The 71,850-nt window shown below is 46.4% G+C and overlaps 1 protein-coding gene, 2 long non-coding RNA genes and 1 pseudogene across 7 annotated transcripts; all 4 read left to right on the top strand.

Moving 5' to 3' along the window:
• Positions 1–27,662: 27,662 nt before the first annotated feature.
• On the top strand, positions 27,663–35,698 carry LOC136519904 (uncharacterized). 5 transcript variants are annotated; one of them, XR_010775071.1, is made up of 6 exons: positions 27,663–29,612; positions 29,716–29,957; positions 30,047–30,173; positions 30,498–30,590; positions 31,108–34,440; positions 35,390–35,698. It is a non-coding gene; the product is annotated as an uncharacterized lncRNA (long non-coding RNA). The 5 variants fall into 5 exon arrangements; XR_010775073.1 differs by having other exon boundaries at positions 30,047–30,590; positions 31,108–33,931; positions 34,389–34,440; XR_010775070.1 differs by having other exon boundaries at positions 27,664–29,612; positions 30,047–30,590; positions 31,108–31,297; positions 31,901–34,440.
• Positions 35,699–44,680: 8,982 nt separating this feature from the next.
• Positions 44,681–45,696, top strand: LOC136521052 (uncharacterized). The gene is made up of 3 exons (XR_010775489.1): positions 44,681–44,958; positions 45,278–45,369; positions 45,563–45,696. It is a non-coding gene; the product is annotated as an uncharacterized lncRNA (long non-coding RNA).
• A 5,984-nt stretch (positions 45,697–51,680) lies between these two features.
• On the top strand, positions 51,681–53,177 carry LOC136523299 (uncharacterized). Its single transcript, XM_066517025.1, has 4 exons — positions 51,681–51,866; positions 51,947–52,127; positions 52,236–52,572; positions 52,655–53,177. The coding sequence occupies exons 1-4, from the start codon at positions 51,681–51,683 to the stop codon at positions 53,175–53,177; spliced, it is 1,227 nt and encodes a 408-aa protein (XP_066373122.1).
• An 11,626-nt stretch (positions 53,178–64,803) lies between these two features.
• LOC136523298 (uncharacterized) lies at positions 64,804–65,582 on the top strand (annotated as a pseudogene).
• Positions 65,583–71,850: the final 6,268 nt, after the last annotated feature.

Genomic DNA, 71,850 nt, shown 5'->3' with positions numbered 1-71,850 from the left:
TTCAAAGCTAGCCAAGAGAAGGGCAAAGCAAGTCTTGAGTATAAGAGCTCAAGTGATGATGAAATTGATGATGCAAGCCTTGCTCTCATGGTGAAAAGAACCGCTAAGATGCTAAAGAAGCTCAACAAGAGTGGCATCAAGTTCGATGGCAAGAAGAAGTTCTTCACAAGCTCTAGAAGAAAGCCAATCTCAGAGATGGATTGCTACAATTGTGGAAAGCTTGGTCATCTAGCACATCAATGTACAAAGCCCAAAAAGACAAGTACAAGAATAAGTACAATTGTAAGAAAGATGACTCAAGCAATGAAGAAGAAGATGAGAAGAAAAAAACAAGCCATATAAGAAGAGAGATGGTAAGAAGGACTCCCACAAGAAGAAGAAAAGTGGAAAGGCATACATCATCGGTGATTGGCTCACGGACATTGATTCATCTAGTGGCTCATCCAATGATGATAGTGACAACGAGAAGGTGGCCGCCATTGTTATTGACTCTTCATCATCTTCACCGCCACCACCGCCATCATCCTCTACACACCTATGCCTTATGGCCAAGGGTGATCGCAAGGTATCAAATGATGATAGTAGTGGTGATGAACATGCTAGCAATGATGATAGCGATAGTGATGATGATGAATATGAATCACCTTCTTATAATGATCTTGTTAAATTGCTAAATCAATACACTAAGATCATTAGAAAGAGTAGAGCTAAAAATGAAAAACTAGAAGCTAAGAATGATTCTCTTTTAGCCAAATGTGATATAGTCGAAAAGACTTGTGTTGAGCTTAGAGAAGCAAATGATGCTATATCATCCAAACTCAAGGAGCTCAAATCTTCTAAGAAAGAGCTTAAAGATAAACATGATAAACTTGAGAGGATACACAATGAGCTCATCACTAGCTACAACAAGCTAAAAGATGAATATACTACTCTTAAGATTAATCATAATAATCTTGTCAATGCTCAAGAATTTCTATCCAATGAGCCGCATGATGCTACTAACAATGTTGTTAAGATTGATATAGCTACATCATGTGATGATTTGATCATTGAGAGCATTGAGCAAAGTTCTAGTAGCAAGGGCAAGTAAGTGGTTGAGGCCGATGATTATGATGAGTTTGTCAAGCTTAAGAATGACAATGAAAAGCTCAAGAAAGATCTTGAAGAGATCAAAAGCCACAACACTATTGTGCTAGAAACTCATGATCATAATGGTGACTTGATTCTTGAGAATGAGAAGCTAAAAGAAGAAAACAAGAAGCTCAAAGAAGAGAAAAACAATGATGCACTCAAGGAAGAGAACAAGAAGCTCAAGTTGAAGAAAGAGCATCTTAAGATTGGATTGTGCAAGTTCACAAGAGGCAAGCATCTTCAAAGTGAGCTACGAATAAACACCGTCATGAAGATGGATAGAAGTGGCATTGGGTATTTGGCAAACCAAGAGAAGAAGGCTCAAGCTCAACAACAACACAAGTCAAAGTTAAAGCCAAAGAGATGTTTTGAGTGTGGACAAGAAGGCCACTTTGCTCATGAGTTCTAAACTCCACCACCACAACCCTTGCCCAAGCATGCTAGACCTTTTGCCTTCAATGCTCACTACATGCTTAGAAAGGATTCTAATGGGAAGATGAAAGTCATGTTCTTAGGACCTCCCAACAAGAATATGTCTAAGAAAATTTGGGTAGCAAAGTCACTTGTTGAAAAGGTGAAGGGCCTTCAACAAGTTTGGGTTCCCAAAGCTTGATCTCTTGTGTGTAGGTGAATTACAAGACCGGTGGAAGTCATTGGGTTATTGATAGTGGTTGCACACAACATATGACCGGTGATCCTCGTATGTTCACCTCACTAGATGAAGAAGTAGATGGACAAGAAAGAATCATATTTGGAGATAATTCAAAGGGTAAGGTTAAAGGATTGGGTAAAGTAGAAATATCAAATGATCATTCTATCTCAAATGTGTTATATGTTGCTTCTTTAAGTTTCAACTTGTTATCCGTTGGACAATTGTGTGATCTTGGCTTCTAATGCTTGTTTACCGAGAAGAAAGTTGTTGTATCTAAGAAGAATGATGATCAAGTGATATTTAAATGATTTAGATACAACAACCTATATCTAGTGGATTTCACCTCCGAAGATGCTAACTTGAAGACTTGCCTATTCACCAAAACAACACTTGGGTGGCTATGGCATAGAAGACTTGCTCATGTTGGGATGAGCTCACTCAAGAAGCTAATGAAGAATGATTTGGTGAGAGGGTTGAAGGATGTGAAGTTTGAGAAGGACAAACTTTGTAGTGCATGTCAAGCCGACAAGCAAGTTGCAAATACTCATCCAACCAAAGCTTTCATGTTAACCACAAGAGTGCTAGAACTCCTTCACATTGACTTATTTGGACCAACAACATATAAGAGTTTGGGAGAAAATCTTTATTGTCTTGTGATTGTTGATGACTATTCAATATACACATGGATATTCTTTCTTCATGACAAATCTAAAGTTACATCTTGCTTAAAGAAGTTTGCCAAGAGAGCACAAAATGAGTTTAAAGTAAAGCTAAAGAAGATTAGAAGTGACAATGGGAAGGAATTTGACAACAGAAACATAGAAGCCTATTGTGATGAAGTTGGGATCAAGCATGAGGTCTTCGCAACATATACTCCTCAACAAAATAGTGTAGTTGAGAGAAAGAACCGGACATTGATCACTCTTGCAAGAACAATGCTAGATGAGTACAGCACCCCCGAAGCTCTATGGACGGAAGCCATCAACACCGCATGCTATGCATCCAACCGCCTATTTCTTCAAAAGTTCCTTGGCAAGACTCCTTATGAGTTGCTCAATGGGAAGAAGCTCGACGTCTCCTTCTTTAGGGTGTTTGGTTGCAAATGCTACATCTATAAGAAGCGACAACACCTAGGAAAGTTTCAAAAACATTGTGATATTGGTTTTCTTGTTGGTTACTTATCAAAGTCCAAAGCATATAAAGTATTTAATCATGCCATCGGCTTGGTTAAAGAAACATATGATGTGGAATTTGATGAATCTAACAGCTCTTAAGGAGCACATGAGAATCTTGATGATGTAGGTGATGAACTATTAAGGGAGGCTATAAAGAACATTCCAGTTTGAGACATCAAGCCTAAAGATGATGAAGATGATGTATAAGTGATTGATACACCTTCTTCATTAAATATGCCACAAGATGGTGAAAAAGATGAAAGAGTAGAAAATAAAGACACTCATGTCTCCCATGATCAAATGGTGGTACAAGCACAAGATGTTGATGCTCTACAACCTCCTCCTCAAGTGGTCAATAGAAGAAACACACCTACTACAAGATCATCCACAAGATCTCATCATAGGGAGTCCATCAAAGGGTGTAATGACTCGTTCACAAAAACTTGCTTCGTTTATTGCACATCACTCTTTTGTCTCTTGTTTTGAGCCTACTAAAGTAGAAGAAGCTCTTCAAGATCCAGATTGAATAAATGCCATGCATGAAGAGTTGAACAACTTCATCCGCAATGAAGTTTAGACTCTTGAAGAGCGACCAAAAGGTGCAAGAGTTATTGGAACAAAATGGGTGTTCCACAACAAGCAAGATGATCAAGGCGTAGTTGTGAGGAACAATGCAAGACTAGTTGTAAAGGGGTTCTCTCAAGTTAAAGGTTTGGATTTTGGAGAGATCTTTGCACCGGTTGCAAGACTAGAAGCCATTCATATTCTCCTTACATATGCATCACATCATGAAATAAAATTATATCAAATGAATGTTAAAAGTGCATTTTTAAATGGCTTTATTAATGAACTAGTCTATGTTGATCAACCTCTCAGGTTTGAAGACCCTAGATATCCTAATCATGTTTATATGTTGTCTAAGGCGCTATATGAGCTTAAGTAAGCCCCAAGAGCTTGGTATGAGCGCCTTTGGGATTTTCTAATTGAGAAGGGCTTCACCATTGACAAGGTTAAGGATGACTAGTTCTAAGTGTCGATTGAAGTTGGAGAGACACTTAGAGTAGTTTAGGACTTTGCTTTTCCTTTGGCCGTACTATTAAGGGGGGTATGGACGGGTAGCTTGACCTAGGTGAGTCTATTGAGTTAGGTGTGGTGCACACTTGATAATTCTAGCACTAGGTAGCTCCTACAAAGCCCTTTGATCCGATGGAGCAAACTTCATTCACAATTGATCGAGAGTTGGAAGTGAATGGAGGGTCAAACACTGACCGGACGCTGGCTCCGGTGCCACCGGACGCTGGCCGCAGGGTCCAGTCAGTTCATTTGACTAAGATGAACCAGTCTGGTGTGACCAGACGCTGGAGTGGTCAAGTGACCGGACACTGAGAGGCAGCGTCCGGTCGACTCCAGTAAGGTTCCAGTGAAGGAAATCTGCGACCGGATGTGTTCGGTCAATAATGACCGGACCCTGGGGGTTCAGCGTCCAATGAGGGAGAAATGCGACCAGACGCATCCGGTCAGTGCTGACCGGACCCTGCTAGCGTCCGGTCATCATTTAAACACTGGTCCACGGGTTGAACTGACCGGAGCGTCCGGTCAACATGACCGAAGCGTCCGGTCACCCCGCAGAAGCTCATAACGGTTCGTTTTTCAGCCGCTGTTATAAATACTTCACCCCTTCATGTGAGGGGGTACTTTTTCTCATTCCAATAGCTGAGAAACACGTTTGTGAGTGCCAAGAAGAGCAAGGTCCTAGTGATGCGATTGAGATTTGTGAATCCAAGAGAGTAGCCTCATTAGTGAATCAAGAGTAGCAAAGTGTGCATCCACCGTTCTCATTAGGCTTCGAGTGGTCAAGTGAGAGTTCGTGCTTGTTACTCTTGGTGATCGCCATCACCTAGACGGCTTGGTGGTGATTGGGAGCTTGGTGATCACCCGGTGGAGCTTGTGGGTGACCTAACTCAAGTTGTGAGCGGTTTTGGGTGATTCGCCGTGACGGAGTGTCGAAGAATCAACCCATAGAGAGCACTTGATCCTTGCGTGGATCAAGGGGGAGCTACACCCTTGTGTGGGTGCTCCAACGAGGACTAGTGGGGAGTGGCGACTCTCTGATACCTCGGCAAAACATCGTCACGTTTCTCTCTCTCTATTTACTTTGAGCATTTACTTTGAGCAATTCAATACTTGTCTTTACATTCATAGAATTGTCATGCTAAAGTAAGTTTAGAACATAGGTTGCAAGTCCGTTGTGCGTTAGATTAATAGAAACACTTTTCTAGGCACAAGGGGTTAATTGGGCTAACCATAGGATTTAATTATTGTAAGAAAATTTAGAATTAGCCCAATTCACCCCCTCTTGGGCATCTTGATCCTTTTAATTAGTATCAGAGCCTCGTGCTCACATTTTTAAGCTTAACCACTTAGAGCAAGATGTCTCACGGGGATGGACCTCCTCCTATCTTTGAGGAAGATGACTTTCCATATTGGAAAATCCGCATGGAGGCGTACTTAGAAGCTCTAGACGTTGGTATTCTTAGAGCCGCCTCACAAGGCTTCCCAAAACCTCGGGATGCTACTAACCTACAAGGTGATGAGGTTAATTATAAAAAATGGAATGCAAAGGCTCGCAACACTATCTTTAGAGGCCTTTGCAAAGATGTGTTCAACCGCGTAAGGAACCACAAAGATGCCCATGCACTATAATCGGATGTTTGTGCGCTCCATGAGGGAACCAAGAGTGAGCGTGAGGAACGCTATCATCTTGTGATTAAAAAGCTAAATTCATTTGAGATGCTTCCCAAAGAATGTGCTAATGAGATGTATTCACGTTTGAATGTTCTTGTAGAGGAAGTCAATGGGCTTGGACTTACTCAAATGTCACCATCCGACGTTGTGAGAAAGATCTTGAGTGTCCTCCCCATTGACAAATATGGGCATATTGTGACCATGCTACACCAAGGTGATCTTTCCATCGCTACACCGACACAAATCTTGGAAAAGATCAATGCTCATGAGATGTACATGCACATCACACCACAAGATGGCTCATCCTCTACCAAGAAGAAAGAGAAGGACTTAGCATTCAAAGCTAGCCAAGACAAGGGCAAAGCAAGACTTGAGTATGAGAGCTCAAGTGATAAAGAAGATGAAGATGAAAACCTTGCTCTCATGGTGAAGAAAGCCGCCAAGATGCTAAAGAAGCTAAACAAGAGTGGCATCAAGTTCGACGGCAAGAAGAAGAAGTTCTTCACAAGCTCTAGAAGAAAGCCAATCTCCAAAATGGATTGCTTCAATTATGGTGAACTTGGTCATCTAGCACATCAATGCCCCAAGCCCAAGAAAGACAAGTTCAAGAACAAGAACAAGGGCAAGAAAGATGACTCAAGTAATGAAGATGAAGATGAGAAAAAGAAGAACAAGCCATACAAGAAGAGAGATGGCAAAAAGAGGGACTTCCACAAGAACAAGAAGAGTGGAAAGGCCTACATCGTCGGTGATTGGCTCACGGACATTGATTCATCTAGTGGATCATCCGATGATGATAGTGACAATGAGAAGGTGGCCGCCATTGCTATTGATCTTCCATCTTCACCGCCACCATCACCATCATCCTCTACACACCTATGCCTTATGGCCAAGGGTGAACGCAAGGTAACTAATAATGATGATAGTAGTGATGATGAGCAAGCTAGCGATGATGATAGTGATAGCGATGATAATGATTCACCTTCATATGATGATCTTGTCACAATACTAAGAAAATACACTAAGATCATTAGAAAGAGTAGAGCTAAAAATGAAAAGCTTGATGCTAAAAATGATTCACTCTTAGCAAAGTACGATACATTGGAAAATGCTAATGATGAGCTTAGAGAAACTAATGATGCTATATCATCCAAACTCAAGGAGCTCAAATCTTCTAAGAAAGAGCTTAAAGATAAACATGATAAACTTGAGTGGGTGCACAATGAGCTCATCACTAGCCACAACAAGCTAAAAGATAAGTATACAACTCTTAAGATCAATCATGATACTCTTGTTATTGCTCAAGAATTTTTACTAAATGAGCCACATGATGCTACTAACCATGTTGTTAAGATTGATATAGCTACATCATGTGATGATTTGATTGATGAGAGCATTGAGCAAGGATCTAGTGGCAAAGGCAAGCAAGTGGTTGAGTGCAATGACTATGATGAATATGTCAAGCTCAAGAACACAAATGAAAAGCTCATGAAAGATCTTGAAGAAATGAAAAGCCACAACACCATTGTGCTAGAAACTCTTGATCATGACAAAGAGTTGATCCTTGAGAATGAGAAGCTCAAAGAAGAAAACAAAAAGCTCAAGGAAGAGAAGAAAGATGATGCTCTAAAGAAAGAAAATAAGAAGCTCAAGTTGGAGAAAGAGCATCGCAAGATTGGGTTGAGCAAGTTTACTAGAGGCAAGCACCTCCAAAGTGAGCTACTCATGAACACCATCATGAAGATGAATAGAAGTGGCATTGGATATGTGGCAAGTGTAGAGAAGAAGAAGGCTCAAGTTCAACAACAACAATCAAAGCTAAAGCCAAAGCCAAAGAGATGTTTTGAGTATGGACAAGAAGGCCACTTTGCTCATGAGTGCCAAACTCCACCGCCACAACCCTTGCCCAAGCATGCTAGACCCTTTGCCTTCAATGCTCACTACATGCTTAGAAATGACTCTAGTGGAAAGATGAAAGTCATGTTCTTAGGACCCCCTAACAAGAATAGGCCTAAGAAGATTTGGGTGGCTAAGTCACTTGTTGAGAAGGTGAAGGGCCCTCAACAAGTTTGGATTCCTAAAGCTTGAATCTCTTGTGTGTAGGTGAACTACAAGACCGGTGGAAGTCATTGGGTTATTGAAGTGGTTGCACTCAACATATGACTGGTGATCCTCGTATGTTCACCTCACTAGATGAAGAGGTAGATGGATAAGAGAAAATAACATTTGGAGATAACTCAAAGGGCAAGGTTAAAGGATTGGGCAAAGTGGCAATATCAAATGATCATGCCATCTTCAATGTGCTCTATATTGCTTCATTGAGCTTCAACTTGCTATTCATTGGACAATTATGTGATCTTGGCTTCCAATGCTTGTTCACCGAGAAGGAGGTTGTTGTATCCAAGGTTGATGATAATCAAGTGATATTCAATGGATTTAGATACAACAACTTATATCTAGTGGACTTCACCTCCGAAGATGCAAATTTGAAGACTTGCCTATTCACCAAAATAACACTTGGGTGGCTATGACATAGAAGACTTGCTCATGTTGGTATGAGTTCACTCAAGAAGCTTATGAAGAATGATTTGGTGAGAGGGTTGAAGGATGTGAAGTTTGAAAAGGACAAGCTTTGTAGTGCATGTCAAGCCGGCAAGCAAGTTGCAAATACTCATCCAACCAAAGCTTTCATGTCAACCACAAGGGTGCTAGAACTCCTACACATTGATTTATTTGGACCTACAACATACAAGAGTTTGGGAGGGAATCTCTATTGTCTTGTGATTGTTGATGACTATTCAAGGTATACATGGGTATTCTTCTTTCATGACAAATCCGAAGTTGCATCTTGTTTCAAGAAGTTTACCAAGAGAGCTCAAAATGAATTTGAAGTAAAGCTCAAGAAGATAAAAAGTGACAATGGAAAAGAATTTGACAACATAAACATTGAAGCTTATTATGATGAAGTTGGGATCAAGCATGAAGTCTCCGCAACTTATACTCCTCAACAAAATGGTGTAGTTGAGAGGAAGAACCGGACTTTGATCACTCTTGCAAGGACAATACTAGATGAGTACAATACCCCCGAAGCTCTATGGGTGGAAGCAATCAACATCGCATGTTATGCATCAAACCGCCTATTCCTTCAAAAGTTCCTTGGCAAGACACCTTATGAGTTGCTCAATGGGAAGAAGCCGGACGTCTCCTTCTTTAGGGTGTTTGGTTACAAATGCTACATCTACAAGAAGCGGCAACACCTAGAGAAGTTTCAAAGATGTTGTGATATTGGTTTTCTTGTTGGTTACTCATCAAAGTCCAAAGCATATAGAGTATTTAATCATGCCACCGGCTTGGTTGAAGAAACATATGATGTGGAATTTGATGAATCTAATGGCTCCCAAGGAGCACATGAGAATCTTGATGATGTAGGTGATGAACCATTGAGGGAGGCTATGAAGAATATTCCGATGGGAGACATCAAGCCAAAAGATGATGAAGATGATGTACAAATCATTGATCAACCTTCTTCATCATGTGTGCTACAAGATGGTGAAAAAGATGGGAGAGTAGAAAATAAAGATACTCATATCTCCCATGAGCAAATGGTGGTACAAGCAAAAGATGTTGATGCTCCACAACCTCCTCCTCAAGTGGTCAATAGAAGAAATACACCTCTCCTATAAGATCATCCACAAGATCTTATCATAGGGAGTCCATCAAAGGGTGTAATGACTCGATCTAAAAAACTTGCTTCATTTATTGCTCATCACTCTTTTGTCTCTTGCTATGAGCCTACCAAGGTAGAAGAAGCTCTTAAAGATCCGGATTGGATCAATACCATGCATGAAGAGTTGAATAACTTCACTCGCAATGAAGTTTGGACTCTTGAAGAGCGACCAAAAGGTGCAAGAGTCATTGAAACAAAGTGGGTGTTCCGCAACAAGCAAGATGATCAAGGTGTTGTTGTGAGGAACAAGGCAAGACTAGTTGCAAAGGGGTTCTCCCAAGTTGAAGGTTTGGATTTTGGAGAGACCTTTGCACCGGTTGTAAGATTAGAAGTCATCCGTATCCTACTTGCATATGCATCACATCATGAAATGAAACTATATCAAATGGATGTGAAAAGTGCATTTTTAAATAGCTTTATTAATGAACTAGTCTATGTTGATCAACCTCCCGGGTTTGAAGATCCTAGATATCCTAATCATGTTTATAGGTTGTCTAAGGCGCTATATGGGCTTAAGCAAGCCCCAAGAGCTTGATATGAGCGCCTTCGGGACTTCCTCATTGAGAAGGGCTTCACCATTGGGAAGGTCGATACTACACTATTGACCAAGAAGCTTGATGGGCATATCTTTATTTGTCAAGTGTATGTTGATGATATCATCTTTGGATCATCAAATGAAGACACATGCAAAGAATTTGGTGAATTGATGTCGAAGGAGTTTGAGATGTCAATGATTGGTGAGCTTACATTCTTTCTTGGTTTTCAAGTCAAGCAAATGAAAGAATGCATCTTCATCTCTCAAGAGAAATACACAAAAGATCTTCTCAAGAGATTCAAGATGGATGAATGTAAGCCAACCAAGACACCAATGCCTACCAATGGACATCTCGACCTAGATGAGGGAGGTAACCCGGTTGATCAAACTCTCTACCGTTCTATGATTGGTAGCTTGTTATATTTAACCGCATCTAGGCCCAACATCATGTTTAGTGTGTGTATATGTGCTAGATTTTAAGCTAATCCTAACGAAACACATTTAATTGCCATAAAAAGAATCCTTAGGTATCTTAAGCACACACCAAGCATTGGCCTTTGGTATCCATAAGGAGCTATATTTGAATTAGTTGGCTATTCCGATTCAGATTATGCCGGTTGCAAAGTTGATAGAAAGAGCACATCCGGAGGATGCCATTTGCTTGGTAGATCACTTATGTCTTGGTCCTCCAAGAAACAAAATAGTGTGGCTTTGTCCACCGTTGAAGCGGAATACATTGCCGTGGGTGCTTGTTGTGCACAAATTTTATACATGAAACAAACTTTGCTAGACTATGGTGTAGTTCTAGAAAAGGTGCCTCTTTTGTGCGACAATGAAAGTGCGGTAAAACTTGCAAATAATCCGATTCAACACTCTCACACCAAGCACATAGATATTCGCCATCACTTTCTAAGAGATCATGTTGCTAAGAATGATATATCACTAGAAGGTGTAAGAACCGAAGATCAATTAGCGGATATCTTCACTAAACCGCTAGATGAGGCTACATTTTGTAGATTGCGGAATGAGCTCAATGTACTTGATTTTGGTAACTTCACTAAAAATTGAGTTTGTGCTATCCCTTGCATTCATTGTAATATACAACATGTTTAATTTTTGGCAATGCATATAGGGCTTGTCTAACATGGTTAAGATAACCGCCAAAAAGTGTGTGAAGAAGCTTAACCTTGGATCAAACTTGACAAGCAACTAGATTTACTTACAAGTATTGCATATGCATGAATGTTGTTTTGTCATTTTGTTCCATTTGCCCTCTTATTGCCTATTTTCTTAAAAAGAATTATAGCCTAAGGCAAAATATTTTAAAAAATATGAGGGTTTGTGAGAGGTCACTCACATCAGTCCCAATTGGTGTTTATTTGGATCTTATTCATGTTGGGACTTAATTGGGAATAGACAGCGCGGAGGAATATTGAAGATTTGCTGGAAAAGAGTGACCGGACGCTGCACCGGACTCTGCTGTCCAGCGTCCGGTCAGTTCATAGGAGGTGAACAGAAGCTGAAGGAGTGACCGGACTCTGCGTTTGTGCGTCCGGTCAGGAAGGGTTCTAGCGTCCGGTAGATCTACATGGAGTTCAAGGCAACTGACCGGACCCTGCCTGCGTCCGGTCATGGACCACCAGACGCGTCCGGTCACGATTCCAAAGGAATTGGACCTCTCTGGAATCGACTGGATGCTGGGTGGTAGCGTTCGGTCGCTACCACAAGAGCGTCCGGTTAGTAGATCTCGTGCGGCATCAAGATTCTTTCTTCCATTTCCTACTTTGTCGCGTTGGAGGACTATTTTTACTGCATGCCGTACCTTGCCCCACATCCACCGTGACCTAGCCCTAGCCCGAGCCGCCACCAGCTCTAATCACCGACGAGCACTACCGCCCACCGCGTCAGCAAGACCGCGTGCCTCATCGCGCCACCTGCGCCAACCTTTCCCGCGCGCTCGCCGTGCCCGTCTGCCGCCACGCACACGCCTCCCTGTGCCTCCACCGCGCCGATCCGCCATGCCAGCAGTGCTCGGGCCAGCCTCCAGGCGCCACTGTAGCCATAGTTCCTGTGCCCTACCAAGCCTCCACCGCCGTGGTCCAGCTTCTACTACGCTGCAGTGGTTGCACCATCCAAGCCTGCACCTGCCGTGCCCTAGCCCTGCCTCCTCGTTGGTAAGGCCAAACCCTTGCTCTCAATTTGCTTTGCTTGTGACCTAGATCAATTGCAAAGCACTGTTTTAAATTGCATTCAGGGCTTTCGATCAAAACCCTAGCCGGTTCCGAGGTTCCCCGCATGACGTCTCTTCTTTTCTTGGATCGCCGATCGTCAGGTAGCATGCCCGTCACTTCAATTTCATACCTACATTGCTTGCTTCCAAGGGTTTCGCATCTACTAGATATATCATATTTATCTGTATATCCATCTATTCTATTGTGCGGCGAGTCGGTGTCGTTGTGGTTCCTGTGGCAGTTGTCAGACAACTCGGGGCCAAGCTCGCGAGTACAGATCGAGGCCAAGCCTCGGGAGTGTCAGTTTGGCAGTTGATCTTTGTCAGCAGCAGTTCATCTTCTTGTCAGATCAGATGGCTCGCACCAAGAACGTTGGTGGTGGTCCAAGAGATGACGATTAGAGGCCCCTGCCTCGCTTGCCCGCAGGAACTAAAGGCAAGGCGACGAAGCAGGTTACATCTAAGAAGCGCAAGTACCCCGACGCAGAGACAGCGAGAGCAGCAGCAGTCACTGAGGCCGCAGAGTGTGCCGAGAGAGGCGGTGCTCGCAGTGGTGTTGTCATTATAGATCAGCAGCTTACACCAGCATAGAGGGCAGCAGTTGAGGAGGCTGAGCGTCGTCATGGTGGTCCACCTAGGACTATCATGATGGCAGGACGTCGTCTAGCTATTAAGGAGCCTCAGCCTCAGGGGGAGTCCCAGCATGAGCCACAGCAGTAGCCCCCACCAGTAGAGCTTTAGCCAGCTCAGGAGACTCAGGAGGGCTAGGAGGCTGAGGAGACCGAGCAGGCACCTTAGCTACGCCGCTCTGGTCGTACCCGTGTTCTAGTCTCACTGAGGCCACCGACACAGCAGAGGGGATTGCGTCCACCGCCTAGACCACAGGGTCCGCCTCCAGTGGTACATCTTGACTTGAGGACCACCACGGTCAGGCAGGTTCGACAGCTGAGATTTGTAGAGTTTGAGGTGTGGTTTCCTCCGAGGAGGGATGAAAGAGCAGTAGAGGGTTTCTACACGCCACTGTAGGAGGATTTCTACAATGCTTATCTCAACAGTGGGGCAATGTTTAGATCTCAGAGAGTCTGCAGTATTGAGGCTATTGTAGCAGCAACCGGAGAGCATATCCACCCTTACTTATCATATTTGCCGGGGCTAACAGATCTGATTGGCCGGACTGGACTATATGTACCATCTTGGGTTCGGTAGTTTTATGCTTCGCTCTATGTTGACCCGCAGCATAACTTCATACACTTTGCATTCAACGACAGAGACTATAGGGTGATGAGTTTTAGGGCCAGGGAGATACTGAGGCTACAGGAGCAGCCTGTTAGGTTACATGAGGTATGTTATGGACAGTAGGAGCCTCCCAGGCATCCTCATGGAGGTTTGGTGCCCCCTACAGATCTTGTGTGACATTGCTTCAAGGAGCCCTTTGGTGAGGGGTCAAGGAGGAACCCCAATGACCTTACTCCTACAGCTCGAGTGCTAGAGGCTATCATTAGGAGGACACTACTTCCTAGGTTGGGATACAGAGAGGGTCTGACTTACTTACAGCTTTGGCTCCTCAACGCCCTGATGCAGCAGACCGTGTTCGACATTTGGGACCTCCTTCTATCAGAGATAGAGGATACTATAGCTGAGGGCTTCAAGGGTCGTAGGAAGCTTCCATATGCACATTGGATCACATTCCTGATGCTCAAGGCTATGCAGGTTAGGACCCCAGCGATGGTTGCCGAGTACAGAGGTGCCACCACAGAGTTTCTAGCTTATAACATGGCATAGAGGATCAGGCATAGCACACCACAGGCACCCACTCAGTCTCACCATCGTTTAGATATACCAGAGTCAGCAGCTCAGCAGGACGAGATTATTAGAGGCATAGCCGCTACTAAGGAGGAGCAGCTTGAGGCTCAGCAGGAGGTGACCGAGTCTAGTGACAGTTCGGATGATGACTACCGGCCTATCCCTTAGATACCTCCATGCAGACACGATGCAGAGGCCGGCAGTTCTAGCTTAGCTCTACCTGCACCATAGACGGATCCCGCTTTGATTGCTATTCTTGAGCGGATGCAGCAGGATTAGGCAAGACAGGCTCAGGAGATAGCTACAAACTTTGCACAGTTTCAGGCTCATCAGGATGAGTTCTAGTGCCAGTAGTAGGTCCTCCAGCAGTAGCAGCAGTAGATGCATCAGTAGCAGTTACTTATGCAGCAGCAGCTCATGGGATTCATGCAGCATGTAGTGATAGCTATTGGGGCTCCACAACCACAGCCTTCGCCCTAGCTTGCTCAGCCTGCCACCACTATGACTACTCCAGCAGTATAGCCCAGTGGGCTTCAGAGTCAGGGATAGCCTCCAGCTTAGTTTGCTTCACCTCCAGTACAGGTGTCCCAGTGGTTAGCCTCACCAGTGGTAGCCCTGCAGTTCACTCCACTTCAGACAGGCTTCACACCGGACCAGTTAGCCTCGCTATTTATGCCTGACACGTCAGTCTCCAGGAGTCTTGGAGCATCTTTCAGCGAGTTGACAGGGATGCCCACACCACCACATATGCATGCCGCTGGTCCTTCTACTACAGCTCCTGTCACCGTGATGACACAAAGGCTTCCTAGCTCAATCGCATCATCAGATCCTACAGATGTACCAGCAGCGTCACAGGCAGCACCTGCCCCAGCTTAGACCCAGACCACTTCAAAGATACTTCTAGCCACAGAGGGTCAATCTGTACAGAGCTCAGGGTCAGATGATGATGGCGCCCAATTCTAGCTTGCCCCTTGTACCTCAGCGCCCGGCTCGTCCGCTGCAGCCCCACCGACTGACCCTTAGGTTTTGGTGTTTGACGCCAAAGGGGGAGAGGGAGGGTTCGAGTATGGAGACTCAGGGGGAGTGACATTTAGGGGGAGCTAGTTATATTTTATTAGCTTATTATATACATTTGGAGTTTTTATGTGTGATACACTATTACTTTTATGCATTCGTGTTCGTGTGTTTACTCTCATGATACATTTATATCTATGTGATAGTGATATCTACATGATAGTGATATGTGACATGTGCTCTCTACTTTGATTTCTTAATATGTCATATCACTTGTATTATGCTCATTTGCCTTTGCTTCCGCATTTATACTCCGATGCAAATGAGCCTTGTTATGTGTACTCATGCTTAATTCATTTCTTTTGAGTACATTGTGTTGGCTTGGGTCATATAAGCTTGCCTAACCCTTTTGTTCTTATTGACAAAAGCTTATATGAACCAAGCATATCAAAAACCTCACTCTTTTACATACTCGAGGTGGTACTGTCATCAATCACCAAAAAGGGGGAGATTGAAAGCATCTAGGCCCCTAGATTGGATTTCGGTGATTAATGACAATATAAGATTACTATGACTAACGTGTGTTTTGTAGAGGCAAATAAGTTAGGTCATGGTAATAGAGATCGATTGGGCGATCATGGATGTCATGCCCCTACGATAGAAATCGTTTTAGTTTTCAAAGGATGGACGACAAGGTTAAGGATGACTAGTTCTAAGTGTCGATTGAAATTGGAGAGACACTTAGAGTAGTTTAGGACTTTGCTTTTCCTTTGGCCGTACTATTAAGGGGGGTATGGATGGGTAGCTTGACCTAGGCGAGTCTATTGAGTTAGGTGTGGTGCACACTTGATAATTCTAGCACTAGGTAGCTCCTACAAAGCCCTTTGATCCGATGGAGCAAACTTCATTCACAATTGATCAAGAGTTGGAAGTGAATGGAGGGTCAAACACTGATCGGACGCTGGCTCCGGTGCCACCGGACGCTGGCCGTAGGGTCCGGTCAGTTCATTTGACTAAGGTGAACCAGTCTGGTGTGACCGGACGCTGAGAGGCAGCATCCGGTCGACTCCAGTAAGGTTCCAGTGAAGGAAATCTGCGACCGGACGTGTCTGGTCAATACTGACCAGACCCTGTCAACCACAAGAGTGCTAGAACTCCTTCACATGGACTTATTTGGACCAACAACATATAAGAGTTTAGGAGAAAATCTTTATCATCTTGTGATTGTTGATGACTATTTAATATACACGTGGATATTCATGACAAATCTAAAGTTACATCTTGCTTAAAGAAGTTTGCCAAGAGAGCACAAAATGAGTTTAAAGTAAAGCTAAAGAAGATTAGAAGTGACAATGGGAAGGAATTTGACAACAGAAACATAGAAGCCTATTGTGATGAAGTTGGGATCAAGCATGAGGTCTCCGCAACATATACTCCTCAATAAAATGGTGTAGTTGAGAGAAAAAACCGGACATTGATCACTCTTGCAAGAACAATGCTAGATGAGTACAACACCCCCGAAGCTCTATGGACGGAAGCCATCAACACCGCATGCTATGCATCCAACCGCCTATTTCTTCAAAAGTTCCTTGGCAAGACTCCTTATGAGTTGCTCAATGGGAAGAAGCTCGATGTCTCCTTCTTTAGGGTATTTGGTTGCAAATGCTACATCTACAAGAAGCGACAACACCTAGGGAAGTTTCAAAGACGCTGTGATATTGGTTTTCTTGTTGGTTACTTATCAAAGTCCAAAACATATAGAGTATTTAATCATGCCATCGGCTTGGTTGAAGAAACATATGATGTGGAATTTGATGAATCTAACGGCTCTTAAGGAGCACATGAGAATCTTGATGATGTAGGTGATGAACCATTGAGGGAGGCTATAAAGAACATTCCGGTTAGAGACATCAAGCCTAAAGATGATGAAGATGATGTATAAGTGATTGATCCACCTTCTTCATCAAATATGCCACAAGGTGGTGAAAAAAGATGAAAGAGTAGAAAATGAAGACACTCATGTCTCCCATGATCAAATGGTGGTACAAGCACAAGATGTTGATGCTCTACAACCTCCTCCTCAAGTGGTCAATAGAAGAAACACACCTCTACTACAAGATCATCCACAAGATCTCATCATAGGGAGTCCATCAAAGGGTGTAATGACTCGTTCACAAAAACTTGCTTCGTTTATTACACATCACTCTTTTGTCTCTTGTTTTGAGCCTACTAAAGTAGAAGAAGCTCTTCAAGATCCAGATTGAATAAATGCCATGCATGAAGAGTTGAACAACTTCATCCGCAATGAAGTTTAGACTCTTGAAGAGCGACCAAAAGGTGCAAGAGTTATTGGAACAAAATGGGTGTTCCACAACAAGCAAGATGATCAAGGCGTAGTTGTGAGGAACAATGCAAGACTAGTTGCAAAGGGGTTCTCTCAAGTTGAAGGTTTAGATTTTGGAGAGACCTTTGCACCGGTTGCAAGACTAGAAGCCATTCATATCCTCCCTGCATATGCATCACATCATGAAATAAAATTATATCAAATGAATGTTAAAAGTGTATTTTTAAATGGCTTTATTAATGAATTAGTCTATGTTGATCAACCTCCTAGGTTTGAAGACCCTAGATATCATAATCATGTTTATAGGTTGTCCAAGGCGCTATATGAGCTTAAGTAAGCCCCAAGAGCTTAGTATGAGCGCCTTCGGGATTTTCTAATTGAGAAGGGCTTCACCATTGGGAAGGTCGACACCACATTATTCACCAAGAAGCTTGATGGACATATCTTCATTTGTCAAGTGTATGTTGATGATATCATCTTTGGATCATCAAATGAAGATTCTTGCAAAGAGTTTGATGAATTGATGTTGAAATAGTTCGAGATGTCAATAATTAGAGAGCTTACATTCTTTCTTGGTTTTCAAGTCAAGCAAATGAGAGAAGAGATTTTCATCTCTCAAGAGAAATATGAAAGCATCTAGGCCCCTAGATTGGATTTCGGTGATTAATGACAATATAAGATTACTATGACTAACATGTGTTTTACAGAGGCAAATAAGTTAGGTCATGGTAATGGAGATCGATTGGGCGATCATGGATGTCATGCCCCTACGATAGAAATCATTTTAGTTTTCAAAGGATGGACGACAAGGTTAAGGATGACTAGTTCTAAGTGTCAATTGAAGTTGGAGAGACACTTAGAGTAGTTTAGGACTTTGCTTTTCCTTTGGCCATACTATTAAGAGGGGTATGGATGGGTAGCTTGACCTAGGTGAGTCTATTGAGTTAGGTGTGGTGCACACTTGATAATTCTAGCACTAGGTAGCTCCTACAAAGCCCTTTGATCCGATGGAGCAAACTTCATTCACAATTGATCGAGAGTTGGAAGTGAATGGAGGGTCAAACACTGATCGGACGCTGGCTCCGATGCCACCGGACGCTGGCCGTAGGGTCCGGTCAGTTCATTTGACTAAGGTGAACCAGTCTGGTGTGACCGAACGCTGGAGTGGTCAAGTGACCGGACGCTGAGAGGCAACGTCCGGTCGACTCCAGTAAGGTTCCAGTGAAGGAAATCTGCGACCGGACGCGTCCGGTTAATACTGACCGGACCCTAGGGGTTCAGCGTCCGGTCGAGTACAATAAGCATCCAGTGAGGGAGAAATGTGACCAGACGCATCCGGTCAGTGCTGACCGGACCCTGCCAGCGTCCGGTCATCACTTAAACACTGGTCCACGGGTTGAACTGACCACAGCGTCCGGTCAACATGACCAGAGCGTCCGGTCACCCCGCAGAAGCTCGTAACGGTTCGTTTTTCAGCCGCTGTTATAAATACTTCACCTCTTTGTGTGAGAGGGTACTTTTGCTCATTCCAACAGCTGAGAAACACGTTTGTGAGTGCCAAGAAGAGCAAGGTCCTAGTGAGGTGATTGAGATTCGTGAATCTAAGAGAGTAGCCTCATTAGTGAATCAAGAGTAGCAAAGTGTGCATCCACCGTTCTCATTAGGCTTTGAGTGGTCAAGTGAGAGTTCGTGCTTGTTACTCTTGGTGATCACCATCACCTAGACGGCTTGGTGGTGATTGGGAGCTGGTGATCACCCGGCGGAGCTTGTGGGTGACCCAACTCAAGTTGTGAGCGGTTTTGGGTGATTCGCCGCGACGAAGTGTCGAAGAATCAACCCGTAGAGAGCACTTGATCCTTGCGCGGATCAAGGGGGAGCTACACCCTTGCGTGGGTGCTCCAACGAGGACTAGTGGAGAGTGGTGACTCTTTGATACCTCGGCAAAATATCACTGCGTTCCTCTCTCTCTATTTACTTTGAGCATTTACCTTGAGCATTTACTTTGAGCAATTCAATACTTGTCTTTACATTCATAGAATTGCCATGCTAGAGTAAGTTTGGAACATAGGTTGCAAGTCCGTTGTGTGTTATATTAATAGAAACACTTTTCTAGGCACAAGGAGTTAATTGGGCTAACCGTAGGATTTAATTATTGCAAGAAAATTTAGAATTAGCCCAATTCACCCCCCTCTTGGACATCTTGATCCTTTCAAAATATACAAATGATCTTTTCAAAAGATTCAAGATGGATGAATGTAAGGCAATCAAGACACCAATGTCAACTAATGGACATCTCGACCTAGATGAGGGAGGTAACATGGTTGATCAAACTCTCTACCACTCTATGATTGGTACATTGTTATATTTAACCGCATCTAGGCCCGACATCATGTTTAGTGTGTGTATGCGTGCTAGATTTCAAGCTAATCCTAAGGAAACTCATTTGATTACCGTAAAAAGAATCCTTATGTATCTTAAGCACACACCAAGCATTGGCCTTTGGTATCCCAAAGGAGCTATATTTGAATTAGTTGGCTATTCTAATTCAGATTATGCCGGTTGCAAAGTTGATAGAAAAAGCACACCCGGAGGGTGCCATTTGCTTGGTAGATCACTTGTGTCTTGGTTCTCCAAAAAACAAAATAGTGTGACCTTATTCACCGCCGAAGCGGAATACATTACCGTGAGTGCTTGTTGTGCATAAATACTTTATATGAAACAAATTTTGCTAGACTATGGTGTAGTTCTAGAAAAAGTACCTCTTTTGTGCGATAATGAAAGTGCGGTAAAAATTGCAAATAATCCGGTTCAACACTCTCGCACCAAGCACATAGATATCCGTCATCACTTTCTTAGAGATTATGTCGTAAAGAATGATATATCATTAGAAGGTGTAAGGACCGATGATCAATTGGCAGATATCTTCACTAAACCGCTAGGTGAGGCGACATTTTTGTAGATTGCGGAATGAGCTCAATGTGCTTGATTTTAGTAACTTCGCTAAAAAATGAGCTTGTGTTGTCCCTTACATTGCATTGTAATATACAATATGTTTAATTTTTTATAATGCATATATGGTTTGTCTAACATGGTTAAGATAACCGCTGTAAAGCGTGTGAAGAAGCTTAGCCTTGGATCAAACTTGACAAGCAACTAGATTTACTTTCAAGTATTGCATTGCATATGCATGAATGTTGTTTTGTCGTTTATCTTAAATTGTCCTTTTATTGCCTATTTTCTTAAAAAGAATTATAGCCTAAGGCAAAATATTTTAAAAGATTTGAGGGTTTGAGAGAGGTCACTCACATCAGTCCCAATTGGTGTTTATTTGGATCTTATTAAAGTTGGGACTTGATTGGAAATAGACAGCACGAAGGACTTTGAAGATTTGCTGAAAAAAAGAGTGACCGGACGCTGCACCGGACCCTGAAGTCCAGTGTCCGATTAGTTCACAGGAGGTGAACTTGCTGTGAAAGAGTGACCGGACTCTGTTGTTCAGTGTCCGGTCAGATGGCGATCCAGCGTTCGGTTGATCGAAGACGAAGGAGACAGCTTGCACCGAACTCTGGCTGTGTCCGGTCGGGGTTCACCGGACGCATCCGGTCGTGATTCCAGGGGTTTTGGACCTCTCTGGAATCGACCGGACGCTGGGTGGCATCGTCCGGTCGTTGCCACCAGAGCGTCCAGTTAGTAGAAAACGTGCGATTTCAGGACTTTTTCTCCGTTTCCTTTTCTGTCTCGTTGGGGGACCCTCATATATTGCCGCGCCATTTGACCCAAGGTCACACCCGCACCTACGCCGACATCGCCGCGTCGCCCTGCTCCGGTACCCACGTTGCACTCCCGCGTCCAAGTCACCAAGCCAAGCCGCAGCCGCCGCATTGCGCCTCCCCGCTGTTTCCGCACCACCGCCGTCTCCAGCACCACCGTGTCGAATCGTTCAGTGCTTGCACCGCCGCAGCTCGCCCATGCCGTGCCCCAGCACCGCCTCCATGCTCGCCCGCACCACTGCTCCCAGCGCCGCCTCCAGTCCACGCCGCTGTGCACTTGCTCTGCCCAAGCACCGCCGAGCCTCTGCCCTAACGCTCCCGGTGCCCTAGCCACTGCTCACCGCACACCTTCACCACAGTGCACTGCCGATCCACGCCACTACAAACCCTAGCCGACCCGGTGGTTCCTCGATCCATTCTTATTCTTGTCGTTTCACCGGTTCGTTAGGTAGCAAGCCCTCGTTTCTAATTTCGTTCCTAATTGCTTGCTTCATAGGATTTCGTATCTTTAGATATATTGTATTTATTTGTATATCCTATCTATTCTATCGTGCAGCGAGTCAGTGCCGTTGTGGTCCTATTTGTAGTTGTCAGTCAACTCGGGGCTAAGCTCGCGAGTATGGATCGAGGCCAAGCCTCGGAAGTGATAGTTGGCAGTTGATCTTTGTGAGCGGCAGTTGTTCTTTTCAGCTCCATCAAATGGCTCATGTCAAGAACGCCGGAGGTGGTCCCGGTGATGAGGATCCGATGCCCTCGCCTCGCCAGCCTACAGATGCAAAATGCAAGGCGACTAAGAAGCTGGCAACAAAGAAGCGAAAGTATCCAGATGCAGATACAGCTAGAGCAGCCGTAGTTGCAGCAGCCGTAGAGCGTGCAGATGTAGGAGGTGCTAGGAGTGGAGTCCATATCACAGATCAGCTTTCTCCATCTACGAGGGCTGCACTTGAGCAGGTTGAGCGCCGTCATGGTGGTCCAGCTGGGACTCTCATGGTTGGAGGACGACGTGTCGCTATTGATGAGAGTCAGTCTCAGGGGGAGCCTCAGCAGTAGGCACAGCCAGCACAATAGACTCAGGAGAGAGAACAGGCCGAGGAGACAGAGCAGGCACCTCAGCCACAGCTACGCCGCTCTGGTCGTACCCGTGCTCCAGTCACACCGAGGCCAGAGACACAACGGAGGGGTTCTCGTCCACCGCCTAGACCACAAGGTCCGCCTCGAGTGACTCACTTGGATTTAAGGGCTGCCACGGCCAAGCAGGTGCAGCAGCTCAGATTTGTGGACTTTGAATAGTGGTTCCCACCGAGGAGAGATGATCGAGCTTCAGAGGGTTTCTATACACCACTGCAGGAGTATTTTTATAATGCATATCTTAACAGTGGGGTAGTATTCAGATTTTAGAGGGTGTGCAACATTAAGTCCATTGTAGCAGTAGCTGGAGAGCATATTCGTCCTTACCTAGCTTACCTGGCAGGACTGACAGATTTACTTGAATGGACAGACCTATATGTTCCATCTTGAGTCCGTCAGTTCTATGCTACACTCTGGATTAACCCGTAGCACAGATTCATTCACTTTGCTTTCAAAGGCAGAGATTATAGGCTGATGAGCTCTAGGGTCAGAGAGATACTCAGGCTTCAGGAGCAGCCAGTCCGGCTATATGAGGTTTGCTATGGACAGACAACGCCTTCCAGACACCCTCATAGCGGTATGGTGTGGGACTGCTTCACAAACTCTGCTCCATAAACTCCACTGTAGAGCAGCTCTATAAAAAAACTGAAGTTTGTGGAGCACCTCTTTAGGTGTTCTTATAACTCTATCTTTTTTCCTCGAACAACGTGCATAGAACTTAAACCGTTTGACTAAAAAACGTGGAGTAGGGCAATCCCAAACACCCCTAATTATATATTATAAATATTAATATTCTGTTATATATAATTGGTTAAAGTTAAAAAAAATTATTTTTTCGGAAAACGAGAATGACTTTTATTTTAGCGTAGAGGAGTAGATAACGGGAGAGAAAAGACCCGTAAAATGAAAGGTGGGTGAATCGCCGTGCAAGACGAAAGGAATAATGGAGCGGAGCAGCTGGGCATGCAGGTGCGGTGGTGCGGAGTTACCCTCACCTTAGCACCTGGCTGTGGCACGCCGGCACAGGCGTGGCGACGGCGTCCCGTCCGGCCGTCCCCTCACAGCCTCACTAAGGTCTGGTTTAGTTTACAAAATTTTTGGTAAAATGATACTATAGCACTTTCGTTGTTATTTGGTAATTAATGTCCAATCATAATCTAATTAGATTTAAAAGATTCGTCTCGTCAATTTCGTCTAAACTATGTAATTAGTTTTATTTTTTATTTATATTTAATGCTTCATGTACATCCAAAAATTTGATGTGACAAAAAAATCTTAAAATTTTTTATAAAAATAAAGTGAAACTAATCGATACATGAATCCTCCGGGCCGGCCGGCTGCCCCTGCTGATGACAAGCAATAAGTACATCAGTGTACCACACATACCGGCAACGGACGTACGTGGCTACACCTCAAGTCACCCACCACCTAGGCATGCAGTAGAATCTAGCCCTGGTTTAGTTACCCAAAATATAAACTTTGGCACTTTATAAAAAGAAGATTTTCCATCATATTAAACTTGTGGTACATGTATGGAGTACTAAATATTGACGAAATCAAAAACTAACTGTACAGTTTAGTTGTACTTTGCGAGATAAACGTTTTGAACCTAATTAGTCAATGATGAGACAATTATTAACAAATACAAATGAAAAGCTACATAGCGCTACAGTGCCCGAGAATTTCAGTCGGCGGCAATTCGGCCGGCAACTCAACGGGCACTACAAGAATTTGCTGCTGTACGTGCCTGCGTGCTGCTGCACCTGATGGGGCTCATCATTGCGTATATTTTATTTTGCACATATATCGTTTCATTATTGTGCACGTTCGTGTGTTCACCTCTACGTCGTACTGTACATGCTACTACTACATGCTGTCAGGCGGCCGTCGATCCGGTGACTGTGTGTGTGCCCGACAAGCTGGTGGCCCTGATCCAGATAGACGACGACCCATAGATATTAGCTAGAGCTACCACGGGCTCTCTTTTATATATCTTGCATTACTTGGAAACCAGCACTTTATCGAGTGTATGTGGCACTCGGCAAAGTCCAAAATACACTCGACAAAAACTTTACCGAGTGCCGTATTTGGTAAAGGGCATTCGGTAAAGAATTAATCGGCAAAAAAACCTTTGTCGAGTGCTTTTTGTCGGACACTCGGCAAAGTCTTTGCCGAGTGCCGAAAAAGAACTCGGCAAAATGAAAATGCGAAAAAACCCAAAAATAATAGCAAATTTTTTTTTCGGGGAAGGCCGCCACCGGCCATCGAAGTCGCTGTATTTTTTGTGCAAAATTCGCGGCTAACGTGGTCGGTGGGATTCGAACTCACGACCTCTCCCTCGCATGTCTACTGCTCTACCACTGCACTACACTGTCACTTGTGTCTAAATTCCGTTATCTATCCTCATATATTATACTAAACCGAGAGTAAATTGCTTGTTTGAGGCCCTAAATGAATTCAAATCAAAAATTGGTCAACTATAAAGTTTCATAACTTTTCGAGATCTACAATTTTCATTTAGGAAGTTTTTCCATCCGATGTCGTTTGAAAAATTCGAATTTTAAATTTGAGAGATTCAAACGTAGTTTTGCATGATAAGATGATTTCAAATCAAAAAGTTGTCAACTACATAGTTTCGTAACTTTTGGAGATCTACAATTTTCGTTTAGGAAGTTTTTCCATCCGAGGTCTTTTGAAAAATTCAAATTTTCAAATTTTCAAATTCAAACGCCGTTTTGCATGACAAGATGATTTTCAAATCAAAATGTTGCCAACTACAAAATTTCATAACTTCTCAAGATCTACAAATTTTATTTTGGTCATTTGTTCATCCGACATAGTGGTAGTAATATTATTCACAAATCTTATATATCCCTCTTCTACTTTCATGAAACTAATATGAGACATGAGAGAGATGTAGATTTTATGAACAACGTTATTGTCGTTTTGTCAAATGAAGAAATGACCAAAATAAACTTTGTAGATCTTGAGAAGTTATGCAACTTTGTAGTTGAAAAGTTTTTCATTTGAATTCATTTCGGGCCTCAAAAATTGCTTTGAAAAAATAATTTGCCGAGGGCAAAAAAAAATGCACACGGCAAAATGCCTCTTTGCCGAGTGCAAAAAAAGGCACTCGGCAAAGACGCATTTTGCCGAGTGCCAAAAAAAAATGACACTCGGCAAAATACCTCTTTACCGAGTGCAAAAAAAAAAGGCACTCGACAAAGACGTATGTTACCGAGTGCCAAAAAATGGCACTCGGCAAAATACATCTTTGCGGAGGGCCAGAAAAAGGCACTCGGCAAAGACGCATTTTGCCGAGTGCCGAAAAATGGCACTCGGCAAAATACATCTTTGTCGAGTGCTAAAAAAACACTCGGCAAAGCCATCTTTGCCGAGTGCCGAAAAAAACACTCGGCAAAGCCGTCTTTGCCGAGTGTCCAATAAAATACACTCGGCAAAGCTTCCGGCACTCGGTAAAGTGTCGGTTTCCGGTAGCGTTGACGGCCTTCGTTAGCTAGCTAGTCGATACACGTGAGCCAGGACGGTAAAATAAGCGGACGGATGTATATATAGATAGATCAAGTAAAAAAACAGCAAGGCACGTAGCGCCATCATTTCGCATCTGCTAATGATCCGAGAATAAAATTCGGAGTGATCTCCATTCTCCACGGAGGGTATAGTACTATTGAATTGACCGGCAAAGCGGACCAAGTGTCGGCTCGTTTGTTCTGATCACACATCATACCAATCAGCCAGCTCCTTTCTTCTTCTTATTCTTCTTTTTGTTTTGTTTTGCCCAGCATAATTAAGCATCTGGCGACGACACGTAGACACGTAATAAACCTGCAACTGGAGGACCACGGGGGAACATGTTTGGTAGTAGCTCCGATCCTTCCATCTTCTTCCGTCAGCAGGCTGTAGCCATGCATGCATGATACTCCTAGTGCCATGCAGTTGCTATGGAATATAGCTAGACATGCAAGTAGGGATGCAAATGGGGCGGCGGTGGGCAGCCCGCCCCACGTTCGCAAGCGCCGCAAGCATGCAGGCATATGCGGCAGCCCACATCCCGTCGATCATTGCGTATATACTCCGTAGGTCTGGTTACAAGATGGATCATAACTTCAGCGATATGATCTTGCATGCAGGATCAGTTTTATTAGTGTTCAACCTACTAGCTAGAGCTAGCCATGTGCTGCATGTGATCTGTCTCGTTCTCATTTGTTATTAGCTCGTTTCGTCATCAGTCAATCATCAATGTGGCTACTACTGCATGTACATCAAGTGATCATGCATGTGGAGGGACGAAGACACTGTCCTGCATATGCTGTCGTGCGGCTGTCGCTGCATGTGGAGGGACAAATACATCAACCCGGTTTTCCCACAACGGCATGCGGCCGCATATGCTATCGTGCGGCTGTCGCTGCTTTAGGATTTGCGCTGGTCAACACCTTCCTTTTTCCCATGTCCCGTCCTCCACCTTCCTCTCCCCATCCATTCCCATCCATTCCCTTCTTCTCCCCATCTGTGTCTCCTCCGAGCCTTCTTCTTCTACCTCCGTCTTCTCCCTCTCTCTCTCCGTCTCCGTCTCCGTCTCTCTGCCTGTCTCTCCCTCTCTCTCTCCTCTACCAGTCGTCTTCTACCTCCGTCTTCTTCCTCCATTTCCGTGACTCTCCATCTCTCCCTCTCTCGGACCCTCCCTCTCTCTCTCCTCTACCAGTCGTCTTCTACCTCCGTCTTCTTCCTCCATTTCCGTGACTCTCTATCTCTCCCTCTCTCGGACCCTCCCTCTCTCTCTCTCTCTCCCTGAAACTGATTGAAAGTTTTCTTTCTTCCATTCTACTGTATCTTTAAGTTCTAGATGTATTTGTACCTTAGCCTCAATCATCCATAGATCTTTCATCTGAGTCTATTCGATTTTTCTATATTGATTTTTGATTTTGATTTTTTAATCTCTTCTTCGATTTGTTTTCCGTCTATAGATCCAGTTATTATTTGATGATTTATCAATCTTCAAGTGTACAATCGCCTCAATCATCGATAGATCTTTCATCTACAATTACTCGCAAAGTTAACAAGGCGCTAGGCGATTTCTAGCGACAACCCACGGCCTAGAGCCTAGGCGTTTCAGGACATTTTTCTAGACGTTTTAATTTATATATATATATATATACATATATATATACATATATATATATACATATATATATATACATATATATATATATATATATATATATATATATATATATATATATATAAAAGAGACATAAGGCGTTTTAATTTTTTTACCATAAATTAGCTTAAGTAAAAGAAATAAGAAATTATTAAGTAAAAGAAATAAGAGACACGTGGACTTAAAGTTGGAAGAAAGGCCTATTAAAAAAAGGCCCAGCCCACCTTATCCACCCCTTCCACCTTATCCAGTCACCGTTCTCCCCTCCCAGCCGCACGAACAGCCGCCCTCTGCTTTCTCCGCCTCCCTTCCCTGCCGGTGACGCGCGCCTTCTCCCTTCTCCGACTCGCGTCGTCCGTCTCTGCTTCCCTCCTCCGGTGATGCGCGCCTCCTCCCTCCTTCTCCGACGCCGCCTCCTCCTTCTTCTCCTCCTCCTCCGCCGCCCGATGTCCCTGCCTCCTCCTCCGCCGCTGGCGCTCTCTGCTGCGCCTCGTCCCCGGGTCGCCGGATCTGCATGTGGGGACACCGGGGCGCCGCGGTACCCCCTCCACCTCCCCCACCGGCGCCGCCGACGAGCTGCCGCCGCCTACCCCCATAGGCCAGGCGGACACCCTCCGACTAGCGCCTAGTCGCGCCTAAGGCGTCGCCTTTTTGAACCTTACTCGATTATTCTGTAAATTATTTTTTCTTCAGTTCTTTCTATATCTCCTTCGGTTTGTTTTTCATCATATAGATCCAGATTTAGCCTATCCGACATTTTTATCGATCTTTGAACTACTTCATCCACCAAATTAATTGTGTGTTTTTTTTTAAAAAAAAAATCGAGTGTGGCAACACTATCAGCTATGGTTGATTTCTTTAGTTCTTCCATTCTGTTAATTATTCTTCAGTTCTGTTTTGTATTATATTCTGCGCGATTTTGATGTTGAGGATGCACAAGAATAAAATGAGGACAACTGACCTGAAAGATATATTTTTTCTATTAGTTCAAAACATAGCCCTTGTTTAGTTCCACCCCTAACTTTCAAAAAGTTGCTACAGTATCTGTCACATCGAATGTTTACGGCCTGTGTATGGAGCATTAAATGTAGACGAAAAGAAAAACTAATTGCACAGTTTGGTGAGAAATTGCGAGATGAACGTTTTGAGCCTAATTAGTCCATGTTTGAACACTATTTGCCAAATAAAAACGAAGGTGCAGTAGCCTCAAAATCTAAATTCCTACAACTAAACACAGCCATACTCCTCATTTAAGAGCCAAAAAGATGGCCAGCTTCCTCGGGAGAAGCAGCAGCCACGTCACCTAGAAATCCCCCGCCGTCCGATCTCCCATTCGACGTCCCAGATCGCTTGGAGAAGATGGCCAGCTTCCTCGGGAGAAGCAGCAGCCACATCACTCGATCTCCCATTCGACGTCCCAGATCGCTTGGAGCGGATTTGATGGGAAGCGGCTTCTCGTGCTTCTCCTAAAATTCTCTCCGGCTTCTCGTCCGAATCCAGCGAAACAAATATATACCCAGCTTCTGCTTCTCCTTCCGACGCTTCTTCTCCCCCCCTCCACTCTCTCCTCTTCGCTCTCTCTCTCCCGACCTCTCCCAACGCTGCTAGGGCAACGGCCACCTGCGCGAGCGGGTCGCGGCAGCGGCCGCCCTCCTCCTCCCCCGGCGTGCTGGCTGTGCCAGCACTGCCGGCTCACTGCTCCAGGCGCTGGCGGGGCGCGACGGTGCTCCCGGCCTGCGGCACGGCGCCGTGTGTGGCCACCGGCCGTGGTTGTCCCCGGCCACGGCGCGGCGCGATCGGGCCCCGACGGCGGCTGGCCGCTGGCGTGGGTGCCCCCAGCGTTGCCTCCTCCCGGCGGTCCGCGTGCGCTCGACGAAACCCTAGCGGCGGCGGCTCAGCTCGGCGGTTGCATCTGCCGGTACGTCACCATCTTCTTCTCCTACTTCCTCCCATGCCTCCTCCTCCAGATCCCCTCTCCCCAGTCCGATGTCGGCGCCGTGCAGCGAACGAGCGCGGCCCCGTGAGGCCCGCTCGCTTCACCTCCCCTCGCTCCGCCTTTTCCTCTAGGCCCCGACATACGGGTGGAAAGAGCCATCCTCCTAGACCTCTCCCTGGCAGGACCGACCATGTGGTGGCTTGAGGAGGCGGAACGGCCGAACAGCGCTGTGGCGCGGGGCGGGTGTGTTCATCTCATTTATGCTTTTAATTGATGCGTTTTTAGATTGATTTGGTCGATCTACATTTGATTTGGTGAATCTGTATTTTATTTTGGTGGATTGCAGTTTGGTAACCGATTTGGCTCCTGCTGCACCGTGCTGCTTGGTCTCCTCTCCTTGCCTGAGGGCAATCCTCCATTTAGAACCTCCGTAGTCTGCAGTCTCCTACCTGTGTTGTGCGTTTTGGCTGCGACCATCGCATTTCTGCAGTGTCCTGTACCCAAATCAGCACCTATGTATGCGGCTGCTGCTCAGTCTTTTTTCTCTCTCCGTCCCTGGTGCCTATGTTAGCAAAGCTTTTATTCGCGGTACTGTAACATCGTGCTTTTACTTTTTTCTATTATTCTTTTCCAATGTTGGAGTATTATCTAATTTTCCTATTCATTTATTCGTGCAGTTTTCTACAATTTGTTCTGATGGTTCAACGTGCTTGTTGATTAGGCTGCTGAGCCTTGGATTGACCTTGTTTTTAATATAAAGATTTTTTGTGGACAAGATCTCCATGTGTTAGTCTCATGTCCTAGGTTAATGGCCTATGTGTGAAATTATCCTTTAAATATGGTTTTGCCTGCAAAATATTTCGTTTAATAAATTGGATATTGAGTTCTGTGAACTTCGACAAGCTCATGAAAGGTGGTCCCATACCTATCAACTGCATGCTTGTTGTCTCTAATTTACTTCATTTTGCTAATGTGATAATTTTGGGTTTATGTTTACTGGACAGGTCTTCTTGTTGAAGTAAATTTACTTTCAGCCAATTTAATCATCATTTACATACCTTGTTCTCCATGCTTTGCTTCCATCTGGCCAAAGGGGTTATTTTCATTACTGTTTTTTTCCTTGTGCAGACTATGCTCAATAATGAAAAAATTGATTGAAGCATGACATTTTCTGGGTCTATCTTCAAGCCATGGGTAGTGGACAATTTGGAATTACTAAATGTAAGTGCTCCTCAAGGCCAATTAAATGTTGACCAATGAATACCTAACCCATTGATTGCTTGTGTTTTTAAAATTTTGTTGCCATGAATCTAAGTGTGCTTTGCATACTTAGTGTAAGCATCTGTGGCGACGAGAAAAAGGGGTCAGCCCCTCTTTCTAGATTGTAGCCATCTGAAGCTTTTATATTTTCATATTTGTCTTCACAATATTTACATGTCCTTTTTTAATCCACCGTGCTTATTGTTGCCCATTCAAAACTGGCCTTGCATGTTGCAGCTATTTGTATGTGATCCACTTCTCTCATCAGCCTTATGACTATGAACTGTTGGAAACTAAAGTTTCAGCATCATGGTCTTTGATGTTTGTCTATGCTCTCATGCTATAGTGACACCATTGCTTTGCCTTTGCTTATGTCATCTATTACATGATTTGGTGTGTAAATTCTTTGATGCAGAAATTTATAAGCTGAACACCAAACCTTAATATATTTTCTTCTGTTACTGAAAATGTTCAACAGAAAGAGAAGGACCACGTTGAGGGCTTGCCACCAGAAGTGTGACTTTTCATCTTGTTCTTAATCATCAATCTGCTACAACAGACTGCCATGTCACAGTAACAACCAATATAGAGGTTTTGGAAGATACCGTTGTTTGTTTGCTTGGATCTAAACCCCATCTCAATTTCTCAAAAAAAAAACCCATCTCAAGGTTAGTCTACTTTGACCAGTGTATCGGCGCTTGTCCTTTCTGCCTTGCAGCTTACAAGGTGTTTTTGTCAGAACCATTAGAGTTGAATAATACAATTTCTTGAAAGATCAGCTAAAGCTGGTTTTTGTCATTTCTGGAAAACCAGGTTTGGTGCACCCATTCCAGCCTTCAATATGGAATGGTTGTTTTTGAAATCTGTCATGTTGTTTGTTACATTTGTTTTAGTGCAATGAGCCCAATAAACTCTAGCATAAATATTTTATACGGGCACATGTTGGTAGTTATCCTATTATCTTACCATCCAAACTGAGCTTATAGTTTTTTCCCCCAAAACAAGTTCTAATTTACAGATTATTTACTCCAATTTGTTTCTCATAGCATAGTGTCTGTTCTTGGCTCAGGTAGCTAGAACAGATACAGCCATACAATTTCTTTGGTCATATTTAAAACATGGGTTGTCAAATTAGCTGAGTTCTTAGTTATGATTAATCATTCAAGCCAACATGTGCTGCCGACATTTGCCTCTTACTTCTTATTTATACTGCCTAATTATGATATGACGCCCTTTTTTTAAAACCAACAAGGCAGACTTTATTCATTCAGGATTAATACATCATTGGTCAACAGATCTAGAATAAAGCTAGGGGATTCATCGACCCAGGTACAAGTTTGCTTATATTGCATAGCTCTTTTTGCTAAGTTATGAGCCAACTGATTTACCTCCCTACTGCAATGTTCAATCGATATATCCTGAAATCTGCTCCATATGATATTGCATTCATCATACAATGCAGCTGCCGAAGTCACCGAGAATCCTCCATCCTTCATTGTTTGTACCACCTCCATACAATCTCATTGGACGATCACTCGGTTACACCCAATGTGTTGTGCTAGCATCAAGCTTTCCTTCAAGGCATAAGCCTCCACCATCGGTGCATCTATTAGATGGGGCACGAAGCTGAGCAGATGCTAAAGCACCACCCGAGCAATCTCTAATTATAGCACCCACACTTCCACATCCCGCTTCTTCATTGAAAGCTGCATCAACATTCACCATAACCTTTCCTTGTGGAGGTTTCTTCCAACCCTGCTGTAGTTTTGATCCTTTCTTCATTGCTACTTTGTAGTTTTTGGTTAACGCCACAATTGCCATGGCTGACCTAAAAGGCCTCTGAATGGTCTCTCCATGGACAAATTGTCGTCTTTCCCACCAAATATACCAGGCGGCAGTCAGGATTAATTCCGCCAAGCCCACCTCTAGCACATCTATCTGCTCATCTCTTCTGGTGATTTCCTCTAGAATTACCGAATCTGATCGGTTCGTTTCCAGAAGGCTCTAGATCTTATCCCTGATGCCAACCGAACACCAGACTTTCTTTGCTCGGTCGCATGTGAAGATCATATGTTTAATGTCTTCTGCTCCATTCTGGCAAACCGGGCATCCTCCTTCCCCGACATGCCTATTTGCAAGAATGGCTCGGCATGGCTGTAGTCATTTGAGCGCCCGCCATCTAAAGATCTTGATCTTTCTAGGTATTTTTAGCTTCCACAAATTCTTCCATAGCTTGTTCCTCGATGCAGTGTTTGCTTGCTCCCGATTACATCTCGGCCCAAATTTAGTTTCCCATTGACAATGGTAGGCCAACCGAACCAAAAACAAGCCACTTCTATTGAAATGCCAAGCCACCACATCTTCCCTACCGGAGGTGATAGGTATTTGCAGAATTCGGTAAACGTCCGTCGGCCAGAAGATAGCTTTCACTAGGTCCACGTCCCATGTTGCATTTATTGGGTCAATTAATTCATCAACCGTGGACACAATATTGTTCCCTCTGACCGTTTGGATTTTCAAATTGTGACTTGTCGGTATCCAATGATCCTCCCAAATATTTATCTGCGCACCATCGCCAACCCTCCAAATATATCCTTGTTTGAAGCAATCCCATCCAGCTAGGATGCTTTCCAAGTGTATGAGCTACCACTTTTCACTTTAGCCTTCAACAAGTTACCATCTGGGTAGTACTGAGCTCTAAGCACTCTAGCACAAAGGGAGTCCGGGTCACTGAGTAGCCTCCAAACCTGTTTTGCGAGCATAGCCAGATTGAAGGACTGTAAATCTCTGAACCCGATACCTCCTTGAGCTTTGGTTAGGCACATCTTCCACCACTCTTGCCAATGCAATCTGTTATGGTCTTCATCATCCCCCACCAGCAGACCTGGGTTCGACTCCACGTGGGAGCGAATTCAAACAGGTCTGCATTATTAAAAAATTAAAAAAATAGGCTGGGGTTTCCCTTGCTGACTTTGGTCAAAAAACAAGCATTATCTAAGTAGTGGATGCTTCCTGCACTTTTAGTTGCATTGTTTCTCTTGATGTTTACTTCAGTTTCTACATATATTATGATTTAGGAATATCTCAAGCTGCTGACTGAGTTGTGCGGACCGTTAATGGAATGATTTATACTTCTCCGCCTTTGTTTCCAACCAGAAATTTAGATGAATACTGATGTCATTTTTTGCGCTACCTTTCCTTCTTATGATTACTGGAGCTATGCAGCTTGCGTATGCAGGGTGCTGCGACTTTCGCGCTACCTTTCCATCTTTTGATCACTGGAATAATGCAACTTGCTATAGGTTGACATTTTTTATAGATGGCACTTTCTTTGTTCACTTGGACAGCATAACAATAACAAAAAAAAAAGTTTTGTCACAACATATATAAGTGTGTTTCTTCTATGAGTCTGGTAAACAGTGCCAGTACTAATTGTACTTACAGTATCCACTATTTTTTACCCCTATTGGTTCTTCTCTTTGAAGCTTTTTGTATAGATTTTAGGCCCTTTCTGCAGTTCATGTTTCTCCTTTTTCCAATAAAAAAGAATTAGGCATTGTTCGGTTTACCTGCAATGCTAACTTGGAACGATTCCCACAAAAAATGTTTGCCTAATTTACATAATCTTGAATGAGCTAAAATAAATCCTGGCCACATTGCTAGCTAGCCAAACAGGCCCTTAAGAATTTTCTCCACCTACTATGCCTTACCTGACAGATCTTGGGGTTAACCTTCGTTTCTTTGTTTGCAAAATAGCAGGGAGTAGTGGATGGAGCTCTTTCTGTGAATTGTTGATTTTAGAATGTACCAGGTAATACAAGCCATCCATACTTACTTTTCCACTTATTTACTTACTTTTCCACTTATTATTTTCTAGTGTTTCTGTCCTTCTACTAAAATGATATCCGTTGTTGCAACTTGATATGGGTCAGCCTACATATAGCGACTGCAGGATTGCATGACATTTAGTCACTGTACTATCGGAAACACAAAAATGTGGAGTTGTAGTAGAGGTTGCTGCTATAGATTAGCACGCATTTTCTAGGCCTTCCCTTGGTGTATTACTCATTGAGTAGAGTAGTATATTCAGATATATGATTCTACCATAAATGCTCTATCTCTGATCAGTATATGTGATTTTCAAATACATAATTTTATAACATAAAGTTCACACTTAGTTCAGGTTAACCATACTCTATTTTTACTTCAAGATTTTAGTTGCAGACCATATTAGAATTTTGGTTTATTACTTTTACTGAATCAACATCTTTTTTTTAAATTGTTTGCCCAACAATATAAATACCAGTGTTATTTAAACACCAGTTAGGTACATCCAAACCATTCTAATTATGGCCTAATTACGATGACTTGCTGAAAAAACTGACTTATGCATTCCAATAATTTCTCCACCTGTCGTGGAACGTACAATATTTTCCCAGCAATTTTAGAAAAATGAGTGAGAAAGTATGCAGCATATATTGTTTCGGATACTCAGTATTTTTTTCCAATATTTACCTGTAGAACATACAATGCGTTTGTCAACCTTAGAGCACGCTCTTGATTTTAATTCATCACTGCCAATTGCAAACCTAGGTTTACTCAACCTTGATGCCTTCTGTGCAACAAAAATATGAAATATGCCTAGCCTAAAATTATGTGGTTGTAGGTTAACTCTACTTTGAATAACATAGAGTAGGATGTCCATTTTTAGATTGCCCTTGAATATCTGATATGATGGATAGTTTGTTCATGACTTACAGTGGACACCTAGAGAAGGGGAAACCGGACAGTGTTTTTGCAGGGTGGACAAGGTGTTAGCTTCCTATGCTACAAAACCCTCAAATTGTTGCCATCTGAAATTTTTTTACGAAAGATTTTTTTCTCTTATTATTGTCTATTGGACGCCAACAATACATGTTCTAGGTATTTGCATGTAACTCGCTTTTCTTTTCGGACCTATGAGTTCTGATTGTTGCTAGGCAAGCAGATAGAGAAATGGTGGCAGCAAGGACAGCCAGCCAGGACAGTATGATGAGTTCTTGTTTAACCTAACCACTTCAATTGTGTAATTCTTCTTGGCAAACATGATAAAATGTAGGAATGGGTTTATTTTTTCGTTCATTTAATATGTCTTTATTGCTTAGACACAAATGACATGCTCTATTGTGTCACCACTGGTGTTGCGTTTCTATAATAATATAGTCCTGTTTCTCAGTTAACCTTTGCTGAATAAACGTGCATTGTTAAACATAGTGTATGCACTGGCCTTGATTATTTCTTATGTCATTGTAAAGTTTAGTTCTTGGGCTACTGGATAAAGGAGAGGGATTGGCCTAACTTTAGAGGTTGCATATCACATTATCTAAGTGCTTCATAACACATCATAGCATTCATTTTTCTCTGCACGAGCGCGCGAATGCGCGCGCCTTTCTACTAGTATTCTTACATTTTTGCAGTGTGCATGCTCACCATCTTTACCTGTCTTTTTTCTCTAGTCGATTTATGGTCTGATGTTTACCATACCCCTAGATGCAAGTACATCCGATTTCGTCCCACGCTCCCTCGAGCTGCTCTTTTTTTTTTTCTTTGAGTTGCTCATATCTGCTGTTCTATATGCAGCTGAGTCTTTCTTTTCTTTGAGTTGCTCATATCTGCAGTTCTATATGCATCTGAGTTATTTTGTGCTGATATGATAGTGTTGATGCCTTGTTAATGAAAATAGTTATACTGAGCATATATCCATTTTTGAAATATGTTTGCTATATAAATATGAGCACATGTCCATGGCAATGACGAGTGGTTATATTCCGAGGATTTTTTAAAGGTATTCGGAGTATCTATAACTCGACTGTCTCCAACGAGAAGACCCAGGCTCATTTTTACGTCCGGCACAGTTCTTTGCCTTCCTGAAAACGTCCTCCAACAGCAGACCCATACACCCGACGCATTTTGCCTGCTCCCCTAAACGCTAGGCAAAAAAACGTCCTCTCTCGCATCGCTACGCAAATCGCCGAGCTCGCCAGCGCAGAAGCGGAGCTCGCCCGCGCCGAGCTCGCCCGCGCCGTGGCCGAGGCGGAGCTCGCCCGCGCAGAGGCGGAGCTTGTCCGCGCCGTGGCTGAGGCGGAGCTCGCTCGCGCAGAGGCGGAGCTCGCCCGAGCTCGCCCGCGCCCGCCGCCGGTGTTGGAGGAGGAGCGCGCGGCGAGGCGAGGAGCGGGGCGCGGCCGTCGGGGAGCGGGGATCCGGGGTCCTCCGCGCCGGGGCGGAGCTCGCCCGCGCCCGCCGCCGGTGTTGGAGGAGGAGTGTGCGTGGAGGCGAGGACGGACGAGGCGGCGACCTCCGGCGGATTTGGGGATTTTGTGTTTGCGGTGTTGGAGAGGCTGACTTTTGGGCTGTGACATTTTTTCGTGTGCCGGACCCAAACCGAGATATAGGTGTTGTATTTGGGTCTCATGGTTGGAGTCAGTCTTATAATCTTAAACTCCACTGGCTATTTATCGGTGATTTTGTGAAGCCACGTCATCACGAGGGCCCCACCCCCACTATCGTATAAACACTAAAATGCATTTATTTGGAATGGAGCAGCTGAACCGTTTGTTGCCCTCTGTATTTTCTCTTGACAACCCGCAGCAACGCGTGGGGAATTCATTCTATAAACCAAGTGCAATATGACTCACTTATTTTTTTAGTCTTCAAAGTTACTACGACGAATCCTAATTGGTAGCTGTTTTGGGTCATTACAGACTTGACAAAATATTTTGATATAATTGTAATCAGTTTTCAGTATAGTATTTGGATGCAGTATAGTATTTGACCTAAAAAGTCATGTAGCACCCAGATCCAAAAGAAATAGTATTTGAAATCTAAATTACCTCAAGTTCACAAGTTAATTACAGAAACATTTTCAACTAGACTCTAAGTTTAACCTGAACAGTAAATTCTATATTGGATCAGCAACTTTCAAACTGTAGTATGAAATAAAAAAATAGAAAGACCGCTAACTTAAATAGTCAGACGACTCTTCTGATATGCTGCGTGGACCTTTTTATTCAAGTGATGAATCTTCAACTTTTCATATGCTATTTCTAATCACTCAAAATGTAGCCGCCCAAAGGCTGGTTGTCCCCAAGATGCAGTGTGTCAGCACTCAGCACCTCCCAAGTCTGAAGTCACCTTGCAGTCAACTTGAGGTAGAAAATACTCAGTCAGCGAGGTCGTAAATATGCTATTACTAGGTTAGTGATAGGGCGTTTACACGAATTCTGCAGGCGTTTACACGAATTCTGCAGCCCCTTCGATGTAATTTGTTATGGCAGCTGATGCCTATATATTGTTTCCTTAAACAATTTGAAATTTGAATTCTCAATATGACAATACTGATATATGAATTCTCAATACAGCAATACTGATATATTTGTGTTCTCTATATCATATTAAAAAAGTTCAGGATTGCATATGATGAGATTGTCATGACTCTACCTAGGAAGTGCTCTCTATCACACACAACCCTGTTCTCACTAAATCTCATCGGGTTATAGTATAGTCTTTATATTTGTCATTCTATATGTTCCACCTTACTTGTATAGTCCTGATATAAACATTGGTGCCCTTACTAGATCTTGTATTCTACCAGTTTCTATATAACTTATTAAGTATACTTTAATGATTGTTTCAGATTGTAAATTTTGACCGGTTGTTTTTCAAACATGTTTTTCCCATCTTAGTAGTCAACAACAATAAATACACATGGCACTAAATCTCTTTGATCCCATTGAACTTTTAAGTTGTACTAAATGTTTCTTATTTTGTATTTTTTTGACAGTGTTCACCCTGTAGCAGCCTAATTAGATTTTGGTTTCAGTGGTGCATGTATGCATGTATTCAGTGAATTATGCCTGTCAGCCTGTGCTTCTTGAAATTGGAATTATTAGAAAAGAAGTCTTTTCAGATTGATTGCTCTATGGACCTTCCTAAAGCTGAATATTTCCTACGCTATTACTATTACCTTGATTTCTGTATACTAAATTACTAATGTGCACCCGTGTTGTATCAGTGGGTAAGAAGATAATGGTGTACCTGAAGATGTTGTTGCTCTGCCCCAAAACTTACTCTACAACCGTAACCTTTTCCACTACAGCAGCCGGCAAGGAATGCGACGGCTCCTCAGCAAACACAGTACCTAATACTGCGAGATTTTCAGGTAAAATTATTTGTTCTATCTTGCCCATCAGCCACATTTGTTGGGTCTGCGTGCTACTTCAATTCTATAAGCCTGACCCTCTTAGACATACTGACGAAAGTTCTACTGCATATATTGATGAAAGTTCTACTGCGTTTTGCTAGGTTTGATATAATAAAGTTCAACTGCGTAAAGTTGTCTTTTCTTTTTCAAAATCTAGTCTGTAGATATTGCTGTTTGCAGCTAAAACATGTAGTTTTCTAAGAATTTCACCGCAAATATGCACTGATGTATTACAGTTACCTATTTTCAGACTTAGAAGACCAGTAATTCTTCCAGTTCTGGTGTATTTTTTATTCTTTAGTACTACCTTTATAATGTTAGTTAGCCTAATACTCCCAGGCTTTCATTTTTTATTTTGGTACAAACATGAGATGACATTTCCAGTAATTTCTGTTCCTTACTTTCTGCTACCTTATTTAAGGACTAAATCATGATGCTTTTTTACCAAATTTTATAATTTTATTCTAAAAATATGTATTTCAGAGTATATGTTTCACTAAGAAGACGTAGTCAGTACCATAGACAGCTGAACTATCTCTATCTCTAAATATTTGTTCGCACAGTCCAGCACAAATACGTGTCTCACTTCATCAATCTGTCTGATGCTGACAATCTCAGTATGAGTTGCGATCTGATTTATCATCTGCATCCACATCAGCTATCTTTATCTCTAAATCTTTCTTCGGGCAGATATCCCTCTCTCTGAACCCATCTCTTCGGATAGGTCGCCTTCTGGATTTCAAATGGATGCCTAATAATTGTGCTCGTGAATTGCTCTAACTTTACTAGTACATTAAGATTGATAATCAATTACGTTCAGGCTCCCATACTAGTTTGGAAAGTGATGTGATGAGAAGCTAATGATGTTCAACCTTCTTGGTTGGCGTTCGTGCGTGTCTCATCAAATCTCCCACAAGACTAGCTCCCCATCCTTCTCTTCACTAATATATTTGGTTCTAGATCGATTCGTGTATTTTTTTTAACTTTCTGGTCGGCATTTGTGCACTTATTACTTTGTCTACAATAAGGTTAGAATTTTTTGCTTATTCGTTTCACTAATAGATCCAGTGCTAGATGACACATTTTGAAACACTGTTTATTTAATTGGTATGTAACAGGATTTCATTTTTGTATGGATCAGTTACTGACATAATACAGATTATGTCAATTTTCTTTTATATATACAACTGTGTGATGTTATTTTAGTTTAGACATTTTTTGTTTCTGGGTAGGTACCATCAGTCTTAGGTCTCTAGTTTGTTTTCTTTTCAGCTTAGCCATTTTTTATATATACAAATTAATATCTGGCTTTCATTTCAGCTTCAAGATCTCCCAGGGATTATTGAAGGTGCTAAAGATGGAAAGGGCGGAGCAAGACAGGTAATTTCAACCTCCAAAAGTTTCCTGACACTAATTTCTTCCTTGTAATCAACATGATTTCAACAAAAAAAATTCTTTTGCCGAAAAAATTGCCTTATATGGGCATAACTGGGTCATTGCATAATATGCAGGAACTGTCCTATCTTTATAGGATTTGTGTTATTCTATGAACAGCACTCACCTATTGTAAAATCATCCGTAACTACAATTTGTACACACACCTGCACCAACACTTCTTACTTCAGAATGGTTTATACTTCATAAAAAATGTCCACTTTGTAGCTAAGAGTGCACAGCTTTACTAAATATGTAGGGGAAACTGGGCAACTAACTAGCTTGAAGGATTTGGCATTAGTTATGTCTTGTGTACAGACATACTTTTGCAGGCGCTAGTGTTTGAAACATGTAAACAGCTTGGCCATCAGTCCTCTTGTGATCTTTTCTTTGCTCCCAATCTGGAAGACATCATTTAGCTATTATCAGTTACCTTTTTTAGATAAATGATAGTTTATATCCGGCTTCATCTACCTCAGGGTAGAATCAAGTCAATTATTACAAAGTTCGATATAGCGACCAACACACAACCCACAGGGATCACAAGCTTACAAGTAGACACTAGGACAACAAAACAGGAAGTAAAGTTCTGACTAATGAAGACCAATAAACCTAGTCGATAACCATCCATTGGAATTAAAGAAGTGCAATGCTGATGTCTCCAGATGCTGCCCAATAAGAATCAACTGATCCCGTAGATCATTACGCCGTTGTAGCCTTGCCCATTGCCGTAGCCAATGGGTTCCCCTGAATAGCACCTGCAAAAAAGTTTTCGGTCTGCATTTGTCAAAAACTACTTCGTTTCTTGTTAACCAGATTGTCCAACATAAAGCTGACGCTGCAGTTAATAACAATGAATTATGTATGTTACCACCCGCCTTAGACCAATTAATAAATAAATCATGTATACTGAGGGGGTTGATAACCCAAATATTAAGTGTACAGCACGCCACAAGAACTTAGCATAATAACATTGGAAAAAAAGGTGTTGAATAGTTTCTGGATGGTGACAGAAGCAATATTTCGTATCACCATTCTAGCTTCGTCGTGCAAGATTGTCCTTGGTTAAGATCACACCTCATTTTAAATACCACAAGAATATTTTTATTCTTGAAGGAATTTTGATCTGCCATAAATCCTGTGACACTCTGACTCTATTGTTAATTAGTACAACATACATAGATTTAATAGAAAATATTCCAGATGAATGTAATGCTCAAACAAACACATCCCTTTCCCCTTGTAAGTTCACATCTTGTAACGAGGCAACAATTCTATGTCAATCCCTTAGATTTCTATCCCCCTAAATTCCGGCGAAAGGAAATGTTCAGCGGAATTGATGCAAGTACAGTTGCCACAGAATCATGCTTTCTTCTCACAATATTGAACAACGAGGGAATTTTATCTTTTAATGGTTGGTTTCCCAACCATGTGTCCATCCAAAAACGAGTTTGTGACCCGTCTTTTACTTTGAATGAACCAAAAGTCATGAAACTATCTTTTACATTCATCAGTTCTTTTCAGAAGTGAGAGTCATTGGGCCTTTTGGTACAACTCCCTATAGTTTTATCTTTTATATATTTATTTCTCAATAATTCTTGCCACATGCCATCCTCATTTAACAGCTTGAAGAGCCATTTACTCATTAGACATTTTTTTTGTAAATCCAAATTATGTATGCCTAAACCATCCTGTATTTTTGGTTGGCACATAATTTCCCATTTGGCCAGTCTATATTTTCGCTTGTGATGGTTGCTTTGTCAGTAGAATCTTGATCTAAAGCAGTCGATCTTTTCTAATACTCCTTTTGGGAGTTCAAAGAAAGGCATCACAAACATCGGTAAGCTAGAGAGTACTGAGTTTATTAAGACCAAGCGACCTCCTAAAGAAAGCATCTTACCTTTCCATCCGCTAAGCTTGTTTTCAATTCTGTTCACTATTGACTGTCAATCTTTATTACTCAGTTTTCTAGTGTGCATAGGTAAACCAAGGTACCGAAAGGGAAACTTACCCACCCCACACCCAAACAACTGCGAATAGAAAACCTCATGCTCTTTTGCTTTACCAAAACAAAATATTTCGCTTTTATGAAAATTAATTTTGAGCCCCGAAAGTTGCTCAAATGTGCTTAGTATCAATTTCATGTTTACCGCCTTCTCAACATCATGGCTCATAAAGATCACTGTGTCATTCGCATATTGTAGAATAGACAAACCATCTTGGACAAGATGAGGAATGACCCCTTCTATCTGACCTGCTTCCTTGGCCCTAGCAATTAGTTCATTTCCTGGATGTTGCACTCATTAATTTATACTGAATCATGCTGAATTCTCTTGCGGCTTATGTTTCCTTAGTTTCCTTATAACGAGTTCATTCGCTTTGTCAGTTTTTTCTTCCTATTTTAAAAAGTTTTTAAGATCTTTGCTCTTTTTGTTCTTGGTAGGTTGAACAAGACGCTACCCAATTTGACTTTCAGAAGAAAAGGACAAGGTGGAAGCAACTTCATATCAACCGTGGCGAACACACATTTGGACCTTGATGCAGTAAAAACAATGTGTAGCGAGTGGGTAAGTTCTTACTGTATCTCCTCTTATGTTTCCTGTCATAATCTGCTCAGCTGAAGCTTACATTGATATGAGCTCTTTCCTTGTTAGCTTGAAACATGAGAATTTTAAGCTATTTTCCACAAAAAAGAATAGTTAGAAGAGTGGTTTGTTTCAAAGTAGAATTGAAACCCTTTCCATCACTCACATCGGGTTGTCTCTACTGCAACACTTTCCATTACTCACATCAGCTCTTTGGTACTGTAGCACTATTTTTTATTGTACATACAGTACACTTTAGCAGTCTATGGTAAAGACTTTACCGTAAAGTATTGCTTTACTTTAACAATTGCACTCTGTCGTGCTATTTAGACCTAGGAGCACTACTTGTTGCCACCAAAATTTTCGTCTCGTTCCCACCCAAAACTTCCTGCCTCTCAGACGCCTAATTTTTCAAAATCTTCCCTGCTCTATCCTGTGCCGCTTGACTGTAGACCAAAAGTCCCTACCTATCATTCATGATTTCCGTAACTTTGAAATCACATATTATTTCTCGCTCAACCAATCTTCTTGCAAATTAACAAAAAAACACTAAAACTACACATTATTTTCCTCTCAAATATCCCCTTGCGACCAATCTTGAAAATAAACAAAAAAGTGTCACATGGTTCTAATTCTTATGCAATTAGACCAGACATGCTTCTCATAGTTCCCATTGTAACCACACTGTAATTCTATTTTTTAATGTTTCACTGGTTCTTTTAAAATATAATTGTAAAGCACCTTAGACCATGTTACTGCGATGCTTGAAACACTCTTTATGGTTGGAGGAATGTATATCATTCTTTATATATCTTATAAGTTTTTCATTGACTACTTAGATCCTGGTGCTCTGGATTTTATTATAACTTATTTTTGATTGAAGATATGTCATAGTTTTTTTTATCTATATTTGCATGCAGTCATCAATTTTGATAGTTCAGTTTACCTACTGAGTGCCGAGACAGAGTTGTAATTCTCCTTCCAAAAATGTATGGTCCTGTCAGTTTTCTGTTCAACCAAGTGGATGCCTGTGTGCCATAAATTACTGTAATGGGTGCTTAGTGAGTTCCGGGGACTACTCCCTCTGTTCTAAATTATACTTCACTAATTCACTTTGACCAAGCCTTAAGTCAATTATACTTCACTAATTCAAATCTGAGAGTAGCAGTACAATGGTATCTGAATGCGCTCACCTCACCCTTTTCTTTTATTTTCTGGTTTAGCTGATCCGTGTTTGTAATATATATCACTTTGTCATCTCCAAGCAGCTGTCAGGCATGAAAGTACATTGGTAAGAGATCTCTACAAACCCAATCAAATGTGCTCATGGTTTCTTCAACATTCTACAAACCCCATGCTATACATAGTTTCTTCAACATTCTATATAATGACCTCATGGCGCCCACATACAGTCATGCAATTTAGCAATGTGCTTTTACATCATGCTTTTAGCTTCGTGATCTGAAGCACATTGTAGTCATTCTTAACTGACGTTCACAACTATGCTGCTTTTACATCCTGCTTCTAAAACCATGCCGGAGTCCAATTAAATTAACTTGAGGAACGATGCATTATCTGAACTTCTGAGGTTGCTCATTCTGTTGCATAACACATTCCCAGTTGAATATACATTATCTGAACTTCTGAGGTTCAGGTCATTGTTCAAGAAACATAACCAAACATTACTTTCGGAATTTTTTTTTTTTGCAAACAATAGTAAAACAAAGTAACATATTAGCAGCAAGTTACCAATAGAGGGAATGTAGTTTAGATAGAGGACTTAGATGCTCCTTGGAATATGATCTGCTAGTACTTCAGAGTTTCAGACCATGTGATTGACTCTGAATATATTTTATACTATATTTTTCTTTTAGTTTGTGCTGTGACACTTAAATTTGTATGCCTCTGCATTTTCACATACACTATTTACAGAGGGATTGACCCACGGCAGGAGACGAGGTAGCCTTGAAGCAGAGCAAGAACATCCGTCCATCTGACGACAATAGGAGTGGCACGGCTGAAGTGGACTAGGAGGGATGCACTACCTGATTCTGTACTGCCCAAATGCAGGGTATTATTAGCCTTAGCTTGAACTAAAAGATAATGTGCTGACAGTTTTCGGAAACCTCACTAAATTCTTTTCTTCCACTCTGAATCTGTGCAGTCACACAAATCTGATAAACTAAACAACCTTGCTTGACTATGTTTTTTCAACCTGGGTAATTCATAAATCTGAACAAACGTTTCAATTTTCAAGTCACTTGCCTTATTCGCTTACTTTAACGAAATTTGTTACAATGAGTGCTAAACTTGACAGCGTATAAAGGCCAATTTTCATTCTTTTTTGCTACCATTTCAACACTAAGTGCTTCGCTTACGTGTCTGTGCAGGTCATCCAAAGTCGCAAACTAAGATCTACTGTCATGTATACAAAAAGGGTGCCCAAGCCCAGGAATTGGTCATGTCTTCTGCTAGGTTACATGTAAGTTGAACCTTTTATGATCTTTTTGTTTTGTACATTCATAGATATGTAATGCAGCGCCGATTGCTACGTTCACCTAGAGCCCGCGCTGCCGCGCATTGCGCGGGGGAACTGCCTAGTTATTTATGATCATTTGGTTAGTACAGTGTGGATTATTTCATATTCTGCAACTGACTAGAGACTTGATATGCAGAGCAACTTGTCTGAACCTCGATGAGAGCTTCTCTATTTCCTCATCACAGGGAAAGACAATCAAGATTCGCCAGAAGATCTCAATGAAATATGATCAACTATTAGCTATATCAGTTGGCCCCTTCTTCGTTGTCCAACAGGGACTAATATTAACCTAATAGATTTATTTATGACATCTGTAATATTTTAATTATGAGTGTTTCAACAATGTTCAAGGAGGTAATAAAGTCCATGTCATCTGAAGAAATAAAACTGAAGAGGTTTGTGATTTGTGTGTGTTTTTATTATTTAACTTGATAATAATCAAATGCCTATCGTTTTTAGAGATAACCAAATACCCTAATTGTTGATTAGCTATCCATTTTAGTATCAAATGCTGAATTGAACAGAGATACCACATGAAGTAAATCACCAGCATCAACGCGTCACCTACTTGCAAAGATCTTCAGAAAAGCTAAAAGAAAGCAACTGGCATTATATGGATCAATACGTACGGATGATGATGGTGTTAGCTTACTGTTCATCGGTGATGAAAATTCAGGTTGGGGGACTGTTTGAGGATATCTCAGTCACCAATTGAAGAAAGTGAGGCGTTACTAAAAGAGCACTAGTAAATACGGCAAAGCAACATGAGTGTGGGTCCGTTGGAGGAGGCTACTCATAAAATATGCTGTGAAATTTGTTTTATTATGGAAAGAATTAATAAAGGATACGGCAAAGCAATTATGAGTATGAATCTAACAAAATATATTTGTAAAAATTGTGGCGTTAATAAAATTTAATGATAAATAAATTAATTCGTTGGCAGGGACATCAAGGATTATATATTGATGAATTCGCAGGTGAGCTTTCATTAGTATTTAGATTCAATGTTCAAAACAAATACATATCATTTTCGTACTCCCTCTGTCCCAAAATGAATGTAAATCTCATGTTTCTCAGAGTCCAACAATTTTAATTTTGACCAAATATATAAAAAACCATTAATATTTATGATGCGTAATAAGTATTACTAGATTAATCACGCAATATATTTTCATGACAAACCTAATTAAAAATTCAAATGTTGATAATATATTTTATAAATTTAGTCAAGCTTGATTCTTTGACTCCTTGTAGCGAGATTTACATTCTTTTGGGTGGAGGGAATTTGTCGGAGTAGATACGAAATGCTATAATACTCCCTTGTCCCAAAAAAAAAACTCACTTTTTCTGAAAAACTATTTTTTCCAACTTTGATCAAATATATAAGGAAATAATAATAATAATTCTAATTAGCATTATTGGGTAAATCAACGAAGATGTGACGTACGTGCAGCGTCAATGGCTTGTGCGGCGAGTATTCAATTCAATTCAAGCAAAAACCTTCAGTGTTTGTAGTATTGTCTCTACTTGTCTCCATGATTTTTCCTTCGAGTTATCAAACGTACTAACTAGTTGTAATCCCTTAGTCCCTTTTGTTCCTGTAACCCTTTTAAATACTACCATGACCTCTAAAAAATCTGAGGGTTCAAGTAGTTATGCGATAATACCTTTTTAAACAACTTTGCACTGATACTTTTTACCGACGTCGCCCATGCAACTGGTTCTCTTCTAGTAGCTTTGTTCATCACTTCCAAATTTTGATTAACAGCTTGCATGTCCGTGCCATGATATGATTTTGGCTGGGCACTGCCCCTTGCTCAGTAACGTCCCGTCCCTTCTTGCTTTTGCAGGTTTCATGGAGCACCGTGCCACCGCTTCACTGTTTCACATGCATGTAGGGGCGAAAACAGATCAGATACGGATCAATATCCTGATATCATATTTGTTTTTATATTTCTGGTCCGATGTTGGTGTTTTGGACCGGGGGCTCTCAACCAACTAGTAAATTTGTACTGCGTGTTCCCAATTCCGGATGGTGATGCAAAAAGACACAAGGCTTATACTGGTTCAGGCAATTGGTGCCCTACGTCCAGTCTGAATGATCGATCTTGTATTCATTGTACCGAAGTGCTTATAGTAGGGGGTTACAAGCTAGGTGACGGAGGGAGCTAGTCCCCGGTCTCGGCGGGGAGTGACGTGGGCTGCTTGAGACGTTGCTCTCAGGCGGCAGGGAGTGTGCGTGTTACAGGGTGTTGTTCTTCGTGAGTGCCTCCCTCCTCCGAAATGGCCCAAGTCCTTTCCTTTTATAGTTGAAGGGAGGACCAGGGTAGTACATGTGCCACTATGCGGCGTCGTGCGAACGGAGGCGGCGTGTCCGAGCCCTGTAGCATGTTCCTGTAGCGGCGTGGTCGTCGGAGTGGTCCGTCATTGAAGCGCGGGGGCGACGTGCCGGTCACATCTGATCCTGTGCGTCATGAGAGCTCCAGTGCTGTCTCGGGGCGGGCGCGGCGGTCAGCGTGCGGGTCGCTGTGGATTGACTGTGCGCGAGGCCGAGGCTCGGTTGGTGCCGAAGCGGAACCGTGGTGGGGGTCTCGGCAGACGTGAATCTCGAGATGGCCGATGCCCTGACGTAGGGTGCCGAGGCTCGGAGGGAGCAATTGCTCTGGTACGCTGATTCGGAGGCGATGGTGACCCGGGCCAGACTTCCCACGCCGCACTGTCTTTGGGGCGGGGATCGTGGGGTACAGTGTAGTGCGGGCGCTGATCGTGGGCACAGCGCCAGTATACAGTGGCCGGTAATCCCCGCCGTGCCCTGTCTTAGCCGGTATGGCGTTGATGCGACTTCTCGTCACATCGGCCACTCCGTGGTGTCGAACCGTCGTCCGGCTGAGATTGCGGGAGTGGTTGACGCATTAATAGGACATGACATGCTGTCGGGAAGACTGGCCGAGGCGGGAGCGAGGAGTTATTGACAAGCCAGCCTCGAGCGATACGGAGAATAGCTGTCTCGTTCGAGGCTGTACGCACGGGGCCTCGGGCAAGACGGAGATCGGGCTCCTCGCCGAGGCCTCCTGCGAGAGGTCTCACGCGAGGCGGAGATTTTGTCTGGGCGCCGAGACCTCCCTTGTGAGGCCTCAGGCGAGGCGGAGAGCCGGTGGGCTCGGACGGGGCCGGTGATGAATCCATGGCTGACCTCCTGGCTTTGCTGTTGATGGGATTTAAGTGACTCCTACGGTGTACGTTCGGGGTACCCCGTTCTATGGTACCCGACAGTAGCCCCCGAGCCCTAGGGGAGTGCGTGCACTCTCCCTGAGGGTTTGTCGAGACTTGGCTTGCAGTCGCTCCTGTAGGGTTTGTGTTTTGCTTCTTGAGGTTTTGGCGGGTGCGCGCGAGCGCACCCGCCGGGTGTAGCCCCCGAGGCCCTGGAGGAGTGGAGTCACTCCTCCAGGGGCTTTTTCCGTGTTTTGAGTGAGGAATTTTTATCGTATTTGCCGAGCCCACCAGTGCGAATTCGGGTCACGGGGTTTCGGCACGGTCGCAGGGAGAGCCCCTGAGCCTCTGCATGAAGCAAGAGGGCGATCAGGGGTGCCCCTGACTTTTTGCACGACCCTCACGCTTCCTTTTTGCTCGGAAGGAGGGGTGGAATGCACCAGGCTACCCTCGGTGGACACGAGCGGTGGCACTTCTGGTGAGCTGTTATCGGGTAAGTCCGAGTGGAGGCCTGTGCCCCATTCGCTAGGGGACGGCTAGCGGTCCAGAGACGCACTCCAAGAGTACCGGAGGGTTTCTCTAGTGGGTGCCGAGGCCGTTCGCTGGGCCCCGGTGGCTCGGTGCCTCCCTGCGGTGGGATCCCATTCGGAGACCTCCCTACCGATCTCGGACACGACTTAGGATGCCCTGAGCGATCGTTCGCTCGGGCCTCGGCCATACGCGGGCTCGCCCATAGTCGTCCCTGACTCTGTTGCCCTGGGGCGGCTGTCGAAACCCTAGGGGGCCCAGCCTTCGAACCCCTGGACTGTAATGGGCTCGATGCCCTTTATCATGTTTGTCACGAAACTTCTAGCGCGGACTTAGGTCGTTTGTCTTTGTCTTGGGTGCAGGAGGAGCCTCCGAGCCTCCGCCCGGAGCGAGAGGGTAGTCAGGGCCCCCCTGGCTTTTTTGTTCGACCCTCACATATCCTTTTCGTTCAGATGGAGGGGTTGTTTGCCGAGCCCTTTCGGGTGCGGGCCGGAGCCGCTGGGTCTCGGCAAGGTTGTAGGAGGAGCCCCCTAGGCTCTACACGGAGCAAAGGGGCCATCGGGGGTTCCCCTGACTTTTTGTACGCCCCTCGCTTGTGAGGGTTTGTTTGCCGAGCCCATTCAGGTGCGAGCCGGAGCCGCTGGGTCTCGACAAGGTTGCAGGGAGGGCTCCCTAGCCTCTGCACAGAGCGAGAGGGCCATCAGGAGCTCCCCTAGCTTTTTGTATGACCCTCGCGCTTCCTTTTCGCTCGGAAGGAGGGGTTGTTTGCCGAGCCCATTCGGGTGCGAGCCGGAGCCGCTGTGTCTTGACAAGGTTGCAGGAAGAGCCCCCTAGCCTCTGCACGGAGCAAGAGGTCCGTCAGGGGTTCCCCTGGCTTTTTGTACGACCCTCACGCTTCCTTTTCGCTCGGAAAGAAGGGTGGAATGTGCCAAGCTACCCTCGGTGGGCACGAGCATTGGCACTTCCGGTGAGCTGTTATCGGGTAAGTCCGAGTTGAGGTCCGTGCCCCGTTCGCTAGGGGATGACTAACGGTCCAGAGACGCACTCCAAGAGTACCGGAGGGTTTCTCTAGTGGGTGCCGAGGCCGTTCGCTGGGCCTCGGTGGCTCGGCGCCTCCCTACGGTGGGATCCCATTCGGAGACTTCCCTGCCGGTCTCGGACACGACTTAGGGCATCCTAAGCGTTTCGCTTGCTTGGGCCTCGGCCCCGTATGGGCTCGCCCGCGGTCGTCCCTGACTCTGTTGTCCCGAGGCGGCTGTCGAAATCCCTAGGGACCCAGCCTTCGAACCCCTGGACCGTAATAGGCTTAGAGCCCGGTTCCTTCATATAAAAGGAATAGGGCGGGGGGGAATATCTTCCCCATCGGCTTGGTAACGGCAGGCGCGCCTTTTGATGCGGTTTTCTAGGGAGACGGAACGATGCCTACTGCCACAGCAGTCGGGCACGATGTGGTGGATGGGATGTAACTGTTCCCGCAATTAATGAGAAAAAGGTGGGCACGTGGGCGGTGAAATCGGATTGGGGTTAACCGCGCCGGATTCCGGGGAAACTTCCCCGATTTCATCGCCCATTCGTTTTGCCTTCATCCTGCATAAATACTCAAAGAGCCTCGCCCCTCCTCACCTTACCTTGCCAGCATTAGCTCTGTCTCCATCGGGCCGTCGCCAGAGCAGCGGGTGCCGGGAAGAAGAAGGGAGAAGGGCGAACCAGGAGAGAGCGAGAAAGAGAGAGAGAGAGAGAGAGAGGAAAAACTCACCGCTGCATTCGAGCCTTCCACCGCACTCATGGCCGGCGACATCGTTGTCATCGAGGCGGACCCTTGGGACCCTTCCGACGTCACCGTGGAGATGCTTCAGTCGCTCATCGATGGTGGGCTCCTTCGTCCGGTGACGGACCCCAACAGGCTAGAGTGGATTGCTTCGTCGGGTGAGCCAGAGCCGAGGCCTCGCGACGGTTACGTCGTGAGCTTCGTCTCCTTTCACGAGCGCGGCCTCGGCGTCCTGGCGGATCGATTCATGCGGGCGCTCCTGCATTACTATGGCGTGGAGCTCCACAACTTCAACCCCAACTCCATCGCACAGGCGGCCATCTTCGTTGCCGTCTGCGAGGGGTACTTGGGGATTGCTCCCCATTGGGAGTTGTGGCTCCATCTCTTCTGGGCGGGGCATACCACTAAGTCGACGGGCACGTCGGGCACGAGGAAAGCGACGAGGGCCGGCGGCTACACTCTCCAAGTGCGCCAGGACCACCAGCACCTCTATATCTCGGCCCAGCTCGCGTCATCCAATCACCGATGGTACACGAGCTAGTTCTATCTTCGCAACGACGACGGCGGGCTTCCCCCCTACACTGGGCGGATTGTGGGGAGCAGCCCGGAGAGGTGGAAGTTTGGTGTCCCGAGGGAGGATCAACCCAAGCTGCAGCCGCTTCTAGAGGGCCTGGAGAGGCTGCGGGGCCATGGCCTTACTGCGGCCTTGGTCGTGGCTGCCTTCCACCGCCAGAGGGTGCTGCCGTTGATGGCTCAACGGCGGCGCCTGTTCGATATGAGGCCGGGTGAGCCCAATGAGGGCATTTGGATGTCCTCCTCCGCCCTTTCCGACGAGGAAATTCTTCATCGGGTGGAGGAGACAGTGGAGGCGAAGCTGAGGGGCGACAACCTAACCCCCATCGTGATGCGCCCATCACAGGGGTTCCTCTCGCTGGTAAGTCGTGCGCCGCTGTAGCCCCGAGCCTCCTCCATTTCTCCTTCTCGTTCCCTTATGAGCGTTCGCCGTTCCTGCAGGGGATGAGGGACGTGCGCGCCTCTCTGCCGCCCGTTCCCGAGGACGCGAGGCGGCGGGCAATCAACCAGGCGCACGACGAGGCGCAGAAAAAGCGGAAAGACGCCAAGGCGGCAAAGCGCACGAAGAAGATCCTCGCGCGCGAGGAACTAGATAAGTGCCGCCGGCAGCAGAGGAAGGATGGCCTCCCGTTGGAGGAATCCCCATCGCCGTCGCTATCGATGGAGGCCTCGGACGGGGATGATGAGGGCGAGATGGGGCGGGGTCCCCTGGACCATCTCCCTGATGTAGGGGAGACGGTGCCCGGGGCATCGGCCAGCAGCCCGGCGCTCCTAGGAGAAGGAGGAGGAGCAGACCCGGGGTCGGTAATTGCCTGCTCTGGGGCCGAGGCCGACACGCCCGAGGTGCGGGCGTTGGGCAAACGCGCCGTCAGCCCGGTGGGCCCAGTGGCGGCGGTGGAGCAAGTGGCGGCGGAGGCAACACAACTGCCCCCGCAGAGGACCGAGGGGGCGCCGGGGTCCGTTGAGGACCAACCAGTGCCGATGGACACAGAGGCGATGCCTCTGCCGCCGCCACCGCCTTTGCGGACAAGGGTCGCCGTGGCGAAGCGGTTGCCACCCCGCTCGAGGTAGGTGTATTTTTGGTGGGGTCGCAGTGCCTTCTATTCGTTCTTTTGTCTTGTGCTGACCCTGTGATCGTCTTGTCCTTAGCCGAAAGCGGCCTGCGGAGGTGCCTACCTTAGCGCCCCTTAAAGCACTCAAGGTTAACCCTGGCTCCACCGCCCACTGGGTGGCGGAGGCGCAAGCCGTCCTGCAACATGGCGTGGCGTCGGCTAGGGTTGACCCAAAGGAACCGGCCACCCAAGAAGGGGCTGTCGAGGCGGCCCTGACACAGGCGGGGGAGGGAGTGCCTCCGCCCCGCGATGGCGAGGCCCGTGGGTCGGATGCAGTCGTGGTTCCCTTGGCCGCCGAGTCCACCAGGACCGAGGTCCCCGGGGTTTCACAGGCCGGGGTGACGGAGGCTGTGGCGCCTCGGACTGTCGAGGCCACTGCGGTGGGCATCGGAGCCCTCACGGCCGCCGAGGCCACGATGGCGGGGGCCGGAGCCCCTGAGACCACCGAGGCCGCGATGGCAGAGGCCGGAGCCCCTGGGACCACCGAGGCCACGATGGTAGAGGCTAGAGCCCCCGGGACCACCGACGCTGACGTGATCGTGGTGGGGCTGTCGGCCTAGGAAATGGGGATGAAGGCGGTGGAGGCCCTAGCGGCACCCTTGGTTCAAGGCCCGCCGCTATTGCGGGAGAGCACCCGGGAGGTGGAGGCCCTTCCAATCTCCTCCGACGATACTTCCCGGGCGCAGGAGATGGCCGGCGCCGAGGTGGTCGGTGTCGTGGAACAGCCGGTTCCAACCCCGAGCGAGGGAAGCTCGGCCCTCGCACAAGTACGACCCGAGCCTCGCGGGTGGGAACACCCGCGTGTCTTGTGGTAGAGCCGGGATGATCCTGGGCGGAGCCTCTGTTTGCCCTTGAGGACATGGCCGAGGGCGACCGCTGGGACACGTTCGAGCAGTACCGTGAGCTGGCGGAGCGGTCCCTACGGACAGCGCTGTCCGTGGTGGCCAACGATTTGCCCGGAGTCGCCCAGGTTCGTGCTTTCTTTTCCCATGCGGTGGTCTTTTTCTGAATTTTCTTCGTAGGGATTGACCCCTATTCTGTTTCCCCGAGGAGCTCGAGACCCAATCTCTTGGGAAGTCGGTCTTTCTCCGCCGGGAGAGGGATGTCTGGGACTAGCTTCAGCGGTAGAAAGGTCTTCTGGCAGGCGCCAATGAGCTTCTATCGGCGCGGAGCGTAGAGGTGGAGGACCTCCGCCTTCGTTATGCCGATGCGAAGGTCGAGGCGGCCACGGCCCAAGGGCAACTCGCCCCTCTAGCGGCGCGGGTCAAGGAGCTGGAGGAGGAGCTCACCCGCGCGGCCAGTGATCGGGATGCCTTCAGGTCTCGAGCCATAGAAGCTACGGCCTCGGCCACGGCTCTTGCTGGGCAGCTAGGGGCGGAACAGAATGCGCACCAGCTGACGAAAGGCGCTTTGGATGAGGCCCTTGCAGCGGTTGAGGCCTCGCGAACCGAGGCCGTGGTTTGGAGGGGAAAGGCCGAAGGTGAGTCCTAGTCCCTTCGTTTTATTCACTTTTTCTTATGTTCATTCCCTAACTTCCTCGTGTGACGCAGAGCTAGGGAGTGAAGCTTCCAGGGCGGCCGAGGCTTCTCGGGTCGAGGCTCAGCGCCTGAGGGAGAAAGCTGAGGCCTTTTGGGTCGAGGCCCGACACTGGGAGCTTAAGGCTAAGGGTGAGTTCCATAGGCTTCCATCCCTATTTAGCTTGTTTTTTCTCTCGCTCAACCCCATTCCATTTGCTGTGGCACAGAGTCAGAGGCGGAGGTTACCCGGGCAGCCGAGGCTTCCGGCGCGGTGCATGCGGTGCTCGATACCGAGATCGGGGAGCACGAGGTGCTGAAGAGTGCCGCCCGCACCGCCTGCGAGGCCTTGGAGGTCGAGGGGGTTTAGTCAGGCAGCTCCCTTGGGAGCCTTCTGATTGCACTGAGCGATCAAGTGCGTGAGCGACTCCGAGGAGCACTGCACATAGGCGTCAAGCGCGCACTGGCCGTCATCGCCTCACACTACGTCGGTGTTGACCTTCAAGCCATCAGCGATGGCTATGTCTTGCCTGATGATGACGATGAGGCCGACGAGGTGGTGACGAAGCTGTTGGAGGCGGCGGAAGGCCCTAGCGCCGCGCTGGCAATGTTGTTTGAAGAGGAGGTGGTCCCTCCCCCGCCTTCTGCCGATGCCGGAGGTCCTGAGCCTTGACCTGGGCCCAGGCGGCCATGTAAATAGAGTAGGAATTAAATTTGCATCGTAACGCTTGTGGTCGTCGAGGCCTCTCTTTCTAAAGTACTCGTGTTTCTTTAATCGCTTGTCTTGTATTTCCGAGCCTCTGCCCTCTTGTTGTCTCCGATCTAATTTCTTTGCAAAAAACCTCTTTGGAGCCTAAGCCGTTCCCTAGGCGAAAGGTGGTGAGGGAGCACCGTAGCCCGGAGGCTTAGGCCGTCTCGCGACTCAACCAGCTTTCTGGCCCTGAGGCGGGCTTTTGGTCCTTGGGTTTTCCGCAACTGATTCGTCAGAGCTTGCTAGAGGGCTTGGCGTAGGAATTTTTTCGAAAAACAACTGGAAAAATGGTGCGTGGGACTTTAGGGGGAATCCCCCATCTAGCCCTCGAGGGAGATTCGGTTCTGCGGAGGCAGAGCTGAGTCTCCCTTATAGTGTCGTCGTATTGCCAAGACCAATCGATAGGCTTGGGGAATTTATCGAGAAATTAGAACAACTAAAAAATGGGTTTCAATTGTATTCTGAGAAACAATATATACAATGCTTGGAATTTTAAGGATAAAAGCGACGTAGCTATTCTATGTTCCAGGCGTTGGTGAAGATTTTGCCCTTTTCATTGGCTAGCTTATAGGCCCCGGGCTTCAGCACTTGGGCGATGATGTATGGTCCTTCCCATGGTGGGGTCAGCTTGTGGCGGCCCTTGCTGCTCTGTGCTAGCCTCAACACCAGGTCGCCTACCTTCAAGTCTTGGCCTCGGATGTGCCGGGCCTGATAGCGTCGTAGGGTTTGCTGGTATTTAGCCGAGTGCAGCAGCGCGATGTCTCGGGCTTCCTCCAGTTGGTCGAGGGCGTCCTCTCGGGTGGTGTGGTTGCTTCGTTCGTTATAGGCATGTAGCCTTGGGGAACCATATTCCAAGTCAATGGGGAGAATGGCCTTGGCCCCATAGACCAGGAAGAAAGGCGTGAACCCCGTGGCTCGGCTTGGGGTGTTCCTCAGGCTCCAGATGACTGAAGGGAGTTTGGCGAGCCATTTCTTGCCAAACTTCTTCAACCGGTTGTAAATTCTTGGCTTGAGGCCTTATAGGATCATGCCGTTGGCATGTTCTACTTGGTCGTTGGTCCTTGGGTGTCCTATGGCCGACCAAGCCACACGGATGTGGTGGTCGTCGCAAAACATCAAGAATTTTTTGTCGGTGAACTGTGTCCCGTTGTCGGTGATGATGGTGTTAGGGACCCCGAACCTATGGATAATGTCAGTGAAGAACAACGCTGCTTGCTCGGATTTGATTCGATTGATTGGACGAGCCTCAATCCATTTGGAGAACTTGTCGATTGACACCAGTAGGTGGGTGTAGCCCCCGGGGGCCTTTTGTAGGGGCTCGACCAAGTCGAGCCCCCACACGGCGAACGGCCACGTGATGGGGATGGTTTGGAGGGCCAGGGCCGGGAGATGTGTCTGCCGAGCATAGTACTGGCATCCTTCGTAGGAGCGTACTAGCTTGGTGGCGTCGACGACCGCCGTCGGCCAGTAGAACCCTTGGCGGAAAGCGTTTCCAACGAGCGTCCGAGGCGCCGCATGGTGCCCGTAGGCCCCTACGTGCAAGTCCCAAAGCAGGGCTCAGCCTGCCTCGGCGGTGATGCATCGTTGGAGGACACCGGAGGGACTTCGCCTGTACAATTCGTCGTTGCAGAGGACATAAGTCTTTGCTCGGCGCGCAAGCCGTCGGGCTTCGGTCCTGTCACTAGGAAGCTCCCCCGATCAAGCCAATCAAGAAACAGGATTCGCCAATCCGCGTCTCGGTCGGTCTGGGGAGGCTCGGTGTTGACTTCCATGACCTCGGGCTTGGTCTAGAGAGTCTCGGTAGCAGAGGGGGTGCCGAACCCCGTGGTGGTTTCGGCCGGTGGGCCCTCTACTACTGCCGAGGCATAGTCGATGGAAGGCTTGTGGAGGTCCCTGGCAAAGACGTTCGGGGGGACCAGAGCCCGAGCCAAGGCCATCTTTGCCAGTTCGTCCGCGGCCTCATTGTATTTCCGCGCGATGTGGTTGAGCTCGAGACCGTCGAACTTGTCTTCCAGGCGGCGTACCAGCCTATAGTACACCTCCATTTTGGGGTCGAGGCAGTTTGACTCCTTCATGACTTGATCGACGACGAGCTGCGAGTCGCCCCGGATGTCGAGACGCCGTACTGCAAGTTCGATGGCGATCAGCAGGCCATTGACGAGGGCCTCATATTTAGTTGCGTTGTTGGAGGCGGCAAAATGGAGCCGCACCATGTAGCACATGTGTACACCGAGGGGCGAGATGAAGAGCAGACCCGCGCCTACCCCGGTCCTCATCAGAGACCCGTCGAAGTACATGGTCCAGCATTCTGTCTGGACTTGAGCAGGTGGTAACTGGGTGTCGGTCCACTCAGCCACAAAATCGGCCAGGACCTGAGACTTGATCGCTTTGCGAGGCGCAAAAGTCAAGGCTTCCCCCATCAGCTCGACGACCCACTTGGCTATCCTGCCTGAGGCTTCCCGGTTATGGACTATCTCTCCCAAGGGGAAAGACGATACCACGGTCACTGGGTGGGACTCGAAGTAATGACGCAGCTTGCGCCGGGCTAGGACTACGGCATAGACCAGCTTCTGGATGTGGGGGTAGCGTGTTTTGGTCTCGGAGAGCACTTCGCTGATGAAGTAAACAGGTCATTGGGTGGGTAGAGCATGCCCCTCTTCCTGCCTTTCTACTACTACGGCAGCGCTGACCACTTGGGTCATTGCGGCGACATAGAGTAAGAGGGCCTCGTCCCTAGCCGGGGGTACCAGGACAGGAGGATTGATGAGCAGTGCTTTGAGCCTGTCGAGGGCTTCTTTGGCCTCGGGGGTCCAAGAAAAGCGCTCGGATTTTCTCAAGAGTCGGTACAGAGGCAAGCCTTTTTCGCCGAGGCACGAGATGAAGCGGCTCAGGGCAATGAGGCATCCCATGACCCTCTGCACTCCTTTGAGGTCTCTGATTGGTCCCATGCTGGTTACGGCCGAGACCTTCTCTGGGTTGGCTTCGATGCCACGTTCCGAGACTATGAATCCCAAGAGCATGCCTCGGGGGACCCCGAACACACACTTCTCGGGGTTGAGCTTGATGCCCCTCTCTTTAAGGCATTTGAAGGCTATCTTCAAGTCGTCGATGAGGCCCTCGGCCTTTCTGGACTTGACCACGATGTCGTCCACATAGGCCTCGATGGTTCGCCCAATGTGGTCACCAAAGACCTGGGTCATGCATCGCTGGTATGTGGCCCCCGTGTTTCTGAGGCCGAAAGCATAGTCACGTAGCAGTACATGCCGAATGGGGTGATGAAAGAAGTCGCAGCTGGTCGGACTTTTTCATTTTGATTTGATGGTAACCAGAATATGCATCAAGGAAAGATAGGGTCTCGCACCCCGCCGTGGAGTCAACGATCTGATCGATTCGAGGTAATGAGAAGGGGACTTTTGGATAGGCTTTATTCAAACCGGTGTAGTCTACACACATCCTCCATTTCCCATTTTTCTTCCTAACTAACACGGGGTTAGCCAACCACTCTGGGTGGGACACCTCCTTGATGAACCCGGCCGCCAAGAGTTTTTGCACTTCCTCACCGATGGCCCTACGCTTTTTCTCGTCGAATCGGTGCAGGCGTTGCTTCACCGGTCTCGAGCCAGCCCGGATGTCCAAGGCGTGCTCGGTGACCTCCCTCGGTATGCCCGGCATGTCCGAGGGACCTCATGTGAATATATTGGCGTTCGCACAGAGGAAGTCGACGAGCATGGCTTCCTATTTGATGTCGAGGGTGGCGCTGATTCTCAGCGCCCGGTCGTCGGGGCAGGCGGGGTCGACCGGGACGAGCTTGATGGCCTCCGCGGGCTCGAACGCCCCTGCACGACGCTTGGAGTTAGGCACCTCACCACTGAGTTGGTCGAGGTTGGCGATGAGGGTCTTGGCCTCTACAAGAGCCTCAGCGTACTCGATGCACTCGATGTCGCAGTCGTATGCATGTTCATACATGGACTCAATCGTGATGACGCCGCTGGGACCCGGCATCTTGAGCTTGAGATAGGTGTAGTTGGGGACTGCCATGAACTTGGCATAGCAGGCCGCCCCAGGATGGCGTGGTAGGTTCCCCTGAACCCGACCACCTCAAAGGTAAGGACCTCCTTGCGGTAGTTGGAGGGGGTGCCGAAGCAAACGGGAAGGTCGATGCGCCCGAGGGGTCGCGTGCGTTTCCCTGGCACGATGCCGTGGAAAGATGCGGTGTCGCCTTGGAGCCTTGAGCGGTCGATCTCCAAGAGCTCCAAGGTGTTGGCGTAGAGGATATTGAGGCCGTTGCCTCCATCCATCAACACCTTGGTAAGTCGGGTGTTGCTGATGATCGGGTCGACAACAAGTGGGTACTGTCCGGGATTTGGAACATGGTTGGGGTGGTCATCTCGATCAAAGGTGATCGCCTCCCGAGACCAGTCGAGGTACCGGGGAGTGGCCACCTTGACCGAGAAGACCTCCCAGCGTTCCTTCTTTCGCTGCCGCGCCATGAAGCACGCTGAGGGTCCGCCGAAGATCATGAAGGCGTTGTGTACCTCGAGGAACCCGTCGTCCCTGTCATCTTCCCGGTCGCCGGTGCCCTTCTGCTTGGTGTCATCGTCGAGGAGCCCGAGCCTGGCGTAGTAACGTCGTAGCATGGAGCAATCTTCGAGGGCGTGCTTTACTGGGCCCTGGTGATAAGGGCAGGGTTTCTTAAGCATGTCGTCGAAAGGTCTGGGGCCCTTGGGGCCTCGGGGATTCTTGCGTTCTGCGGCCGCAACTAGATCGGCCTCGAGGACGGACCGCTTCCCCTAGCGATCCTTCTTCTTTCTTTTGGGGAGGCGGGGAACCGAGGCCTCGGGGGCCTCATCCCCCCGCTTCCCCCTAGCGTCGTTCTCAGGGAAGATGGCCCCTATAGCCTCTTTGCCTGAGGCAAAGTTGGTGGCAATGTCGAGGAGCGCGGCCGCCGAGCGCGGCACGTTCTGGCCTAATTCTCGGACCAAGTCTCGGCAGGTGGTGCCGAAGAGAAAAGCCTGGACGATCTCTGAGTCGCCGACGCTGGGCAACTCGGTACACTGTTTAGAGAAGCACCGGATGAAGTCTCGGAGAGACTCGTCCGGTTTCTGGCGATAGCTCTTAAGGTCCCAGGAGTTTCCAGGGCGCACGTATGTGCCCTGGAAATTCCCGATGAAGATCTGAACCAAGTCGCGCCAGTTGTGGATCTGAGAGGGAGGAAGGTGCTTGAGCCAGGCTCGCACTGAGTCTGATAAGAGCAAGGGGAGGTTGCAGATGATGAGCAGGTCATCGTCCGTGCTGCCCAACTGACAAGCCAGGCGGTAATCGGCAAGCCAGAGCTCGAGGTTGGTCTCGCCGCTATACTTTGTGAGGTTGGCCGGCTGGCAAAACTGGGCCGAAAACTGAGCGTTGCAGATGGCTCTGCTGAAGACCCAAGGGCCAGGTGGTTCAGGAGAAGGATTGCGGTCTTCCTCACTGTCATAACGGCCACCTCGATGCGGGTGGTAGCCTCGGGTGGGCCCTTCACTGTCGTGGCGTCGTCGTCGGCTGACCACCTCGTGGTCACCCTGCGCCTCGAGGCGGTCGTGGACCGGGGGGACCCTATTGGTTGCCGGCACCTGAGCGGGCTCGGGACGAACCAAGGCCTCCCTATCCTGCCGATGTGGTGGTGAGGGGAGGTCCGAGACGGCACCGTGCCACCGGGAAGCGGAACTCTCGGCCTGCTGCACCGCGGTAGTTTCGAGGAGATCTCGGAGCTCGCCGTGAACCCGTCGCCCCTCTGTGGTGGAGGGCTTGGGCATCGAGCGCACTAGCATCGCCGCAGCCGCGACATTCTGGCTAGCGCGATTGAAGATTGGGGGACGATCGTTCCCATCGTCATCGTTGATGGGGTGGTGCACGTCGCGAGCCCGTCGGCGCGCTCCTCCGCCATCAACGCGGCCCTGCTGCTCCTGCTCGAGAGTGTTTTGGAGTTGTTGCAGAAGGAGCCGATCTTGCTCAACCTTGGCCTGAAGCTCACGGAGCTGCTCCAGGTCCAGGCGTCGAAATTGTTCGAGGGCAAGGTTCTCATTCCGCGCTGCTGGTGGGACAGTGCGCGAAGGCATGGCATCGCCCGTTCCCTGATGAAGCGGGGTGCGGTCGCCTAGCCCCTCGTCCTCGTCGCCCGTGCTTGGCATCCCAAGCCCGACGTGGAAGCACTCACGAGAGGGATCGTAAGTACCTTCGTCGTCAGAATCGGAGTAGCCAAAGCAATAGTCACTTGCGGCCAAGAAGCGACGCATGGTCTCGCGGTCGTGGAGGTCGAAGAAATCCGCTTCGGCCCATGCCTCGTCCTCCTCCGAGGAGTCGGCGTGGGTGTGGGTCGACGCGGTGGTGTCGAAGTCGAAGGCGAAGCGCTGGCGACGCTCCGAGAGATCCGCGTGAGCGGAAGCGTAGGCGTAAGCATAAGAGGCGGCGGCATTTCTCAACCCGAAGGGGTATGGAAAAGGTGCCGTCGCCAGGCTCTGCTCTGCCGGAGTAGGCTCCTCAGAGAGTGGTGGAGCGGAGCTTGATGTCAGGGCGTCGCCGAGTGCCACCGGCGTTTTTCCCTTGTCCAGGCTCAGGCTAGATAGGTCCCCAACCAGGGACCTTGCGCCAACAGCTGGTCACCGGATACCGTCGGAGAGCGGTGAAACGCCCTGGGTTCGCGTGGCATCGGGGTGATCCTACTCGCGTCGTGCCTGGCGAGCGCGGTGAGAGCGGCCGCCCGGGCGCCGCCTGCGCCTGGGCTGCCGGTGCGAGATGTCGTCGTCGACAGGCGGGGTTCGGGGTGTCAGGAGTACCATGTCGTACTCGTGCCCTAGAGACATGAACTCTAGGTTCCCAAACCAGACCACCGTGCCGAGACGCAGTGGTCGTACGAGGTCTGCCATCCGGAACTTGTTGGGATGACGAAGCTAACACGCAGAGTCCCCTACCTGGCGCGCCAACTGTCGGTGTTTTGGACCGGGGGGTCCTCAACCAACTAGTAAATTTGTACTACGTGTTCCCAATCCCGGATGGTGATGCAAAAAGACACAAGGCTTATACTGGTTCAGGCAATTGGTGCCCTACGTCCAGTCTGAGAGATTGATCTTGTATTCCTTGCACCGAAGTGCTTATAGTAGGGGGTTACAAGCTAGGTGACGGAGGGAGCTAGTCCCCGGTCTCGGCGGGGAGTGACGTGGGCTGCTTGAGACGTTGCTCTCAGATGGCAGGGAGTGTGCGTGTTACAGGGTGTTGTTCTTCGTGAGTGCCTCCCTCCTCCGAAATGGCCCAAGTCCTTTCCTTTTATAGTTGAAGGGAGGACCAGGGTAGTACATGTGCCACTATGCGGCGTCGTGCGAACGGAGGCGGCGTGTCCGAGCCCTGTAGCATGTTCCTGTAGCGGCGTGGTCGTCAGAGTGGTCCATCATTGAAGCACGGGGGCGACGTGCCGGTCACATCTGATCATGTGTGTCATGGGAGCTCCAGTGCTGCCTCGGGGCGGGCGCGGCGGTCAGCGTGCAGGTCGCTGTGGATTGACTGTGCGCGAGGCCGAGGCTCGGTTGGTGCCGAAGCAGAACCATGGTGGGGGTCTCGGCAGACGTGAATCTCGAGATGGCCGAGGCCCTGACGTAGGGTGCCGAGGCTCGCAGGGAGCGATTGCTCTGGTACGCTGATTCGGAGGCGATGGTGACCCGGGCCAGACTTCCCACGCCGCACTGTCTTTGGGGCGGGGATCGCGGGGTACAGTGTAGTGCGGGCGCTGATCGTGGGCACAGCGCCAGTATACAGTGGCCGGTAATCCCCGCCGTGCCCTGTCTTAGCCGGTATGGCGTTGATGTGACTTCTCGTCACATCGGCCACTCCGTGGTGTCGAACCGTTGTCCGGCTAAGATTGCGGGAGTGGTTGACGCATTAATAGGACATGACATGCTGTCGGGAAGACTGGCCGAGGCGGGAGCGACGAGTTATTGATAAGCCAGCCTCGAGCGATACGGAGAATAGCTGTCTCGTTCGAGGCTGTACGCACGGGGCCTCGGGCGAGACGGAGATCGGGCTCCTCGCCGAGGCCTCCTGCGAGAGGTCTCGCGCGAGGCGGAGATTTCGTCTGGGCGCCGAGACCTCCCTTGTGAGGCCTCAGGCGAGGCGGAGAGCCGGTGGGCTCGGACGGGGCCGGTGATGAATCCATGGCTGACCTCCTGGCTTTGCTGTTGATAGGATTTAAGTGACTCCTACGGTGTACGTTCGGGGTACCCCGTTCTATGGTACCCGACAGATTCGTATTCGAATACGGATAGTGTTAGTCATGCCGGATGGAATATGATTGGATGTCGACATCATAAATATACGAATTGAGTATTCAGATATAGATACGGTATCAGATGTTGAATATCCGGACTCGGATATAGATAGATTTGAACTCCTCTAAACGGATTCGGTCTCGAATATGGTCCGAAAATATCTGTACTATTTTCATCCTACATGCATGCACAAACTTTTTCCAATTGCACTACTGCCAATTCCGAGGTTCCTTTTTCCCTGAATATGTCATTGCCAATTAGAGATACTCAGTACCCCTCGGTGTCCCTACAGTATTCATGTCAGTGAAAACTTTCTTAAGTTTAACTAAACTTATAAAAAAATATTAGTAATACTTGTCTTAAAATTAGTTTAATATGAAAATAGATTCAACTGATCTAATCCCTCCATCCCAAAATAGATGACGTTATGGAATACGTGCTGGTCTAACTTTCTCAATTTTGATACTAATTATATATAAATATAATTATTCTTTTATATATAATTAATCAAAGTAAAAAAAACTGACTTCTTAGGAAGCGAAAATGACTTCTATTCTTTGACAGAGGGAGTATCTAATTATATTAGTTGTATATTATAAATATTGATATTTTTGTGATAAATATTTTATATATATTAAAAGTGTTTGACTTATCGGGAAACAAGAACTTCACTTACTAGGGCGGAGGGAGTAAGCACTTGATAAAGTCCAAGACCCAAGAGTAGTGGTGGCACTTTTTTCCAGAATCGGTAATCATAATTATAGAATACATTTGAAAAAACATATGAAAAACATCGAATGCGCAAAGGGGATCTAGTAGCACATAAAAAAAAACCGAACCAGGGACGGAGTTTTCAGAATCGGCAATCAAATTGCTTATCTCAGCTTCAGAGTAAACTAGTAACCTGTTAAACCGAAGGTAGTCTTTATCATTTATTTTTAGTTTGCCTTCAGTAATAACAGGTACAGTAACAAATAAATTATTGGTATGTTTACCATCAGGAAGTTTGGAAAAGTACAGTGTTCAAACTGTAAAAAGACCGGTTTGCTACTTAAAAAAATGCGTGTATTTGCAAATATGTATTTGCACGTTCATTAATTAAAAAAGGTTAAGATACGTGTATTTTGAAAGCTGCGAAAGAGTTTCTGTACTTAGAGAGACGTGTGAAAGATTTATATAGAAAATTAATAACCGGCTGCGTAGAATAAAAAACTGCTGCGGGACGTTACAAACCGAAATTAGGAAAAAAATGGATAAGAGAAAGGCAGAGCGAGATGCAATTGCATGCTAATTGGTGAAAATTTCGGAAAAGGCTAAAATAAATACAAAATGAATAATCGGTGAGAAGAAAAGAGCAAACTGCATGAGAGAGAGAGAGAGAGGCGAGTTTGAAATCTGAAGGAGAGAGAGTGAGAGATGAAGAGGGAGGGAAAGAAAGAGAGTCTGAAAAGGCGCAGGTACTCTGACAGGTTGAATGGAAATCAATAAAGAGGGGCGCGGTACAAAGGAGGGAATGGTTGCAAACATGGGAAAGGAGGTGTGCGGGTGGGGGAATGGGAGGGGTGGGAAAGGCAGTTGATCGGCACACATATCTTGAAGCTCGTTCGACGGCACGAGATAAGATATGCGGCCGCATGCCGTTGCAGACTTGTCTTTCCGGTGGTCCATAAGCCAACCACCGCCAACCACCGCCGCAAGCTCGCCATCCAGAGCTGACCACCGGCCGGAGGTTAGGAGGGCGATGGAAAACGGGGGGGGTGGGACGATGCGGAGGTCCCCCCCATGGAGTGGGTCATGTGTTCCACGTGCTCCGGTTTTGTGTTCAGGAAGAGGCACACAACCATTCCCAAGCCTGACGAGGAGATGGTGATGGAAGCCGAGAAGATGCGGGACTTGATGAAGGCGGTGCTGCTGCACGGGCCCCTCCAGCAGATAGAGCCGGCTGAGGCGACGAAGAAGCAGTGGCAGGTTATGCAGAGGAGGAGGAGGATTATGATGGAGACCAAGAGGTGCCCGACTTGCTCCGGTTCGCTGCTAGAGGCATGCCCGACTTGCTTCCGTTCGCTGTTACAGAAGCCCGGGCCCGATGAGGAGCACAAGGCGATGGTAGCGGACCCCGGATCTAAGGAGGAGAAGAAGAGCTTGATGGAGGAGGGCAGCGAGTTGATGGCTGTCCTTCCATCCCAGGGTGGGAAGGAGAGGAAGAAGATTGCGACGGAGGACGAGGCTATGGTGGCAGACGCCAGATCAGAGCAGAAGTCGAAGCGATCGAGGGAGGAGGGCAAGAGATCTAGCGGCGGATTGAAGGCGAAGAAGACGACGAAGAGCGAGGACAGCGAAGGCAGCAGATCAAAGAAGAAGGCTAAGAGATCGAGCGAGGTATTTCTTTTATTTTCAAAATAACTTTCTTTTGAATTCAATTTCAAGTTTGATTAGAAGGATAGATGAGAATGGTAAAAGGAAAATAAAATATTTATTTCAATGAGTTCTTTTTTAGCTAAACGGCTTTGAAGTTCGGGGCAAAAAGGGTACTCTTTATCTAACTACATTAGTATTAGTCTCGAAATGCTTTAAGTGGGAAATAGCTAGCATAGAATTTGTCTGATATAGAACACTTATATCGATAAAATAGTTGGAACTATTTACTAGAAGGGCACGCATCCTCTTTTAAAATGCCAAATCGGTGACCTATGTATAAAAAAGAGTTTTCTTTTGGATTTGAAAAAAATTAAAGGAATTCTATCTATTTTTATTTTCCATTTATTTAGTTTGTTTTTCTTAATGAAATTGAAATCATTAACTAACAGATGGAGGGCAATGGAGATTGAGGACATCATCAAATCGGTCGGCGGAAATAGGGAGACTAAGATGGAGATTAGGAGGTTGCTCAAGAAGACCGTCGAGATTTTGAATCAGCCCCCTGTCAAGCCTCAACCGAAGGAGGAGGCAAAGGAGGACAGCGAATCGGCTGTCAGAAATAGGAAGACTAAGATGGTGACTAAGAGGTTGGACAAGAAGTCCATTGATATTTTGATGAATCAGCCCCCTCCCAAGCCTGTAATCTACAATACGCTTTACGTGAACCAACACATGCTTGATATGATTACTGCCCATGATGAGGTTGATTGTGTGTTCCTTGAGTACTTGCAATGCCATTCCTTCATCAAGGGGTATGCTGAGTACCAGGTGGAGGTCACGGATGACGAAAACGATGACCACAAGTTGGTGTAGCACTGTTGTCACGTGTGGTTGGTGTGGTAACGAGTTAAGGCTGCCTAGCATAATAATTATATTTTAGTATAAGTGATGAACCTTCGCTTGTTTCAGAGATATTCAGCTTCTTGTACTAGTAGTATTTAAGTTGTAAAAGTGGTATCTTTTGTCATATGAGTACCTGGTACTGATGTTATTCTCACATCTTAAGACTTGAGTTTCTATATATTCCTAGAACTCGCTTGATTCAGATGTGTTATTTAAATGTAGTTGATGTCTCCGTGTCATTGTCTCATATCTTAAGACTTAAGAGTTGCTATATTTTCCTAGAAGATGTCATTTAAACGAGCTATTGTTGATGTCTCCAACCAGTGCGGTGGCCGCGGTTGTTATGGGTGATGTTTTTTTTTTGTTAACCTTCTTTCCTGATTATAACAACCTCTCAGTGTCGTACTAGCTCCTGTATTTCTTTATTTTTCCCTTTTTGGTGCTGTCTCATTTTCAGAAAGAAATTCCACACTGGTATCTACACCGCTGGTGTGGAGCAAGTAATAACATTTGTGGATCAGTGGATGGAAGTTGGAACTAGTGTGGAGCAAGTAATAACAACTTTCTACTCTGGGAACAAAATACTACAATTTCCGTCATTTCATTTCCTTTGTATATCCATCGATTCTGCCCCTTGTTTTCATTTCTGATGTAGCTAGTAACAACTGCTAACTTCCTTTTCATTATTTCTGATGTAGCTAGTGAAAACTGCTCTGACGCGGCCTTTTTGAAGCACTTCAACTCTGGGAAGTGGCATTCGAATACCTGCCAGCATATCTATCAAATGTCTGGGTATTCTAACAGATGTCTCTTACTTGAATGATGATTGTTGCCCTACATGACATCCTGTGAGAACACAGGAAGATTTCGAGCTTGTTAGATAAGTAAGTGTACGTGTCAAGTTAATTGTCAACAGCAAACATCAATAATCATTACATCTGCGCTACCTGAGAAACATTTTGTCGGTGCCATTATTAACTGAGGATGATAGAGTACGATGCTTTTCAGATTGCAGAACATGAACAGATTGGTGGATCTGAGGAGCTCTGTGATAGATGCCGACTGACTGGATGCTTTGGTCTAGCTAATTTCCTGTCCTAACATACGAATATCCTGGTGAACCATCAATATATAACACGTTAAGTGATCGTACCATGTTTACCTTTTGCAGATGTGCGAACACAAGGTTGAGATGTACCCTTGTGATTCGTTTTGTGATGAGTGATTGCCAACGTGATTCACGATCTACACCCTGTTCGCTTGAGATTATAAGCCAAATCAGTCAGCCATTCAGCAGTGTTTTTCTCTCACAACAAATCAGCGAACAATACTTTCTGTCATGGCTTTTCTGCCAAGCGAACAGAGCGTAGGTTGAGTGTGTGACCTAACCCCGGCGTGAGTTGTGTTGTGCGACATGTCTCTTGGCTTGTGTTATGCAGGTGTGGAGCTCGGAGGCGGTGGTCGACGGCGAGGTAAAGGTCAAGTAGAGACGTGTTGCGCCGACAGACCAGGAGCGGTGAAGGGCGGACGTGAGGCTTGGACCGACGGACCAGGAGGCCGGGTGACTAGCCGTGGTGGCTGACACCTGGGACATCGACGAGCGCAAGTGTACATGGGTGACCGTGTTGACCGAGTCAAGACGGAGGACGTGCAAGCCGAGCAGGGCTCATAAGACTTGGCGCCCGGCCGGTCGAGGACGGCGGTGACATGTGTCGAGCGACGGGGGACACATATGGAGTACACTACTCGCGAGTGGGTTTGGTGGTTTGGGCCTCAAAACCATCGGTGGTGGGTTTATGGGTTTGGGCCACAAAACTCGGGCGGAGGTTCCGAGGAGGAACGGACGGCACATGCCGGCATCGAGGAGTTCGCGTCGAGGCGAAGCTATCTCATGAGAAGGCGCGGTGGCCATCGAATCAAAATTACCTCGGGTTGGACCATAACGCCCTTGGGCTTAGTGGTGTGACTCATTGTATCAAAGGGCAAAACTGAGATTGTGTAATAGCCCTGTTAAATAGGATGAGGGAGCACCCATCTCCCTCACCTCTTTCATTTTTCCTTTCTTCTTCCTTCCCTTAGCCCCCCTTAGGGTTCTTGTAAGAGAGGTCCACAATTTGAGAGAATTGTGTAAGAACTCGAGATCGTAGCGGGAATGGTGGCCCTTACCACCTTGTGTCCTCCGGGATTCGATTTGTGAGCCTTGTGTCTTGTGTTCTTCATGTTCTTCGCGAGTTCCTTTTCCCCCTTTTTTGTGTGGCTCGATTCGTTGTTTTGAGACCGTTTTGATTCGTTCCTTTCGCTCTGAGATGATATATGACGTGAGTTGAGCCTTTCCACCGAAGGAAATCAATCAATTCCTCACAAGATCATAGATCAGGACGTTTTAATTTTTGGGGAGAAAACTTGACCTAGCTCGGATTTTCTTTGATTCACGGAGTTTAGGTTTGTCTTAGGCCATGATCCTTTGGAGGTAGCCTTCCTACTCCTGGTGAATCCCTGTGCAAATTTGCAAGTCGATCCGAGTTGATTTGGTTGAGTTTTGGTCTTGAAATCAATTTTTCCCGAAGTCTGCTCGTGCATCTCGGACATGTCCAATAGTCACCTCGTACATGTCCGGTAGATGAACTTTTGAGTTTTGAGCTGAGATTTTGCAGAGACCTACCCAAAGGTGTCTAGAGGTTGTGCTTAAAATTTCATGTCTTGTGGACACTGTTTGGTAGACCTTTTGATTCTTCTCCCGTAGTAGCTCTGTGCTGTTCACTGCATCTTGGACATGTCCGGTAGGCACCTTGGACATGTACTGTAACACCCCAGGTGTTTGTCACTAGTTAAGCAACGGGTTTAAGCTCAACCATGACATGTTAAGTGGTGTTGGAGATGTCAAGGTCAAACCTATGGAAATAAGCCCCAACCTAAACTCGGATATTGCACCCTTGCTTTACATATAGGCCCGTTTCAAGATATATGCTTGGCTGGTGTTATTGGAATATCTTCATGTGTCTCACATCAATACCCATCTATATGGATCACTGGAAAAGTTTCATGAAGTTTGGAATCAAAAAGTCACATGAAATGATAAGTTATATCCTTATTGGAATGATTTTACTAAGTGCCTGAATTGCACTATTAAGTGAATGGAAATGTAGGTTATCAATCAAACCTTGCAACCTTGCCCAAATGACTCTAGATGAACTCTACAACAAAAGTCATGAAAGGTTCGTGTTGAGCCGAGATCAAGAAAATGCATCAATCGGTCAATAACTCTAATTTAAGCTTTACAGTGACGATACTTTGACCTATGTTGACCACCAACTTACAGTGCTTGTATGGAGTTTCACCTTAAATAAAAGTTGAAGATTGAGTAGAGTAGAACAAACTTTGTTTTTGGAACAAGAACCAGATCAACTTGGAACTAAGTCAAACAGAGGCTCGAAGATTGAATCATCAGCTGTTTTCAGGTAATTAGAATTTTTCTAAGTCTGGAATTCATCGTCGTCGACGTTGGCATGTCGCGTTCTCATGTTTTCGTTAAGCAACTCGACTTGACCCCAAAATAAAGGTTGGAGCTAAGTTCATGGAGAAGAGCATATAAAAAGATGGCATTCGTTGGACTTCGTTTTGAACATCAATTTTGGACTTTTGTTCATCGCTGTTAATGCGCTGACACTATCACCTTGGAGCCTAATTAACTGCTAATCCATTGCTTGAATGACTAGAGTGCCTTAATGAAAAATGTAGAGCATGTCTAGGTGAACAAACTTCGTTTTGGGCCCATGAACCAAATCGGCCCGTAGCTGGCCCAAACCTGCGCTCCACCATGCCCACACCGATACCCGCCAGCTGCTCGGTGGAATGCCTCAAAGGGGCGACGCGTGCCCTGTGCGTGGCGGCCATGCGCGAGCAGCGCGCCCCCGCCGCGGACGCATGCCCTGCCTCTCTGTCGCGCCGCCTCGTGCCTTACGCCTCCAAGACCGAGCGCCCGAGCGGCCCTCGCCTCCTCTCTCGCCTCTCCATCGCCCCTCCCACTCCCTGCCTCTCGCTTCGCTCCGTGCCGAGACGCGCGGCCGCCATGGGCGTCGCGGCTGAGCTTGCCGCCGCCGCGTCCTCGCTGCCTCCGGGTTTCCCCGAGTGCGCCATCACCTTCTCAGTCATGCGCCGCTCCCCCTTCACCCATTGTCCGGTCACCGCAGCCGCCGTAACGCGCCGTCGCCGGAGCGCCTGTTGCAGCTGCCGCCTGAACGCGTGGCCGCGCTGCCTCAAGCTATCGCAGAGCAAGCCGTGGCCACCAGCAGGTGCGCGCGGGCCCACTGGCACTGCACCGCCACTTCACCGCCGCTGGAAGGCCGTCACCGTCGGGCTGCCGTTTCTTCGACGTCGGTGCCGCCCGCTGCCGTGGCCAAGCCACCTCGGGTCGCCTCTCGGCCCTCCGAGACCACCAGCGGGTGCGGGAGGACACCCTGGTGCTCCTCCTCCACTTCCCCGCCGCCGACGAGCCTCCTTCGGCCGGCAACAGCAAGTCCGGCATGCTCCTCTGCTGTGTTCTGCGACCAGGGGCCTCGGGCTCAAATTCGACAAAGTAAAGGGGCCTAACTGCGAAGTCAGTGACGCATGTGAATAGTGCCGTAAGGACTGGTTTGTAATTATTTTACAGGAACTTTGGAAATTCATAGTAAATCGTAGAAAATTCGTAAAATAGTAAATGTGGACTTTTTGGAATCCTTGTGAAATTTTCTATGCACTAGATCTGTAATATTACATGTTTTACTTTAAAGTTTTAGCTGTAAAAATATATTTATGCAGCTAGGTTTGTAATGCTAGTGGTATTTGTCTTTTTCATAACTGTAGATCTAGGGCTCCAAATGAAGTGAAATTTTTGTGGCATGCTACTCATGTGATAGTTGATGTGTGGTAAAAATTTCATGAGTATTGGATGAAGTATGAGTGAGTTATTGGTTTATCTTGCTCTCACATGATTTCTTGCTTTAGCAACTTGTCTTTTTCATAGAGGTTGCTATACATATTCAAATGGAGTGAAATTTGTACAGTAGACTATTGAGAGGATATGTGAGCCACTGTAATTTTTGTATAATTTATTATATACTTTTGGTATATGTTCATTAAGTCACCTTGTTATCTAAAATAAATTAAGAAATGCATTAAAAGAATTTATTTGGTCATGGACACTTGGTTTTCTGGTGTTCTTTAGTCATGTGTGACATGTTGGTAAAGTTGGTTTTTCCCAAGTATGTGTTTGCAACATAAGTTAATATTTATTTTCTTGCAAATGGGGTTTATGGGCAGATCTGGGAACTTAGCAAGGTTCTTCATGATAATGTGCTTTTTTGTGAAACTTGTTTATACAAAAGTTGTATATAATTCATGTGTCTAGCTTTTGTTAAAATTTGGTGTC

The sequence above is a fragment of the Miscanthus floridulus genome, chromosome 18 (assembly GCF_019320115.1).
Source record: "Miscanthus floridulus cultivar M001 chromosome 18, ASM1932011v1, whole genome shotgun sequence".
Classification (NCBI taxonomy): Eukaryota; Viridiplantae; Streptophyta; class Magnoliopsida; order Poales; family Poaceae; genus Miscanthus; species Miscanthus floridulus.
The sequence above is the reverse complement of the archived record's forward strand: the minus strand, read 5'-3'. Positions and strand labels throughout refer to the sequence as shown.

Excerpts from the sequence above, each read along its gene's own strand:
- LOC136523299 (XM_066517025.1), top strand. The coding sequence starts at position 51,681 with ATGGCTCAACGGCGGCGCCTGTTCGATATGAGGCCGGGTGAGCCCAAT. Across the intron at positions 51,867-51,946 it reads CACAGGGGTTCCTCTCGCTG|GGGATGAGGGACGTGCGCGC; the intron begins GTAAGTCGTGCG and ends CCGTTCCTGCAG. Across the intron at positions 52,573-52,654 it reads CGGTTGCCACCCCGCTCGAG|CCGAAAGCGGCCTGCGGAGG; the intron begins GTAGGTGTATTT and ends TCTTGTCCTTAG.